This window comes from Arachis ipaensis, chromosome B10 (assembly GCF_059453495.1).
Source record: "Arachis ipaensis isolate K30076 ecotype BB chromosome B10, ASM5945349v1, whole genome shotgun sequence".
NCBI classification, from domain to species: Eukaryota; Viridiplantae; Streptophyta; class Magnoliopsida; order Fabales; family Fabaceae; genus Arachis; species Arachis ipaensis.
In genome coordinates this window covers 133,448,559-133,520,647 of record NC_142435.1, presented here as the reverse complement: position 1 = coordinate 133,520,647, position 72,089 = coordinate 133,448,559, and the positions used below count along the sequence as shown (strand labels likewise).

The 72,089-nt window shown below is 33.3% G+C and overlaps 6 protein-coding genes across 8 annotated transcripts; 3 read left to right on the top strand and 3 right to left on the bottom strand.

The window, feature by feature from the left end:
* Positions 1-1,225: 1,225 nt before the first annotated feature.
* LOC107621154 (putative phospholipid-transporting ATPase 9) lies at positions 1,226-7,906 on the bottom strand. Its single transcript, XM_088483377.1, has 11 exons — positions 6,932-7,906; positions 5,215-6,548; positions 5,009-5,119; positions 4,629-4,905; positions 4,263-4,351; positions 4,051-4,159; positions 3,549-3,758; positions 3,280-3,405; positions 3,068-3,166; positions 2,676-2,867; positions 1,226-2,053 (listed from the first exon to the last, which is right to left on the bottom strand). Exons 1-11 carry the CDS (start codon positions 7,313-7,315, stop codon positions 1,424-1,426), a joined length of 3,561 nt encoding a protein of 1,186 aa, XP_088339503.1. The 5' UTR covers positions 7,316-7,906; the 3' UTR covers positions 1,226-1,423.
* Positions 7,907-14,618: 6,712 nt separating this feature from the next.
* LOC107623179 (DEAD-box ATP-dependent RNA helicase 27) lies at positions 14,619-20,116 on the top strand. Its single transcript, XM_016325350.3, has 12 exons — positions 14,619-15,133; positions 15,426-15,611; positions 15,701-15,886; positions 16,842-16,925; positions 17,531-17,572; positions 17,791-17,862; positions 17,974-18,273; positions 18,856-18,894; positions 18,995-19,099; positions 19,336-19,404; positions 19,495-19,620; positions 19,724-20,116. The coding sequence occupies exons 1-12, from the start codon at positions 14,825-14,827 to the stop codon at positions 19,850-19,852; spliced, it is 1,647 nt and encodes a 548-aa protein (XP_016180836.1). The 5' UTR covers positions 14,619-14,824; the 3' UTR covers positions 19,853-20,116.
* Positions 20,117-20,522: 406 nt separating this feature from the next.
* Positions 20,523-21,740, bottom strand: LOC107621156 (aspartic proteinase nepenthesin-2-like). Its single transcript, XM_016323192.3, has one exon. The coding sequence runs from the start codon at positions 21,738-21,740 to the stop codon at positions 20,523-20,525; it is 1,218 nt and encodes a 405-aa protein (XP_016178678.3).
* A 16,773-nt stretch (positions 21,741-38,513) lies between these two features.
* On the top strand, positions 38,514-42,056 carry LOC107623002 (uncharacterized). Of its 2 annotated transcripts, none has more exons than XM_016325105.3 (4): positions 38,514-38,801; positions 38,916-39,037; positions 41,441-41,599; positions 41,820-42,056. In XM_016325105.3, exons 1-4 carry the CDS (start codon positions 38,565-38,567, stop codon positions 41,911-41,913), a joined length of 612 nt encoding a protein of 203 aa, XP_016180591.1. In that variant the 5' UTR covers positions 38,514-38,564; the 3' UTR covers positions 41,914-42,056. The 2 variants fall into 2 exon arrangements, with proteins under 2 accessions (XP_016180591.1, XP_016180592.1); XM_016325106.3 differs by having other exon boundaries at positions 41,803-41,947.
* Positions 42,057-42,319: 263 nt separating this feature from the next.
* Positions 42,320-47,795, bottom strand: LOC107623001 (uncharacterized). 2 transcript variants are annotated; one of them, XM_016325103.3, is made up of 7 exons: positions 47,130-47,795; positions 46,793-46,927; positions 45,922-46,253; positions 44,394-45,138; positions 44,061-44,157; positions 43,934-43,988; positions 42,320-42,914 (listed from the first exon to the last, which is right to left on the bottom strand). In XM_016325103.3, exons 1-7 carry the CDS (start codon positions 47,551-47,553, stop codon positions 42,855-42,857), a joined length of 1,848 nt encoding a protein of 615 aa, XP_016180589.1. In that variant the 5' UTR covers positions 47,554-47,795; the 3' UTR covers positions 42,320-42,854. The 2 variants fall into 2 exon arrangements, with proteins under 2 accessions (XP_016180589.1, XP_016180588.1); XM_016325102.3 differs by having other exon boundaries at positions 46,793-46,930; positions 47,130-47,759.
* A 6,813-nt stretch (positions 47,796-54,608) lies between these two features.
* LOC110268093 (uncharacterized) lies at positions 54,609-55,630 on the top strand. Its single transcript, XM_088493981.1, has 5 exons — positions 54,609-54,734; positions 54,825-54,959; positions 55,095-55,207; positions 55,278-55,371; positions 55,457-55,630. Exons 1-5 carry the CDS (start codon positions 54,609-54,611, stop codon positions 55,628-55,630), a joined length of 642 nt encoding a protein of 213 aa, XP_088350107.1.
* The last annotated feature ends 16,459 nt before the right edge of the window (positions 55,631-72,089 follow it).

Here is a 72,089-nt window from a genome sequence, read left to right as displayed (position 1 = left end):
GCAGCGCCATGGCGAAGATGGGACAGCCTCTTAGCTATGGAGATGGTGTGATTAGCTTCATTGAGTTGAGTAGGTCTAAATCTGGATTATTAACTTCATTGGTGATCATAATAATGGTTTATCTTGAAATTCTAGATATAACAATTACTCATCATATATTCTTTTTAAATTAGAGAGTAAATTACATGCTTTGATGTATTATATTGTATAGTAAATTTGTTTTATAAATCTTCAATATATGAAATAATTATTAATGTACAATTATACTACAAATATAAAAAAATAGTTATCAAATCAACCACCAATATAAAGTATATATTTAAATATAAAATATATATTAAAAATAAATATATAACTGATTTAATAACTAATTTTTGTATACACATATCATTTATATCAATTATAACATTTAACCAATTTAACACAAAATAAATTAAGTTTTAAAATCACATATCAAATGTACTCTAGAATTACACAAATATTTCTTAAATTTTAATTTAAACATATAATATATTAAAACATATATAATGGAGATTTATTTCATGTATTGAATGCGCGTGTAATTATATTTATTATAATAATATTTGAGAAAGAAAATTTATCCTCTAAATTTTGAACATTATCGGAGTAATTATCTCTTTTTAATGACTAACTGAAGTAAAAATTACTTTTTTAGAATATTTTAAAGAAAAATATTAGGGATTATTAGAATTTATTGTTTTTGGTCATCGTTTAGCCATTAATTCAATTTTTTAGTCTAATAATCCAACAATATATTTTATCCTATACTTTTAAACATTGATGACTAAGTGATGATAAAAAATAATAAATTCTGATGGCCTAACATTTTTCTATTTTAAAATTTAATTGTATATTCCTTTTGCTTCATTTAGTGTCCAGAGGAATGTTTAGGAAGATTTTTAAGATGTTATATTATTACTTTTTTTTTTAAATTCCTTTATCATTTTTTTCATTATTTTAATTATCTTTGGGTCAACGAAATAATCTATTTATATTGGGATGTGTATATTTAGTGGATTGATAGGAATATTTTGTATTAATCTGAATTTGGAGGAGGATCTTATTGTGTGGGAAAGAAATTAACTTATGAAAATGAAAATTCAAAGTATTAACTAAACAATGTCTTGATCAATTTTTTTTTTTGGACTATTTAATTACTTAATTAGTGCGCAAAAAAGGTATCCTAATAAGATCTTTGATGGACCCAAAATTCCTCTTTCATTTTCTGAAGAGAAATCCAGACAGTGGTTTCTTAAGGATAACCCTTGAGATTTCTTGTAACCCAAGGAAGACCAATGTCTACCTCAAATATGTACACTACATAGATTGTTATTACATTCATTTTGTTCCTACTAAAGAATCTTTCATACAACAAAACAAAAAGAATTATACCTTGTTCTTCTCAGACTTGAAGACGTTTCGAGGCTTCAAGCCGTTGGGACGCCTGGAAACGGGCAGTGAAGCCAACTGTCGTGTGTCTTATCGACCTCTGCCGGACAACATTAACATATTCGGGGTCAGTTGCTTGGCCATCACTCCTTATCCACTGTATCATCTGATGGAACATAGGGTAGAACCGCATTTGGATCGATGCGTAGATGAAATAAGGAAGGAGCGAAGTGACGAGAACAAGAAGAGTGATGAGCCAGTAAGATGGTGCCGGAGCACAAGCCTCAACAAAGACCTTATATGCAGTGGTTGAAAGAGTAGGATCCATGGCACCATATGCTAAGAGGAATAAATACCACAAAAGAATGCCACCCCAAATGAAAATGTGTTGAATGTAGGTGAAGTAATTTATGGATAATGCCATTTGGCAATTAACAACCCAAACTACACAAGTGTACATTGTGGCTCCAAGTTCTTGGAGCCCGGCGACTTCACCACCTTTTCGGAATGCCTGATACTCGATTGCCTTGACGCAGAAGAAGAATATCAGTGTAGCGTTTAAGACTCCGTTGAAGGCCCAGCCGAGGATTCGTTTCCAGCTAAACAGGACGTTTTGTACACCTTCTTGATATAGCAGTGGGAACTGGAAAAATGAGAGCAAAATGATGTCATGAGAAGCAAGCAAAGCAGAGTAATTTAACCTTTTAATCAAACAGTTTCATGACAATCACTATGGTTGCATTTGTTTACAGACACAAACACTGACATTATATTTTTCATCATATTTTTCTTCTTAAATTTTGTGAGGAAGGAAATCAGGTAAATTGAACTTTTTATAATTTGTTCTATCTTATATTTAGTTTATCATCAAACAAAATACAAAAATACTAATTTTTGTGTTTCTCTCCTTTGTGTCATGTTCTCACTGTCCTATTTTGTTCTGTTTTCAAAAGCAAACGCAGCTTCTAGTTTAAAAGTTTGTAACCAAGCTTCTATAATAGAAAAATTTCCAAACAGATTCTTATAGTTTTAACATTTCAAATCAAGTTCCTACCCCGGATAAATGTTTTTCAACTAAGTACTTCTAGTTGAAAATTGTTTTTAACTTAGATTTAAAATGTTTGAACTTTGGAGACTTGATTGAAATTTTCTTTACCATACTAGGAATATGATTACTACTTTTTTAAATTATAGGACCTAATCGAAAATTGAATGCTATAAGAGCCCCTTCAAAGTAATTAAACCTAATCAAAACAGATAGATACCTTGAGGCATAATTTGGCAGAGACATCTTGATCAAATACTCCCAAGGCAATAACAGGAAGAGAAGTGAAGAACACATTATATAATGACAGGAACCAATCATTATATGCAGCTTCACCCGAGAACGAGGCATAGATCTCATAGAAGAAAAGAGTGAGGCCAAAGGCAATGTTCTTGTAAAAAAAGTAGCAGATCTGTCAAATAATAATAAAAGATGTCAAGAACCACTTGTAGTTTTCTTAATTGTAGTAGCTTAGTAGCAGTAACCAAAGAAGCAGAATAACAGGTTTCAACTTCAATAATTCTTGCAATATAGACCCTATAGTTTAAAGCAAGAATATAAATAGAGAAGCATAAGCTTTGGATGTGTGACTTTTAAAGATAGCATTGCTACCATTGATGAGATTCTTCTGTAACACCAATGTCCATGCACTAGAAGTAAGCGCTCTAGAAACCGGAACTGTGCAATTGCAATATCACTTGACATAACTGCCTGAAGATTTTGGTGTGGAAAAAGAAAAGTAAGAAGTCAAGATACAAAATAGTCATGACAATAAGAAGAACAATTTAAGGTTGTGTAGGAAAAAAGAAACGTTGCTGTTTTACCTGCATTCCTTCGACACCACTGATACCGATCCCAATATCTGCTTCTTGGAGCATTCCAACATCATTTGCCCCATCACCAATTGCTAGAGTTGTACTACCAGTTTTAGTCTTAACTAGTCTAGTTACCTGAAATTTTACAATAATATGACTTCACAAACTGAATTGTATCTAGATACATTATTGTTTCATGAATGTATCGAATTTTTCCAATTGACAGATTTAAATAAGAGCAAAACACTCTTGTGATTCAAGTAACAAGAAAAACTTACAAGTGCTTTCTGTTTAGGAGATGACCGGCAGCATATAACCGATGCACAGCCGATGGCGAGTTCCAGAAACAAGTCCATAACATCATCATCTAGAGCGTGTGTGAGTGACTTCCCGTCGATGATCAGAGCAATGGCCTCGGAGTTTTCATTAGATGAAGAAAGTAATGCCTCTCCTTCCCTTAATTGTCGAAGAACGATTTCCTTGATTGCCTGAAGAATCAGTAATATTAAGCTTCATTCAGTCAAATGACCATACATCTTATATAGTATTATTACCCAAAGTTCAATGTGTAAAATACCACAAGATTACATGGTGTTATGCTATATCAATACTTGAAATGAAAATCTTTTCAAGCATGTTTTTGAATCTGAAATGCATGATATAGAGTTGCATGTTCTGTTTTTCAAGTTAAGGTTTTTCCATTTTCCTGTTATCGTCTAAAGCATATACAAAGATATTTGCATTAATGCTAGTAAGGACAAACAGTTATTTAAGGTTTACCGCATCCGCAGCAGATTTGTCCTCCGCTTTCTCCAACGATTTTGCCTCTGGAGTGTCCGAGCTAATTATAATTTGCTTCATTCCTTGTCTGAGTAAACTACAAGCATACCTGAAGAAGAGACATCATAGTATTATCACATAAGCAGAGGATTGTGTTAGGCCTCGACAACCAACGCAAAAGTTTGTCGAATCTTCATGACTATGCATATTACCCGATGTTGATTGCTGTCTCCATTTTGTCACCAGTTAAAACCCATAGCTTAATGCCTGCCTGTGCTAGCTTGTCAATGCATTCAGGAACCTAGATTTCACAAACAAGTTTATAAGAACTCAAAATAAAGAACTGTAACTGTTACAAGTTCTTATCATAGAATAAGACATGACAAAATCATATAAATAATAGACACAGTAGCCCTGGTGATTGAGAAATAGTAAATTCTCATAAATAATCAAAGTTTATAGATTTTAGTTGTTAGAACCACTTTTTTGTAGAAGCAACACACTGTTTCAATTTAGTGCTGAAAAATAAGTGTAGGCCCTTTCATCTAGTTTTAGAAAACAGTATTTGTTTTGCATACCCCATTTTGAAGTTTGTCTTCAACTGCAGTGGCACCAAGAAGAATCAAATCCTTCTCAATCTTTTTGGATATTTCCTCTATTACCTGCTCTCGATCCGCACTCACCAAGTTCTTGGCTTCCATGAATTCTTTATTAAATTGATTGTATTCATCCTCATCGAGTTCACGATATGCAAGTATCAAGGTCCTCAAACCAGCATCAGCATATTCATTAATGTGCTGCTTAGTCTTCTCTTCAAACTCCCTTCCATTCTTTGCAAGTCGTTCGAACATGACACTGATCACAAAAGCCACAAAGAAAATCAGATTCATATTTTGAATCAACATCTTAAAACCAAATGAAAATGATAGTATCTAAAGCAATGAACAAGATTTCGAACCTGTCAGCGCCTTTGCTAAGTAGTAGTAGTTTACCCTCCTCATCTCTCACTATGACCGACATCCTCTTTCTTGCACTAGTAAACTCCAATATATTCAAAAGCTGGTAGTCCCTGTCACAGGTGAAAAGACAAAACTCATATTTCAAGTTTCAGAAACATGTAAGAAAGAAAAATCAGGCTTTCACATACAAGTTCAAGAACATTACCTTTCAGTAATCTTGCCTGATACGGAATTGAGCTCGCGCAGCATAATACTTGACTGTGTCCTTTCATAAAACTCAAATCCAAGTTCTCTAGCAGCTATAACAAAAGCTGCCTCATCCGGTGACTCGGCTTCATACGAAACTTTACCGGTTTCTTCATCAACTTCAGGTATTGCAGTATGGCATACAGCCAACAAGCGCAAGAATTTCTGTATTACATAGGCATGAGGTTCTTTATACCAATTTCCATTCATGATCCTTTCATCCATAAAGTTGAAACCTTTAATTGATGATTTTGCTTCAGAATTTGCAACATTGTCATCTTCAGTCAACTCTAGACCTTTTCTCCTAGCCATAGCTCTCTCCACTTCAGTAACACCCTGTCCATAGGCGACCCCGGCGATAGAACACTTGATAAACTCCATAGAATTGCAGGTCAAAGTTCCTGTTTTATCCGAAAGTATCGTATCGACTTGGCCTAGTTCTTCATTCAAATTCGAGGTTCGAGCATGTGCTGGCTGGTCAGTTTCCTCATAATACATGTTCAAGTCCTGGTTGATGAAAATGCTTTGAAGAACTTTGACAATTTCAATGGAGACATACAAAGAAATTGGAATCAAGTAACTATAAAGCATTAGTGCAGTCAAGAAATGCAGAGTTGCTCCAATTGGTGCTTTCTTTGGATCATAGTAGATCGAAGTATCATCGGGTCTAAGGTACCATCTCTTCATTCTTCCATTTTCTAAGTCTTCCCTTGTTGCAATCCCAAAGAAAATTGAGCCAATAAAAGAAATCAAAAACAAGATAAGGAACAAGAAGTAGATTATCTTATCCATTCTTCTCTCAACATTGCTTCTCTTGGAAGGAGGATCTGTCGAATTCTGCATAACTTTTGTATCATGACCTGTGAAAATAACCACACCATAGATAAAATCTGTGTTCCTGAGCTTTGAGTCCCGAAGCAGTAGCTGCTGAGGTGAAAGAGGATACTGTTGATCATCAAGCTCCAGGCTTCCAACAAAAGAGTACAAATTCGCATTCGGGTCTTCACATTTGATGGTAGCACTGAAATTTTGGAAGTTTGAGTCTTCTTGCAACTTTGAAGTTTCTTCCAGTGCTTGTTTCAGTTTAAGATTTGTTTCTCCATCAAGATTCATGGTCTCAACATAACAAATCGCTTCGTCATAGCTCGATGAAAGTAAGATGAGATCAGCAGGAAAAAATTCATCTTTTTCCACTTTTACTATGTCTCCAACTCTCAAATCCCTCCATTTGGAATGATCAAAATCACCTTCTCCATTGTGAACTTTAACTCTTCTGTTGTTCATCTCAACATCCTGATGCAATTACAGGACTAATAATCAACAGTAGCAGACAAAAAGCATCCAAATAAGGATTCTGAGAATCTCTTTTAAGATTCATTTCTGTTTCTACATCTTGCATCACTCACTCAATTCATGAATTAAGTCACGCGACATAAAATACAAAGACACTGAGATAATCGAAACATTTTTCTTGTGCCCCATTCCTTCCCCTAACAAGTTTGCATCTCTCCAATCATGTATGTATTTCTATCCTAAGACAGTCTCCGAATTCGACATTACTACTTAAATTACAAAACAGTTAAAAAATTATGAGCAGAAAAGTATCTATACTTCAAAACTCTCTCAAGAACATATTCAATTTGCATCATAGAAACCAGAGAAACAAAAATCTTTACCTGCTTGAACCTCCTCCAATCCTCAACAGCCTCTTTCCCCATTGTAGCAGAAACCACAACCACAAGAGGAACAACATTGCTAACAGCCGAATAAGGCGAAACAGGGAAGAAAGACAATATAGCACAAACAAGGAAGTAGAAATTGGCCACCCTTCTAAACTGTTCAAACAATGATTTGGGTAGAAAAGTTGCAAGTGTGTACTTAGTTGTGCTGACATAATTATCACCATAGTTGAGTTCTAAATTACCACTTCCCTCAGCACCATTGCAATATACTATTCTTGAGAATCCAGGGCCTCCTAGGAGTGAATGTTCTTCATTATCTCTGATTATTGAAGCTTTCCCACAAGAAAATGCATGGATCCTGCTGAAGTGGTGCCTCATTATCTTTGAAGAGGGAAAAAAAAACCACCAAAAAGAGAAAGAAAAGAAGTTGAAGTTCAAAACTTGGAAGGTAATTCAGGTTTGTTTGGCTATAATCTAGTAAAAAGTGAAGAGCTTTGATAAAATAAAACAAAAACCAGATTTGTAAAGACTCAAGTACTAAACTAAACTACAACCAATGGAATGGAACCAAGTAATTTAAGAAAAGAAGATATTTTTATTATAAAAATTAACTTCTTTTCTTATGACAAAAGTGCACCTGTCCATTAAGGATAGACTCTAACCCAAAAAAACAAAAGGAAATGAAATCATGTGAAGAAATTAAATATGGGAACAGAGCATATATTCTCCTTGGTCACTGATCAGTGTTCCTTTTGTTTTGTTTTGGGCACAGATGGAAACTTGAAAAGGAGGAGAATTTTTTAGCAGAGAAAGAGCAGAAGCATGATTTGGTGTATGATTTGTATTTGTTTGGTGATTATTGGTATTGAGTTGGAAGCTGAAGATGTTGACTGTAATGTCAGTTTGACTCTTAGCTGAGATGAGAAGAAGGGAGAGAAACACTTAGTTCTTAGTTCAAAGTCTACCCTTATAAAACATAAATTGATAAATATAATTAGTTAGAAAATTATCATTTTTTAATTAAATTTTTTATTTTGTCTTACCTATATTAATTATTTTAATAGTTTTTTTTTAGATAAACCACCCATTTAAAATGATAGAGTTTTAGAATTATCCGTTTTTTCTAAATTGACTTTGGTTATAATTATATCTTTCCCAAATTTTTTTTAGTCAAGTATCTAATTTGATGCCAACTACAATAAAATCCACCACTTTATTACCTAGATTCTAGTATCTAGCACTAAATAAACAAAATACACTGTAATCTTATAAAAGGTACCCAAAAAATATATGATTTTTTGTCTTTCAAGAAATGTATTTATATTTCTATAACCAAATAGATATTTTACATAGATACTAAAAATCAACTATTATAAAAAATATTCATAGAAAATAGATTATTTTATTATAATAGAATTGATTATTTTAATAATTAATTATTTTATTAAAAATATATGTAAAGTAATATATATAAATATATACAAATATATAATAATTAATTTAGTATCAAATTTTATTATTTATAGAATAATTTTTTTCATTATCTCTCTATTTCTATTTTAAAACTAATTTTCACATGTAACCTAGCCGTTCAAGTTATTATTACTGCTGATTTTCCATTGCTGTTGATTATTAATGGTTTAGGGTTTGGTAAAAAAGTGTAGGATCCCCTTAAATTCAAAATGAATTGTAATTTGTCAATATTTATATCATATGCTTTAAAGCCGAAACACTAAAAAGAAGTTTTATTATAAATTATTGGAAATATTTTTTATTTTTATATTTCAATATATTAAATACATAAAAAATTTAAAAAGTGTTTGTTATTATATTTTTAAAATGTACCTTTAAAGCATAAGATAACTAAGTCTTATTTATATATCTTTATCGTTAATTACTTCTTATTTTAATTTTCTATTTCTCTGTAACAATTGAATCAATGATAAGATTAGCATACAGTCATTTCTCACATGAAAAGATTTAAATCTACTTGTAAAGCAGAAGAATCTTTAAATCAAATTGTTGCCTTGTTGGCAACGGTTCAAGCAACAATTATAATCAACACAAGGAATGAAGATCCAGATTCTGAATTGAATAAGGACAAGAATTTAGAGGGGAGTGGAAGAGATTTTTAATTTTTAATTTTCGTGATAATTTTGTGCCGTGCTTATTGGGGTAAAGAATGGATCAATGGAAGATGCTGATTTTATTTCTAAATGGAGTTTGGCAAGAAAAAGTTGAAAAAAAGACACTAGAAAAATAAAAATAAAGATAATTGTTAGTTTTTTATTTTTTGTAGAAAGACAAATGTATTGGTTCTATAACAAAAAATCATGGGACTTAAACTTTTTATCTAAATTAAGGACTAAAAGATATGCTACCGCATTTTAGTGACAAAACTCTAAAAGATTCTAGTTATCTAGTATTTAAAAAAAAAAGACAAATTTTGTTGTAGCATTATAAGTGTGACCTTTAATTTTAATATAGTTGATCTACAATATATAAGCTCCTAGTCCAATAGTATATTTTATAAAAATTTACTCCAATAAACAATTATTTAACAATATAATTTTAATTAAGTTGACACCAATATCATTTTATTCTATCTCTCTATATACTTTAAACAAGCCATTTTCATATTAATGTTAGCTTTTAATATAACCTAATCTTGTGCATTTCTAAAAAGACTAATTTAATTTGTGGAGAATGATGCAACATTAATTCACATATTCCTTTTCTTTATTTGTAGTTTGGACCACTCTTCCAGTCAGCAAGAAAACTACTCTCAACGAAATTATTGAAATTTTGCAACCAACTCTATTAACTTTACTAAATGCTAATGCTAATGTCTCTTTTTAACTTTGAAAAATAAGAGTGCCTCTAACTTTGGGTAAAAACTGTCGTTGGATGCTGACTTGGTAAGCATTTTGGCCAATCATCTTTATTTCATCATATATGTGTGTATTGAAAATTGAAATTCTATAGAGGTTCGGGGTTCCATTAAGAAAAGGAAATCACATATCATATATAGAGGATCAATCCTTAGATGGAAAAGTAACATGAAAAAGAAAAAAAGAAAGATTTTATGACGAGAAGTAGAGGATGGGGATTGATTAATAGTGGTTACTTACGTGGCATTATAAGTGTGAGCTTTAATTTTTGGGGTTAGTATAGTCATCATGTGTCATGTTGCCCAATTTTGATTCCAAAAAAATATAAATATGCTTTGTTTAGTTCCTATATAGTCAATTGTTATATATGTTATGGAAAGATGAATAATGTCTAATGATGTGGTATGTTGAATGATATATATTGACTAATAATTCATCATTTGTTAACACTTGAGAAAGTTAAATTTTAAAGTGATGTCTAAAATTATATTCGAATTTTAAAATAATTATTTAAGTTAATAGTTATTCATATTTATTTTTGAAATTGTATTTTAGGACTCAAAGTCATTTTTTAAATATTTTTCGTCAACTAAGTGTCATCAGAAAACTAATATGGACTTATTTCTGACATGTTGATCATGTAACAGCTAGTTATTGTAGAGTAGAAAAATTTGTTATGGTAATTTGGTCCTTAAATCAAATTTAAAAATCTTAATTTTTAAATTTAAAGATCACTATCTGTAATTTTTCTATTCTCTTCTCTTCTCTTTGTAGCTATTTTGTATACATCTTTTCTATCTTCAAAGTCAGACAATTATGACTAGCACGAGCAATATAGTTGAAAGCTCAAACAACCCACACTCTAATGAAAGCGTTGCTAGGAGAATCACTAGAAATAGAGATTCGTATTTGCTAGATTGATATGGGTGCAGGTCATAACCGGTTCTGCGATGGTCAGGGACCGATATAACCCAGGGAGGCCCTTCTTCGATTACCCAAACTACAATGTAAGTGGTTGTTCTTATTTGTTGTGTTTCTGGATATAAAGTTGGCTCATTCACTTCCAATCTTTGTTGAATTTGAATGTAGACCGTAAGTAAGAGATGGTGTGAACTATTTTTGTAGGCAAATAAAATTCGAGAAAAAGATGTGACAATCACTAATGGTAGAACTTGTTCTTTAATTGACAATAAAAAATAGAAGATAAAGATTGCTTAGAAGTTTGGAAGTCTGGAGTCTGAACTTAGAGTTCTAACAACGGGTGAAATTTTAGTATTTAGATATATGATGCTGATTAGTAGTTTTTTTTTTTTTTTTTTTATGTTGGATAGACAATGGCCAATTATAACTTGTAAAAAACAAATGAGATGTGCATATACATATGTTATTCTTGTACTTGTTTCTATGTTTGAAACAAATGAAAATTGACACTATTTTTCAATACTCTTATTTGCATATTTTGGGATAAGAAAAAATAATATCAAATGTTAATCTATTATCAAAGTTATAATTCATCTTCATAATATAAAAAGACACAGCTAAAATATTGTTCACTAAGTATGTCAAAATTACCAAAATTAAGTCTTTATTCAAAACAATAGGATCCTAATTAAGAAAGTATTGAAATCAAATAGTCTAAAAAAAACAAATAGACAAAAACACCAATTGTTTTCTATACATAATAATTTAAGTCATCATTTTTTAGTTATGGATGGCTTAAATCCAGAAGTAAACACAAATTTCAAGAAGTTTACAAAAACATGTGTTCTTACATTTTTTTTCTAAATGTCTCTCTTTGGTGAATGAGATTTATTAGATCTTTTTGGGTTGGACCTATTAACAGACTTTTACAGTGGATTGAATCTTTATTTTTAATGGTGGGTTAGGTTTACTAACAGATTTTGCAGTGGGTTAAATTTTTAGTTTTGCTTGTGAGTTGGACTCACTAATAGGTTTTGCAAGGTGTTGGATCTTTGGTTTACATCCTGAACTAACTTTGTTACTAGGTTTTTTTGTGGGGATTGATTTTAAGGTGAAGCTAGTATCTTTTGAATTATTGAATTTGGGGTGGAGCCAGTTGAATTGGATTTGGATTTGGCTTTGTTGTGAAAATTAGTTTTAGAATGAAACTACTCAAATTTGAGTTGGGATTAGGGAATTTCGAATTTGCTCTTTACACTGGATAATCTTCTAAGATCATTAACAGCTTTCTTTTAGATACTGGTTCTTCCTCTTCATTAAAAATAAGTTTATAGACTCCATACGTATAGTACACATGGACAACTCCCTTTTTTTTTACCATGAAAACACATCTCTATGAGCTTTTTATCATGTGTGATAGTTCGAATACCACTCTTCAAAGACCTATTAGAAGTCAACTATCAATATTGAGTCACCTTGTCGTACTCAATATGCTTGTGGTAGTCTCGAACTGCTCTACGTCAAGTTCAGACAATTCAAAAATTTGTTATTTGTCCACCAATATAAGACACACTTCCATCCTACATTGTGTTAAATGACCCTCCATGATGATATATGATGGTAACGAGATGATGATCTATTTACAAATTGAACAAAAATAAATAATCAAACTCAATATTTTCAACATTATTAAACTCACAAGCAAAATATAAACTCTTGTATTCAATCGTAAATGCATTCAATCCAACCACATTACTGCTAACACATTAAACTCAAACTAAAAGAATGTTAGACATCAATTAACCATAACAAACAATCCTTAATAAAAGAAAAAACAATTTTAACTTAGTCACAAAAAAAAAAAAAGACTTCCCATTAAATCCAATCACAAATCACAAAAGAGCAATATACCAACCCACAAAATAAACCACAAATAATCCTATTTAACTACAAAAAAAATTAACAATATTAACAAAAAATAGAGCATCTCCTATCAGTTTTATGGCTGTTTTCTTTTTTTGTTTTTGCTAATCTCTGTTAGGAGTTTTTTTCTCTGACACACCTTGTCAATATTGACGACAACGTAATCGACCATGAAGATTTGTTGTTTTAGAAGGGAGTTGCTGCTGTGACAATACTCAACACAACCCCATTGAAAAATAATGAAAAGAAAAAAGATCTCTGTTTCTATTTTGAAAGAGAGAGAAAACATTAGATTAATATTTGAGAGAAGAATTAATATAATTTGTGGATCAAACGACGTCATTTGGTATAATTTAAGCACCAACTCGAATACTACGTCATTTAGAACTTGTCAGTGTGTTAGAGATGAGTGTATATCAGGTTTTCGATGGCGCCTAGTAAATATAAAATGTTTGAAGAACAACTCTGTGTTTCAAAATACAACTTCATGAATGAATATGATTAACTATTAATTTCAGGAAATACTTTAAGACTCGAGTGTATCTTCAGATCATCTTAACAACACATAACATTTAATAATAATAATAATAATAATAATAATAATAATAATAATTTATTATTTTAATTTATTAGTGAAGTTTAAAAGAAATTTGATTTGATCTTCTAAAATACTTGTCCGATTTTAATACTAAGATTACGTTAATTATTTTTTGCAATAATATTTTACAACTTTCATTTCTTTATATATATAAAAGATAGTGTATGTATATTTTATAGTTTGATTACGATGATTAAATAACTATTAATTATATCATTTCTCTGCCATGACTTACTTAATAGCTCAGTTACTTGTATAAATCTAGTTTACGAATAATTGAAAGGTATTATTACAATAATCATCTATATTAATTTGCATACAATTTAAAATAATTTAATATTTTATTGTTTTATTTTAAAACTATAAATAAATGTTTGTTACAAATAGGGGTGGCAACACTACCCGAACTCGCGGGTACCCACCCCGCCTCTACTCGTTCGGGACGGGTAATTACTCGCCCCCGCATCGGGACGGATTTTAACGGAGTGGGTTCTTGGGCGGGGCGGGGCGGAACGGGATCGGGTTTAGGTTAAACCCGCCTCTACCTGCTCCGGTATATATAATATATGTAACATATATAAAATAATTAGTAAAATGATTAATAATATTATATTATATATAAATTTTTACTTTAATTTATGTTATGTATGTAAATGGTGGTTATATAATTTTTAAAATTTTATTTTATTTGTTGGATTTAATAATTATAGGGACGGATAGGGGCGGGGCGGATACCCGCAGAAGTGGATTAGAATTTAACATTTTACTACCTGCGAGTAAGACGGGGCGGGGTCGAATAGAGCAAAAATCCGCCCCTACCCGCCCCGTTGCCACCCCTAATTACAAAGACCTATATTGCACAAGTATTGATATTTTTTTTTTAAATAGTATGCATGATTATCAATATGTAATTTTATCCATCTTCTCTTTATAGATATGGTTTTTAATCTATTTTTTTAGATTATTTTGAATAGGTACATAATTAATTTTTTTAAATTTTTAAATAATAAAAATTATAGTATTAATGTTTAATATATTTTTAAAATTAACTTGTGATCTTCTTAAAAATTATTTAAAATATTTATTGAAAAATTAAAAAGATAATATTTTATAATAATATTTTATTATTTTTTAAAATAATTATTTTTGTAATTAAAAAATTAAACACAAAATAATTTATATATAAATTATTTTTAATATAAAATGTTCAGATTTAAAAAAAATTAATTAAATTATTTATTCAAATTGAATTATTTTAATTTTTAAACGCTGTTATTTTCAAATTTTTTTAATAAGTTTTTTGAAGGCTGATATTTATATAAATTTTTAATCCAATTTTTATGCACCCTAAAAAAAAAAAAAACAAAAACCTCGAGCTTAAAAAAAATAAAAAAACCCAACGTTGAGGGAGGAAGTAGGGTTTAACGAGCTGCAAAGACCCTTTAGTGGCTTCTTTGGGGTTTTCGCAGATTCAATTTTGTACAACTTCAACAACCCTAACAAGTAACAACACAGCCACCGCCGCCGCCACTACCACCACCAGCACCATCACCTATGACGGAACCGGAGCTCAACCATGCGGAGGACCAATCAAACAACAACAAGAAGCTCCGCAAAAGGAAAAGGCCTCGCAAAGCCCAACAAGAAGCTCGCAATTCCGCCGATGATGAAGACCAAGAACAAGAGCAGCACAACGACGCTAACAACACCGATGAAGTAGAAGAAGAAGAAAAAAGAGAAGAGAAAAATGTGATACCTGGCGTTGAATCTGGAATCATGAGTTCCGTTCCATTCGATTCTCTTGAACTCTCTGATCCCACTTCCAAGGCTATTATGGACATGGGTTTCAATCGAATGACTCAGGTACATATAATAACAATAATGATGATGATGGTGATGAATATATAAGATAAGATAAGAAATCAAAGTTATCGTACAGTTCTACTGAGTTTATGATCTTATAATTTTAGGTTCTGAGCTGAGCTTTTTCTATTAAAGTTTCGGTGAACTCTTGAGTTTGATTGCCTTGAATATCATGCTATAAATTGAATGTCTCAGTTACATATATACGCAATGAATGGATTGCAAGGCTTAGTGTTGTTAATATTGGTGCGTGACTTGAATCATTGAATGGATTGCAATGTGTAAAATGCAGATTCAAGCGAGAGCTATTCCTGAGCTTTTGAAAGGGAAAGATGTTCTTGGTGCCGCGAGGACTGGTTCTGGGAAAACCCTTGCATTTTTAATCCCGGCTGTGGAATTGTTGTACAATGCCGAGTTTAAACCTCGCAATGGAACCGCCGTTATTGTCATATGTCCAACTAGAGAGCTTGCAATTCAGGTATAAAAGTGTTGCTGCTAGCACTGATTATCTTGTTTTGGAATTAAAGGGTTATTTTCCTAAAACAAGTTGCCTTTTTTTTTTTGGAGACACATGCGGTGGCAAAGGAATTGCTCAAGTATCATTCACAAACTCTTGGATTAGTTATTGGGGGATCAGGTAGAAAACGAGAAGCTGATCGCATTATTTCTGGGGTAAATCTGTTGGTGGCCACACCTGGTCGCCTACTTGATCACCTTCAAAATACAAAGGGATTCATATACAAAAATTTGAAGGTAAATTGTTGATCTTCCGTAGAGCTGTTTCTCTGTTTTTACTTGTTATTTTTTTTTGGTGACTTCTGTTTTTACTTGTTATGATATGCAGCATTTGGTTTTTTATACCAATAAATAAGTGATGTTAATCATGCTATTATGGAACATTCATTTAGTTGATGTCCTTGCTGTGCAAGTTTTATGAGAAATCCTGCCTTGGGTCTTTTGTATCTATGAAAAGTTGAAAACTTCAAAAGTAGATGATGTAGGATTAAGTGAGAAATGTGGGATGAAATGGAAGATGGTGGAATTAAAAGTGGGAGATGAATGCTGAAGAAGATTTTTGAGGAAACAGTTATGAAGTTCCTTGAATCCCTGTCCGTAAATGATTTTTTTTTAAATGGTTTTCAATATAGCACAAAGCTTTGTCATTGTTCTGCATGTCAATGTCTGATATTATTCTCATGCCCCTAGTGTTGCTGCCTGCCCATTATGCATTCTAGGTTTATTTGTTGGTGATGAGGAAACAGATCAAGAACGCAAATAGGAAATAGGAAGGGAAGCACACTTTTTTTCCTTTAAGGCAGCACTAATTTCTTTACTAGCCCTTTTTGACAATCTGCTTCATGAATGTGAGGGATTCCTGATGTACTCTTTCAGCAGATCATAAGCGAGCCTGCTGGCCTTGCAATCATTCATCAACTTCAAGGATTTCTTTCTTTCCTTCTTTTCTTGTGATAAAACAAAACATAATATTAACAAGTAAAATGTATACATAGAGATTATACGACAGTATATCCTCAAAACCAAACAATGGGATAAACAAAGAGCAAAGCTCTCCATTTTCCATTTTGGATATTCTTGATTTCATTGCTTTTAACTGGCTCATATCTGGAATTTTACTTTTTATAAATTTTTTTTGGGAATTCTATATTATGTTAATCTGCTTATTCTGAGCACTTGCATGATTTGGCAGTGCCTCATTATTGATGAAGCTGACAGGATATTAGAAGCAAACTTTGAGGAGGAAATGAAGCAGATCATTAATATACTTCCAAAGGTATTCATTCCCCATCCAATTTAACAGGGTTATGAAAGTATATTCATGAAATTGCACAATTTACAGTTTCTTTCATTTTATACTGCCTAGTGAGTTCAATTTACTGCTAAACCTATAACATTCTGAAAATGCTGGTGTTGCTTTTCCATCATCAATTTGTAGTATTTTTTGTTCTTTTATTGGGGTAGTTTCCATGACCAACCTAATTAGGAAGTCCGTAAGAAGCCATCTAACATGGCAAGGGAGACAGGGTGAGGGATTGGTAAAGAGAGATAGGGATGGAGAGCATCTTCATAGATTGAACCTCCATACTGCTAGCTGCTTACATTTACATATTTGCAAGATTTTTTAGTCCCAAAAGCTTTCATTTTCTTTCTTCTGGTAAGTTAATAATTTGACCGTAACATGAGTGGTCTTGTAGCTAAGATGTTTTAGGTTTGGGACCAAGCTTTATTGGCTGAGAAGTAATATGTGATTGCCATATCTTCAGCTGATTCCCCCTTTTCTCCTGATGTTTATTATTTTAGCTATAAGTTTACATGTAGTTTATGGTTTTTACCTATTGTCTATGACTGTGGTTGATTAATCTTCTTCTTGTTTAACAGACTAGGCAAACAGCTTTGTTTTCAGCTACGCAAACAAAGAAGGTTGGTTCTCCATTACTCATCATGCTTCTTCCTCCGTAACAATGCCTTCTCTCAAACTTTTTCCTTTTCTCAGTTTTTTTTTTTTATAATACTAATTCCCCCCCCCCCCCCTTTCCCCTGGTAAGTTAATAATTAATAACACAAGGCATATTTGGAAGCTAGAACTCTGGAAAAGGGGAATATCCATGATTCTGATTCTCTCCCTGTTAAAATTACAGGTTAAGGATCTTGCCCGTATGTCATTTCAGACAACTCCTTCCAATATTGATGTAGATGATGGGAGAAAAAAGGTGTTGAATTTTCACTTTTTCCATGAACTTTTTGGTGGACACTTTGGTGATACCCTTTGTAAAGCTTTTTTTGGCGTTAACACAACATTGACAAGATCTTCATCGAATTAGGTCACAAATGAAGGATTGCAGCAAGGCTATGTTGTTGTTCCATGTGCTAAGCGTTTTGTTGTTCTATATTCATTCTTGAGGAGGCATCAATCGAAAAAAGTGATGGTCTTTTTCTCTTCATGCAACTCTGTCAAATTCCATGCAGATCTTCTCAAGTGTGCTGGATTGGATTGCTTAAATATTCATGGAAAACAAAAGCAGCATGCCCGAACAACTACATTCTTTAATTTCTGCAAAGCAGAAAAGGGGATATTGCTTTGTACTGATGTTGCTGCTCGTGGACTTGACATACCTGATGTGGTACATTATTTTGTCTTACTAGATTAAGGATACTTTTACTAATTAATTCCTATTTGACTATTTGTTTAGTCTGTTGAGGTACTTCCCAAAATATCTTCAGTTGATTTTGTTGGTCCCAATGGCCTATAAAGAAATATAGGAAGAAAACTACAGATTTTAAGCTTCCTTTTTCTCTTAAAAGATTAAAAGGGAGATTTGGGGGAGGATTAGAAAAGGGGGAACCTGTGCCTTGTGATACTTTAGGATAAGCCTAATATTATAGAGTTAAGAATGCTGGGTTGGATGACTAAAAATATGCATAAGCAGAAAGTTGGTAGAATTTTACCTTTAGGTTGTTTAGTCATGTGCAAGAGATGCATAGAGGCATAGAATCCCCGAGAATTGGGAGTAGATCAAATAAAGCATAGCCTAATAACTAGGGATACAGGGCGACCTATAAAAACTATGAGCAAAACCCTTGAGAAATATTTAGATTTTTATTGTTTTACAACAAACTCATTTTGTGACACAACGGCACAATGCTTAGTTATCTATATTTATTGGTAATTGGAAATGATTTCCCCCTCCTTTCCTGCTTTGTAGGACTGGATTGTGCAGTATGATCCACCTGATGAGCCAAAGGTGTTTCCTCGAGTTCATTGATTTTGAATATCTGATACTGTTTGTATCTTTTGTATACATTGATGAACAATTGTAACATGTTTTCCCATATTGAATCCAGGAATATATCCATAGGGTTGGTAGAACAGCTCGTGGGGAAGGTGCCAAAGGAAATGCTTTGCTTTTTCTGATTGAGGAAGAATTGCAATTTCTTCGCTATCTTAAGGTCAGTTTATTTATATAGGGGATAATATAGATAGCGTAGCGAGTCTTTTTTCAGTAAGTGGTTAGATCAAGAAACACAACAAAACCATGTGGATTGTGGAGTGATCAATCAGATTGTTGAACTCGAACATTATCTTCTTGCACTTGCATTATGCAAGGAAGTTTTAACGTAGGTATCTGATGAGTTATTCTTAGATTGTCCTGAATCGTTAAATATTATACTTGTACCAATTTCAGGCAGCGAAGATCCCTATGAAAGAGTATGTATTTGAACACAAGAAGCTTGCGAATATACAGTCTCAACTGGTATATTCTTGCACCCTCAAAATCTATTTAAAATTTGTGTAATGAGGTAATCAATTGCTGGTTATCTCACACATCATCTGGATTGTGCAGGAAAAGTTGGTTGCGGGGATCTATCATTTGAATGTTATGGCTAAAGACGCGTATAGGTCATTTATATTAGCATATAATGCCCACACCATGAAGGATATATTCAATGTTCACCGCCTTGATCTACAGGTAGTTCTTCATTTGCATGATGTCATTATTATGATTTTTGGAACATTGTGCATATTCATGAATATATATGGTGGTAACAAGTTACTGTATGGCTTTTGCGTAGGCCGTTGCTGCTTCGTTCTGTTTTTCAAACCCGCCGAAGGTGAATCTGAACTTAGACAGCAGTGCTTCAAAGCATAGGAGGAAAATACGCAAAGTGGAAGGAAGATTAAGCGATGGAAAGACAAAATAAGCTGCAACAATTTTTGAAGAATCACCAAGGAGGCAACCCTCAAAAAGTTTTGTTAGAAAAATGTTTTAATGGTTATTTTGATCTTTTCATTTTTTAATCCTATCAACAACTTTCAGTAGCAGCTCATGAGAAGGAATAGCTATATTGAACTTGAGCTATCATGATCCTTGTTGGCCCCTTATATATAAATTTGTATTTGCATCTACCATTTCACTAACAGTTCATCCTAAGAATGAAATTAATGTCAACTCTCAAAAGTTATCACTGGCGGTTTTATTTCTCATATTCTATTATTGTTTCTTCAGTCTCATCACTTGACTGCAGATGTTCTTGTGGTAAGAATGATTTTTTATTTATTTATTTTTATGATGTATTTTTGTGCATTATTAATAAACTTTTTCTAAGGCAGTATTACAAGAGTTTAATTTTAGATGTTTTTGGTTTGTGTTGTCTTGTCAATTGCCAATTTACTAATTCAAAATTAAACGATCGTTAAGAATACCAAATTACATGGTACACCCTTAACATCCATCTGAGTTAAAAGTACTCTTAAGACTGTGAAATTAAATCGGTAACAATGTTACTTTTTTTCGTTGATTAACATTATACGCAGTATAGAGGTCACAAAATAATTCTCTACAAAACATCTAGCCATGTTAATAGCTTTAGCTTAGCACTTGTTATGTGTGAAGATAAGGATCTCTTTAACTAGATCAATCATTAGTTGTGTTCCCTGAAGTTGGTTACTGCCAATAACTGTAAGATTAGAATCTTTTCCTTCTACAAATGATAGGCAAACTGTACCTTCGTCTACCCTTAACAACGTTTGGTCATTGTTCATGTTGAAGGACACAAAATTTTCACCTGCAACATTGCCATTTTCAAAGTGCAATGCAATTGAAGGATACACATTAAATGAATCATCCTTATAACAAAGTTCTAGGTCTTCATGCGCATGCTCCCTTGTAAGGTTGTGATCAACTTTTTGTATCTCTAACTTGAACACATTATATGCTTCACTAGGTAAATATGTTGCGATTGATCCTATATCCAAGATAACCCCACCATCATAATTAAGACCATAGCCCCAAACACTAGATTTCACATCTAGCATAAACCCATTAATGCTTATACCAACAAATTGCAAAAAGTAATAATTAGGGTACCCACTATTCTCTCTCAAAGGGACCATGATGATGGAATTGTTACCAAGGCCATGTTTATCTATTTGTGGTGCCCTATCATAAAATTCAAGTGTTGAGGCTGTTTGTGATCCAAAATTCACAAGGCAAAAAGAGAATGCCTTTGCATTGAGTTGGCTTTGCAAAGAAAGTGGGCCCCTTCCAAGGCCCAAAACACCTGATAATTGGGCCCTATATGGGCCCTCATAAGAATCACCACACCCCATTATGAATTCCTTCAATTCATTATTAGAACGCTCAAAATTTAATGTGTCAATTACCATAGTTCCAAAGGAGCTAGATTCCTTACCATAATTCACATTATACCTACATGTCCATGAGGTGCAATTTCCCAAAAGCTCCTTCATCCTTGGGTCCAAGCATGTCTCAGAGTAACAACCAAGTTCTCTAAAAGTACTTGATTCTTTGGTATTGAAGGGAGAGCGTTGCATTGGGTAACAATTGCTACAAGGGTCACATTGGGTCCAAGTGATTGGGCTCCCTAGGTCCATTTGAACAAACGCAATTTGAACTGGAGTTCCAATCCACAAGAATAGTGCATAGGAATCATCAATAGGGTATGTATCTACTATAGCACCCATTTGAGGCTTGAGCATTTTACTATGGTATAGTGGGATGCTAATTTTGGGAATTGGAGAGAGTTGTGGAGTAGAAGTAGAGGATGATATGGATAGAGGAATTCTCATTGTTAACAATAATACACACCAAAATTTTGAAATGATTTCCATTCTTTGCAACTAGTTAACTACCTTGTTGCAATTTCTTTTCTTTTGTAGTTGGTCACATGTTTTAAATATTTCGGTTTTAAATATGCAATAAGTGATTTTTAACTTATTTATTTTAACTATCTATCCCATCTTAATTGCATGAGAAATTAAAAAATATTTATTTGAGAACTAAAGTTATTTTATTTTGTATTCTTCAATTACTAATGAAATAATTAGATAATATTAAATGTGATAAATGTATAAGTATGGGTATTACATATATAAAGAATAGATATTAAATTAAATAAAATAATTTTGGGTTATTTTATTACTGATATTTTTTATACTTATTTTTTTGTATATTCTTTTTTAGATAGAGTATGAAAACTAAAATTTCACATTTCATCTAATAATAAAGCAAAATGAGTCGACATAGTAGAAAAATCAGTCTAATTTTGTTAGAATCTTCATGATTTGGTAACTCATTGAGTTGACATGGTTCACATGAAAAATTACAATGTTCATATATTAAGCAATTAAACACCATGCCATTCTCAATTCAAACCTACTTATGTTGTGTCATCCGGCATTTCGTCATATTTCCTAAGATATTTTTATATATGATTTTTCTTTTCAACTCTATTTAGTAATTTTTTAATACTTTGGAGTTGAAACATCCAAGAGCTATTCATAAATATATTTAAGAAACTTAACTATTAATAATCTGAGGGGGAAAAACTGTATGGTACACTAATTGTTACACTTTTAAAAAATGTTGTTTTATTCTGTGGCGGATTACGTATGATTTTGATCTTTAAAGTATAGTTCGAAAATTTTTTTCGTCTCTAATTTTGTTTGCATATAAAATTGTCTTTAAGATTTAAAATAAAGTTTTAAAATCATTCTTTTTACTTAAATATTAAAATTTTGGACTAAATTATACTTACAAAAAAAATTATAAAAAAAAAAAGGAGAAAAAGAGTGTTTCTATTTTGGCGAAAGAAAAAGGAAGAAAAAGAAAGAAGAAGAGAAGGAAAAAAAAGTTGTCCACAATTTATCTGTGCTATTGTTTCTGTCGTCACCTTCGTACGATTTTAGTCTTTAAAGTAAAGACGATTTTAAATCTAAGTTAAATTTTATGAATGATTTTGTATGCAAAAAAAATTAAAAACAACAAAAATTTTAACCCATATAACCATATCTTAAAAACCAAAATCGTATTTAACACCTTTTGTGGCCGTGGCGGATGTAATATAAATGTTGCTTTATTGTCCTTTGTAACAATCTTCAAATTATGCCGACACTAATCATTATTTTAAAATATAAGAATGGTGCATTAAACTTAAACCTCACAAAACATAAATAAGTGAAGGAGAGTTCTATCATGGTGAAAGAATATCAAGATCCTTAAAGAATGAGGATCTTTATGTAATTTTTTTCAATTTTAGGACTTATTTGATATTAAATCAATTTAGAATTAGAGTTTTTTTTTTTACTTGTTTACACATGTGGCACAACCACATCTCACTCCTTTAATTACCAAAATGACCATTCCACCCTATACACAAATAAATTTTTATTATATCTAATTTATTCTCTAATTTTTTTATTTTTTTGACAAATCCAATTGTAAATTAAAATTACATTACATAAGTGAATTATAATTAAAATAGTCCCTTTCATGTATTAGGGACACACAATTTTATAATTTAAATAGTATCTTTCATATAATAATGACACATAATTTATATTTAAACACTTGTCAAAAAAATTATATTGACATTTTATAAATTGAATAATCTATTACACTCTTTTTTATTCTTATCTATTCTATTTATATTTAAAATTAATTTTATTCTTATAATTAGACCCAAATCAAGTATATTTAATTGGATTTTTATATTAAAAATTATAAAATATTATTTTACTTTATTTTAAACGACTAAAAGATCTTATTACGTTTATCGATATTTAAAACATTATAATCTTAATTTAATTATTTTTATTTTTTAGTGTTTTTGTTTTATGTGTGTTTATTTTAATCTGATTATGAGAATCCTAAAATTTCAATATCATTACAAAAATAACAAGAGTTTTTTAAAACGATTAAAAGAATATTTTAGTACTCTAAATATGAACTACAAGAGTTTTTTATTTTTATTTTTAAATCATATTCAAATTTTTAATTTTAACACAATCAAATAATATGAATTAGTCCTAAGATGTTTTTTTAATTAACCTTCAAAGATAGTTTTGTTTTTTTGAACATCAATTATAAGGATATTTTAGTCTTTTTTAAAATTAATACTAAAAGTTTGTTTTCGTTTGAATTTAAAAAAAAAAATCTTAGTCATTTACAATAAACTAAAAGGATATTTTAGTCTTATTTAAAATTAAATTTAAATTTCTCATTTCTAATATGAGTAAACCATATGAAAAATTCTATAATAATTTTTCAGTCTTTTTAAAATCAAACTTAAAATATTATTTTGTTGTTTTAAAAATTAATTATAAAGATATTTTAGCTATTTTAAAATTTTAAATTTGTAATTTCTAATACAATTAATTAACCTTTATTCTAAATAGGTATTTTAGTCTTTTTAAGATTAATGCTAAAAAATTGTTTTAGTATTTTAAAAATCAACTATAGGGTGTTTTAATCTTTTAATATTGAATTAAAATTTATAATTGCTAATAAATAAACTAATATTAATTATTCTTATAAGGATATTCTAGTAATTTTAAAACTATTAGATAAAAGATATTTTGGTATTTTAAGTGTAGTGTTAAAAAAATATTTTAATTTTTTAAATAACTCTGGAGTTTTTAGATTTTAAAAATAAAAATCAAATTTTAATTTGTAATACAATAAAATAACTATAAAAATAAAATAGAATCAGTTCCTTTGTAATTAGTCCACTTTTAAGATCAAAGTTTATAAATTTATAACTTATTGTACGGATCTAATAAAAATTATTAAATTAGAATATTATCACGTAGTTTTTTAAGGTCCAGCTTCAAATTTTCCCACAATAGACAATTCCATAAGTGAAATAACACTAACGACAAAACGAAAGTAACAAAGAACATAGAATCAGGAACGTGCTCCGATTCCTGTCCTAAAGACACAACACTTGTTGACCACATATAAAAAAGAATGATACCAAATTGACCAAATTGATTTGTAATAATTTTTGTAGTGAATATTATTCTTAATGTCTTTTTTTGGATAAATTGGTCTTGGTTTTTTAGAATAATAGATAAATAAATTTTTAATAAAATAAAATAACTTCTTCATAGCAGGCAGAAGAGAAAATTTTGTTTTTTTTCCTAAACACTACTCCGTCCAATATAAAAGTTATTAGATTTTAGAAACTAATTTGAAGTATCACTATATCAAAAAAAAAAAAAATATTATTTGCACAAAAATTAATCATTATATATTTATATATAAATATATATTGTTTAATTTATTTTTTAATATTATTTTATATGAGTAATTGATTTTTAGTATACAATATAATTAAAAAAAAAACAATTGTTTTGACTTTAAATAGAAATTTGTAAGGTGACTCTAATGCCAATATATTTGAATTAAATTAATAAATAACTCAACTAGAAAGCTAGATTAAAAACTATGGATAAAATTTATTAAAAAAAAGAAATTATGTACAATTTGTCTTTACCTTTATTTTTATCCATGAGAGATATATGAAAATCAAATACATTTAATTAAGTGGTTTGTCATCAATTATATGATGTTGCTACTCTTCTGATTTTCAGTATATTAATATTTACATTACAATGTTATACAAGACAGAATGGCATACATTATTTAAATTAAAATGAAAGAATGTGAAGCCAGCAAGCTAAGCAAGGTGCACTAGAGTTGGCGTCCATACTCCAAATTCCCAAAAAAAAAAAAAAAAGACCTTGCAGGCCAAATAAATAAAATATTGTTTTATTTTATTTTATTTTTCACGAGACTAATTAAGGAGGTGGGTTTGTAAGTTAAGATAGTCGGGTTTGAACTTCAAAGAGTAAATTTTTGTGTCATTATTCATTAACCAACTTGAGTTGATCGAGTGATCAACTCATTCTCCATTTAAGTAAGTGTCAAAAATTTAAAAGAGCTCAAATTCACGATGAATTAATTCTTAACTTATTGTGTTAGAAAATACCGTGAACAATTAAAATTTTTTTTTAGTCATTTTATTCGAAAAGTTTATTCTATATCTTATTATTCCTTCAAATTTTCACTTCACACATTTTAAACAATCTTAATAGATCTCAACTAAAACTACTAGGGTAAGATATTGATAAAAACCTCATGATTTCATTACTCTCAAATAATGGTTTTAAGTAATGAGTCAAGTTAAATCAGAAAATTTGATTGTCTCCGCGAATTTAATTTATGAGGGAAAAGAAAAACGAAGGAGAAAGCCTTATAAACTTGTGAACATATTCAGAATTTTTTATTTTTAATATCGAAGTGGTTTAGACCGTCCGATTTTTAGCGGTACACAAATCGGACTGTTTAATTTGTGTTTAAAAAAATTAAAAAATTTGAAGTACAGAAATCGGACCCTCCAATTTGTGTACTATCCACAATTTTAAAAAACATCAAAAATTACAATGTTAAAGTATATCACTACTTTTATTTCCATAACAAAAAAAATAGCCACATATTCAAGGTAAAAAAACCTGCATTAGACCAATAAAAAGTTTCCTAAATACAAATTCAGTCATATTTAATTTATAGAATTAATTATTATATGTTTGTGTAGATTCATACATATTATTTTATAATTTTTCAATAAATAATCAGTCATAAAAATAATCAAATATTTTACAATAAAATAATTAAATATCTCGTGATGACAGACCTAATCAAATATTTTTAAGGAGGTATCATCAAAATTTTTCATAAACACAAAATATGTACGTATATATATATAAGGGCGTTCATGGATCAGATTCGATTCATATATCCGCGGTGTTTATTCGAATTCGATCTGAAAATTACGGATATATATCCGATCCGCAAGACTTTTAAATCGGATTGGATCCGATCCGCACACTAATAGGATCGGATCGCGGATTTTGTATAGATATCCACATATCCGATCCGCATATCCGCGTATCCGCAAAAATAGAGAAATAAATAAGTAAATATTCTTTTTATGTTTTATTTCAACTAATAATTATCATATATGTTGTATTATTTTAATTTATTATTTAAGAAAAGTATGTTTAATATTATTTTAAGAGTAAACATATTTAAAAGTAAAAAAAAATAAATTTTACTGATATTTTTTTAGTAAAAATAAGCTTTTAAAAATATTTTTGTGTTTTGCGGATATATCCGATATCCAATATCCGATCCGATTCGCAAATGTACGGATCGGATCCAAACAAAAAAATTGTAGATATTGGATCCAATCCGATCCGATGATTTTAGTGCGAATCGAATCGAAATTTTGGCCATATCCAATTTGATCCGATCCGCGTTTACTCCTAATATATATATATATTTGATGGCTGAATTTTATATATGTCGATAGTGGTAATATCAACCCAAGCATATATATGATTATTATTTTATTTTACTTTTGTGTGTGCAGGTTCAAAAGGGTACATACAGCAAATTTCCATTATTTTTAAATAAAAAAACCAAGATCGTTTTTGTTTTAATTAACAATCTCATTGACGATAATACTAATTAATTTTTGTGATTGTGGATACATTGTTTAATTTGAAAAGAACGAAATAAACAACGACACATAAGCATTATTTTTTCGGAGTGATAATACTAAAAAGACAAAAAACAAATCAAAATTTATTTTATTTAATTTTTATTAATTATTATAATAATTAATAAATATTAAAATAAAATAAGTTCTGATTATTTTTTATTAGTTTAGTTTAGTTACCAAATATTTTTGTTTTTAGAAACGTGCCAAGTATACGTCACATAAATAATCTTTATAATATTAAATTTTTATGATGAGCGCATACTATATATTATTAAATAATAATTAAGGTATAATTAGAAATGGCAAAATTTTTTGAAGGATGGAGATTCCTGCGAAAATCATTCCGAATGAAAATCTGATTCTAAGAATTTTTTTTTGCGGCGATGGGGGCAAAATTCTTTCAGGTAGGGGATTTTTGTCTCTACTAATTTCGAAAATTTATAAATGGGTAAAGTATATTTTTTGTCTTTGAAATTTGGCAAAAATTTTAAAAATACTCCTAAATTTTATTTTGTTTCAATTTTGTCCCAAAAATTTTCGATTTGCATCGAATATACCCTCAACGGCTAAATTTTCAAAAAATTTATCCTATAGAGTTGAATGCATGTTTGCCTCTATTTAATTGTGTCCAAATTTAACTTGCACAAATTTTGTAAGAGGAATCAAGAAATTCGGCAAAAACAAATAATTCCTCATACTTCAAGTGCTAAATCAATTGCAAGAAGAAGGGCTGAATTGGTAATCAATTAATGCATGCATATCTAATCTATCTCAAATATAATGTATGCATCATCTCTTAATTTTCTGTATATCTAATTTAAGTTAGTAGGCTGCTATTTTTTTTATCGAGTCTTTCTACTTTTCCTAAATTTTAGATGGAAGAGACGAAAAAAGAAGCTAGTAGGGTTTAAATGTGGGACATCACTCACAAGAAAATAGATGGAAGTTATGTTAATGAAAAGGTTAAAGAAATAGCGGTAAGACTAAAGTGCAATAAATAACATGTTTGTATTTCTTTTTCTTTCTTTTTTATAAGATAATACTATTTTTTTATTCTTTCTCTTTCTTTTTATAAGTGTAGGAGAAGATTGAAGCACATAGCAGCCAACAACCGATGGAATCAATTGTTAATTCTTCTCTTGATGCTCTTGGAGTAGTTTTTGGGAAAGAGCACCCTAGTCGTTTTCGAGGTTTAGGTATGGGAGCTGTTCCAACAATTACTTTCAAGAACAACACTACAAAGATTAGTCAAATGAATTTAGGTTCTTCAAATGATGCTGGTACATCATCTACTTGCGGTCCAAATGTGCAAGAAGAGTTGGATACCGTTAAAGCGCAATTGCAAGCGCTAGTCTCCTATATTGCTTCTAAGAAAAGAGGTAAAATTCCAATACAATTGGCTGGAATGTTCCCTACTCAACAAGTTTCACAAGTACAAATACAATTATCCTTTTTTTTTTCTTTGCTTTATCTCCTTCAGGTTTTTTTTTTTAGTTTCATAGTAAGAAAATTCTTCCTCAATTCATTAATGGAATGTTGTTAGATTAGGAAGTTATAATTCTATAACTATTTATGGATTAATTCATAAATTAAAAACATTGCAAGAAATATATTGAATATTGATATAGTTTTTTTGTTGTTGCTTATGCTTCTTATTATTAATATAATTAGTAGTAGTACTAGCTTATGCTAGAGTGATAGTAAACTTTGTCTTGTGTGTATGAAATTATTGTATGAAATTTAAAATATGAGAGAGAATAATTATACTTAGTTAAACAACACCTTTTTTAGGCTAATTAGTTTTCATGTGTAGTTAGCTCTATAATCTTAAATTGGTTTCATTATTGTATCAATGCTATGTAATTAGACACGATAAATGTGTTAAATTTCACTTTATTTTAAGATATGATCAGAATAATTTTTTATAATCATTTAGGCAACTGCCAGCTGGTATTATATTCATCCCTTATTATAACTTTAAATTTGACTCTCATCAGTAGCAAATGAAAGAAAAATCTTATATGCATGAACTATGAGAAAAGGCATGCCGTTAGCAGGTTCTGGCATGCTATTTAATGTGTATAGAATAATATATAAGTATTGATATTGATGCTCTGTTTAATTATGTCTAATAATAGTGTTAATTAAATAGATGTGTGTTCTTTTATATAATTTTATAGCGATAGAATTTTTTGTTGCTGCTTATGATTCCTATTATTAATATAATTAGTAGTATTGCTAGCTTTGTTCTTTGTTGTAGCTACTAATTCTTTTATGAAATGGAACACTAGGATTAGACATAAACATGACAAGATCGTACTGAAGAAAAGTAACAATGCTAGAATTGCTGATTTTTCTTTATTCAACATTAAAACTCTTTTTTCTCTTTCTTTTTTCTTTTCTTTTCTTATAAATTAAATCAGACCTAAAATGTATATCAATATATGCCTTTTTCTTGTATTTCTTGTGCTCATAATAATTATATTTTTGTTGTAGAGATTAGATCAGGAGAGTGAGATTCCATCACCAAAAGAGTTAGGAAGCAGGTCTTCTGGAGCAAGCAACAAGGAAGCATGACCTTGCTTGATATGTTAAGACGTATATTAAGGATTATATGTTAAGATGTATTATTGAAAAATGTTACTTTGATCTTTGTTTTTGGATTATGACATTTCAATTATGACTTGGATTATGACTTTTGGATCATGTATGAATTAAAAATCATCTTATGATGTTTGATTTATGGCTATACCTTTTGGTTATTACGAGATTTTTAAGTGAGTTTCGAAAATATCACTTTAAATTGGTGGTTTCAATCTTATTTTAAAAAGTATAAAATTGTCATCATAATTAGGTACAAACGGCGGTTAGAAACTCCCATTTTAAATGAAAACGACGCCATTATACGCTAATAGAAACAGCGGTTAAAAACTGCCATTTTAAACGAAAATGATGCCATTATATTTTGGTAAAAACGGCGGTTAAAAACTGCCATTTTAAACACAAAAGATGCCATTAAAACCTGGTAAAAACGGCGATTAGAAACCATCATTTTAAACACAAAAGATGCCATTATAACCTAGTAAAAATGGCGGTTATAATGGTAAAAACGGTGGTTTCTAACCGCCATTTTAAATAGAAGTGATGCAACAACATCCTGGTAAAAATGGCGGCTGTTCAAAAACCGTCATTTTATGCGGAAATAATGGCGGTTACAAACCGCCAGTTTAACCCTAAAAAAACTGCCGTTTTATCCACAGGTAATTGTGGCGGTTTTCTGAAAACCACCGTAATAACCAGAATGACACCCAGAATAACGACGTTTCTTGGAGGCGCCATTTTCGGTAATAATGGCGGTTCTAACCGCCGTAATTTTTCAAAAATAACCGTCGTTTTAACCCTTTTTTTTGTAGTGTGGGGTGACGACGATGATCCTTCCCGTGGCGGCTCTAGGCAGAACGGCGCGTCTTCTTCCTCTCGGCCCTGACTCACACTTGTCTCTCTGAATGTCGCTCTCCCTCTCTCGCATTTGATGACGACGGCGGCATCCAGCTCCACCGGCGCCGTCTCCTCCCTCTCCCTCTTCGTTGTGTGTGTACTGTTGCTGTGTCCGTGTGTGGACTTTTTGGGAAGGGGGAGGGAGTTGGCGGCGCTGCTGAGGAAGAGAGGAAGGAGTGTGTGTATAGTTAGGGTTTTAGAGTTTTGACTAGGAAAAAAGGACTAGAGTTAGGTTGGTAATTTCAAATAAAAATAAGGATAATATAGTAATTAAAAACCAATTTAATCAGCCGACAATTATATACAAAAATACTAGTTATTCATAAATTTACAATTTATTCTCATATAAATACTCCAATTTAGGAATTAGAGATAATCAAATTAATTTCCTTTAAAATCATAGATAAGGTTAAAAATCTAAATATTCAAATTAAAGCGCATAAAATTCTCATTATTTTTTTCAATTATTAAACCTCTAAATTATAAATAAGAAATTGTCCGGTTTATATATAAAATTTTTAAAAATATAATCTTAAATAAATATAATAAATCATAAATAACTTATTAATTAATTTCTCAAAATTTGGGGTTTTACACGCAACTCTGCCATCGTGTCTACTCTCCTCTCTGTTGCTGTGTTTCCCACATTGTCTACTGCTTTATGTTCTGTCTCGTCGTCGCGTCCAGCCACCGTGTTAGTTCGAAAGAAGTTGTCGTCTATCATTTAGCATTTTTGATAAAATTTTGATGTTTTTGTATAGGATTTAGCTTGTAACTCTACTCCTTTAAAAATTAATGATTAGTCAGAACTATCAAAAAGATAAAAAATAGAACCCACAAAAGATAAAAATGAAAAATAATATTTTCTCACAACAAAAATCGAAAATAGAGATAAAGAATAAATTTAAAATGAGAACAAAAAACAAAAAAATATTTCTGTTTCTGTTTCGTTCTATCCCGCCCCATTGTCATCCTCGATACAATAAGGTGCTTCAAATTAATATTTAAAATAAAACGCACCTAATTCCACGTCCTAATGTTATTGTATTTTTATAAGAAAGGAAATAATGAGTAATATATATTATTGCATAATGAATAAAATATGTTGGATGAAATAAATTGCAAAAGGAAGAGAAAGAATCATAATCATGATGGTCAACTGGTAGCTTCTCTTTTTAATCGTGTGACTGACAATAGAATTGAAATGAATAATGAATAACTTGGAACATATATATACCATGAAGCACCAATCAAAGTTTTCCCGTACATGGACACAATTTTTCAACTTGTGAGATTGATAAACAATTAATTATTATTCAACCACTTCTTTTTTTTTTTTTTTGTTCCGTCTTTTCCTTCTTCATTCAATACATAGCAATTAGCAATCTGTCAAAATAATAAAAAAAAAAAAAGAAAGTAACTTTTCAATAATTAATTTTGGTTAATTTTTTTATTATATAACTATTTTTTAACCTTTATATTTTGAATGGTTGAGTTTATGGTTAAAATTTAAATTTTAAAGTTTATGATTAAAAAAATGTACTGATGTTAACTTAAAAAAAAATTAATTCTTAGTTGAATTTTTTTGTAATCTCATATTTTTTTGTTGTTGTGATAATTAAGGATACAAATCAATTCATAACATAGTAACAAAAAATTAATGAATGATTGAAAATATATACACATATAATAGTCAAGATTAAAATTTATTTAGATGAAACATGATTATTTAAATAATCAAAATTTTTATAATAAAAAATAATACTACATATTCAAGTCTTTTTGAATTTTTATTAATCAAGTCTAATTAAATTAGTTTAACATAACAAAAATTAGTTATGATTAGTGTTCATACCCTAATTCAAAACATAAAGTCAGGCCTAATAAGGAAGAAAGATCCACCTAAAAAGGATGACATTCACCACATAGCCAATCTCTTTTAAAAGGTCAGACAAAGTGAAAGAGATCGGATAAGCTCTTGCAAGTAACTGCTTTTTCGAATCTCTCATACTATTTCTATCTTCCTAAAAGATAGATCCTAACAAACTCCCAAGATAAGGGAACGGATATCCACCAATAAAGGTGGAACTACTCCAATAAAGATGGTTAACATCTCTACTATAAATACAATGACATTTCTCAAGTATATTTACGTTCTACTCTACTAAAACTTGCCTAAAGTCCTTGCTAATTTAAGCATCGGAGTCTCTTGCAGGTTTCACCACCCCCTCCTCACGAGAAACTCAGACAGGCAGTACCTCGACAACAACAAGTCGGATGCTGCCATACAAAGGGATCTGAACCTCATGTTCAGGCCCAAATCAATATTTCAGATAACCCTTGAAATATTGGCGCCGTTGTCGGGGACTTAAAGGCCAACCCTTGATAATGGAGGATGATCAATAAGATGGTCAGACAACCACTCGGCATGAATAGGATGCAAGCATATTAAAAAGAAGCTGGAATACAGTTTCTATGGATACCAAAAATCCCGTAGAAACTTCTCCCAATGGGTAGAGGATATCAAATAGGGATGATGATTCTGCTTCTATAGTTAAATTGGATTAAATATACCAAACAGCAGAGACGAGGATAATACACTCATAGATACCAACCATGGTGGATTGGAAATCGCAAATTCATCACCATCGTCAAATAAAAAAAAAAGAAAAAGGGAACGTGAGTTCCCTGCCATCTTCATCGTTGCAAACACTACTGATCCTGATCTCCTCGTGGAATAGGATGGACAACGACATAGTATTTGGCTTCTTCTCAAACTCAGAATCCGTCACTGTTGTGGCCAACAAAGCAGTAGCCTTTGCACTATTTAAAGAAGAAAACATTGGGCAAAAGCTTGCCTACTTCACTAATAAGGTATCACAAGGAGCTAAGCTCAATGATTAAATTGAGCAAGTTGCATATACTTTGGTTTTGGCATCCTAGAGATCGTGACCTCACTCTCAAGCTCACACCATCAAAGTCCAAGTTAATTAGACCATGAAGCATATCCTCCAAAAAATGGATATTGCAGAGCAAATTCTACAGTGGGCTGTGGAGTTGTCCAAATTCGATTTGAACTACAAAACTCAGACGGTCATTAAGTCGCAATACTTGGCCGACTTCCTTACGGAAAGAGCAAAAAGGGAGCTCCACGACTAAGAGATGGATCATCAAACAAAGCTGGTAGTGGGACAGGGATCATCCTCAAGAATGAAGAAGGAAAGGTCAGGCATACAAGCCAAGAGCAGAATAGCGAGCTGATGCCCTCTCCAAACTAGCCAATACAAAGCCTGGGACAATAATAAAATCCCAATTCAAGAAACACTACAGTCACCTTCAATATCAAAAGAAGTCAACAAGACAGACATCCTCACAATCTAGGGATGGATGACTCCAAGCTTTGAATATATCAAATTCAACATCCTTCCTCAAGAGTAAAGGAAGGCAAGGAGATTAATGAAAGAAGCTCAGCACTACACCTTAGTTTGTAATATTCTCTATAAAAGAGGGATCTCAACACCTCTATCAAAGTGAGTCCCGATTTAGAATACAAGAGGTTCTAGATGAAACCCACAATGAAATCTGTGGAATTCATCTGGGGCAAGTCACCGATAAAAAGGTTTTATGGGATGACTTCTACTGACTAACTTTTCAAAGCTCACACAAATGCTATAAGCACATGGAACGACTCCAACTACCACTGAAGAATCTCCCTTTCAAACATGCATATGGCACAGAAGCCATGATTTTCATTGACATAAATGACTAAGGGTAAAATTCAATAATGAAGTTGGAGCACGAAAGAAAAACTCGACTTCCTTCCAGAAATCTGAGAGCAAACTCAGATAAGAGAAGAGGCTTTGAGAAATTCTACAATGTAGTTGGTAACATTCAAGCTCAAAAAGAAAAGCTTGACCTCCTTCCAGAAATTCGAGAGTAAACTCGGATAAAAAAAGAGATTTTGAGACAAAGGATGGCTACGAGATTCGTTGCAAAAGACCTCATCCTGATAAGAAATAATATCGGGCTACTGAGGTCGGGTGAAAAAAAGCTGACAGTAAAACGGATAGGACCCTACAAGATTATTGAAGTCTTAAGAAATGGCTACTAGAAAGTGTTCGACCTCAAGGGTGAAGAACTGCCCAGGTCGCGGCACGCCTCCAACATAAGGAGATACTACAATTTCTTATAGAAATTGATTTTCTACAATTAAAACACAGCAATTGAAGCTCGACAAACAGCGAAAATCGCGGGCCGATCCTATAAAAGTCGCCCGGATGAAGCGACGAGGAGCCAATTGGTGGAAAGAAGTTACATACGCGAACTGGAAAAAAAACACCTCGAAATAGCTCGGGTCAAGCGGGTTGAAAAAGTTGTGTTTAGAACAAGTCGCAAAAGTAACTTGACTAAATATGCCCCTCGAGGCATAATTACGATTTAACAACTCAACCCACACGAGTAACAAATAAATCGTACAAAATTCCAAGCCCACGAGATCATCTCTACAAGTTCCAAAAATAAATGACCTATGTTAAAAATAAATCGTATAAAATGGAACAAACTTCACAAAAATAAGTTGTCCAAAGAAAACTTATTCTAGCATTCACCACAACATAAGAACAACTTGATTTAAACGAATTGTGCCAGTCAATCATATTTTCAACGAACTAGTATCAAGCACAAGTCGTGTCAACTTGAGAGCAAGCATTAGAAGTGATTTGTATCAAAACAAATCACTAAAGCAAAGCATTAAAAAGTGATTTATATAAAAATAAATCACTAAAGCAAAACTGAAACAAATCGATATAAAATGAGTTGTAAAAAATTAAAAGGGACAAGAAAAAGAATCCTTCAACCAAACGACTCGTACAAAAACGAGTTGAAAAGGAAAGAAAGGATTGTAAACGTTTTGAACAAAATCGAAATGTAAAAATAATCCTCCAATTAAAATAATTCGGGTGAAACGAGTTGTATCACACACAAGGATGACAACCTTGCAAAAACTAGAAAGGGGAGAGAATAAGCATATAATCCCTTTACTTAAAGCGCCAATTTATGCTCGACAAAGTGCAAAAATCACGAGCCGACCATTTTAATGGTCGCTCGGATAAAGTGACGAGGTTCAAATTGGCGTCAAATGGTTATAATACGGCTTGATGATTTAAAACAACTCAAGCTCATGAGTTGAACGAAATCGAGTAAAAAATAACCATATGATCTAAACAATTTATATTAAAACAAATCACACAAAAATAACTTGATATATAACGAGTTGTGCTTCAAAAAAGTGACTTGTATAAAAAATAAGTCATCTATAAAAACTCGAATTTGAACAAGTTGTATGTATGAAATCAGATCAAGAAAATAGCCACGTTTTAATTAAACAATTTGAAATGAAATAAATTGTAAAACCTTAAAACTACTCGTATTGAACGAGCTATATAAGGTTATACTCAGAAATAATTACAAGTTTTGAAATAAACGATTTGTATTAAAACAAGTCATTAAGCTACAAAACAACTCGAACTAAACGAGTTGCATGAAATCAGATCAAGAAATAATTACATCTCAAAGTAAACTATTTGTATCAAAAACAAAGTCATGCAACAAATCTACAATCTTCAAAAACAGCTTGGTATAAAACGAGTTGTACAAAATAAGTTTCAGAAAGGTGATTTGTATTAAAACAAGTCATGCACATCCTCAAAACAACTCGAACTGAACGAGTTGTACGAAACTAGGACAAGAAATATTCTCTGAGTAAGCAAGATGTGCTAAAACTAGTCATACAGAGCCTACAAGCCTTAAACAAACTTGGAAAGAACGAGTTGTACAAATCATTTCTAGGAAAAAGACTTGGCAAAAGACAAGTCGTATAAAGAGAGTAAGTCGCACAGAATATAAAAACGACTTGTAATATCATATTACAATACGGCAAAGTAACAACTACACTACAACAAAATGATAGCGCACGGAAAAAGCACACAAATAGTTACGGAGTAACAAAAATATTACATCATTCAAATCATGTTGAGTCGACCGACCTCCTTGGTTTCAGACCTCAAAACTACTAAATAACATCTCCATAGCTCAATATTTTGACTTGGTCATCTAATTGCTCGAGTCCGACTTTGTAAAGCTCGACTTCGAGTAGGGGCACTGTTCATACCCTGACCCAAAACATAAAGCTAAGCCCAATAAGGAAGAAAGACCCACCTAAAAAGGATGGCATTCACCATATACCCGACCTCTTTTAAGAGGTTAGACACAGTGAAAGAGATCGAATAAGCGCTTGCAAGTAAGTGCCTCCCTCAATCTCTCCTACTATCTCTATTTTCCTAAAAGATAGATCCTAACAAACTCTCAAGATAAGGGAACGGATATCCACCAACAAAGGTGGTTAACATATCTACTATAAATACATTAACACTCCTCAGTTATATTTACGTTCTACTTACTAAAACCTACCTAAATCTCTTGCTGACTTAAGCATTGGAGTCTCTTGCAGGTACCACCACCCTTCCTCACAAGGAACTCGGACAGGCGGCACCTCGGCAACAACAAATCAGACGCTGCCATACAAAGGGATCTGAACCTCACGTTCAGGGCCAAATCAACGTTTCAGATAACTCTCGAAACAACTAGTGTTATCATATTGTTTAATTTGGTTAGACGTGATTTGTAAAAAAAATTTTATGTGTAACATTACTTATAAAAAAAAAATTATAATTCAAATTTTTGCAAATCTTTTTCTTTTAAAACAAAAGATAATATTTTAACATAAAAAAACAAATATGTGCATAATTCACGTTTCAATCATGCAAAAACATACTAAACCTAAAACATTTTAAGCATTTCTACTTAATAACTTGAAGCTTTTAGAAGAATATGCCATAAACTATTAAATTAATGTCGGTCATCATTGAAATAAAGAATAGACACAAACCATCAGAGAAAGAGACAACCTTGGCCATATATGAATGGGTTATTAATCATTAATAACAAAAATATTATATATGCAAAAAAATATTAGTCATCAAATAATTTAGAATATATATTTAAATAGGTCCTAAAAAATTTTGTGTCGAATGATTTTTGTCTTTAAATAATTTTATTACAATGAGATCCTTTAATTTTACAAAAGTAAGATATATGTGTACTTTAATTTAGCTAAATTTATTGTTTTTATTTGGACAAATAATTTTTTAAAAATATGACAAAAAAAACTTATATATCTTATTTTTATAAAGTTTAAAAATATCAACGTAATAAATTTTTTTTGGAGATAAAAACGTCCAATACAAAATTTTTTAAAGACTTATTTAAATATATACTCAATAATTTATTATATATTTGTATATAAATATATATTATTTAATTTATTTTTAATATATATTCTGTATTTAAACATATATTCTATTGATTTGATAATTAATTTTTTGAGAATAATTATAAATAATAAAAAAAGAAATAATAAAGTGAATAAGAGAAGAGGAAACTACAGAGTAGTGTGGGGAAGAAAAGCAAGAAGAGAACAAAAAGAAAAATAATGGATGTGAGGAAAATAGTGGTGATTGTGGAAGATGAAGAAGTTGCAAGAACAGCTCTAAAATGGGCACTTCACAATATCATTCGCTACGGCGACATAATCACATTGCTTCATGTTTACCATTCTTCATCTTCATCATCTTCAAGAACAAGAACCAGATCAAAATCTCGCCTTCTTCGCCTCAATGGTTACCAATTAGCCCTCTCCTTTCAACACATCTGCAATAGCCACCCCAACGTTCGTAACTAATAAACTTTGATCTTAACTTGGTTTGATTTGATTTAATTTAATTTATTGTTATACTGATTTTGTTGCTATGTACAAATTAATCTTAGGAGGATTGTGTTACAGACAAAGGTTGAGATTATTGTCACGGAAGGGGATCAAGAAGGGACTAAGATTGCTGCTACGGTTCGAGAGCTTGGAGCTTCTGTTCTTGTGGTTGGACTCCATGATCATAGCTTTCTTTACAGGTAATTTAATTATAACTTCAATGTCAAAATATGTTCAAATACTTTTCAGGTCAATTTCAATTTGATAAATGATTTTCACAATAAAAATACCATTATTAATTGTTAAAAAAATATTGATATTAAAATAGTATTTACTCTCCCTAGAATTTATTGCTTTTGTTGGGGGAAGAATAAAGTTGGGTTTCTCTTTGGTCATTGTCATTGTAATTAAGGTGGGTGATCACTGATGAATGAAAAGCATGAAATTCAATGTTCTGTGTATTTATGTTTTTTCGGAAAAGAAATAAGACAGATTCTGATTAGTGGTACTTGGGAATTGGGATTTCAACTTTTAATTACATAATAATTATTCTGGGATCTGTAATAATCAATGTTTCCATATCACTCTTCTTTTTCTGATGATCTTGGCTTTCTTCCCTAGTTGATGGGACCTGTGTGTCTTAAATGTTCCAATTTGTTTTGTGCTCTTTCTGATGCTACTATGAATAAACAATAATAGTGATATTTGAACCTAAGGTTTTTTAATTTAATTTTAATATTTAAGGGTTTGCGAATTAGTAGTCTCAAGGTTTTTTTTGGGGTGTCTTTCGGAAGGTATTTATTAAGAAAATAAAAGTGGAATTCGCTTTATCTATAAAATCCTTTCTCTTGTGTGTTCTTAATAACAGTTTACTTGAAAAAAAACCTTCTAAAGTGAAGTTAGAAAAAAAATCTTTTAAAGTAAAGATTGTAGTAAAATAATAAAATGATATTTTAATCATCTATAAATTTATAATATTTATTATTTATGAACTCTATTATCTTAATCTAAAAATAATTAAAATATTATTTTATTATTTTATAAATTTTGTTATTTTAGAAGATTTTGATATGATTATTTGATGAATTTTTTATTTTTTTTAAGGTGATGTTAAATGTAGTTTTTTAGTATATAATAATTTTTTATTTCATTTAAAAATAGTAGTGTACTGTAAAAGATTACACTTTATAACACTAATTTGAAAGATCTGTTTTCTATTTTAACTAATTATCTTATGTAAATAGAATATTTTTCTAAAAAATATAAATTTTAAAAAATTTTTATGCATTCAATATGTTGATAATACATTGAAAGAATGCAAATTTTCTACTTTTATTATCATCAGCAAATTCCTAATTAAGAATTATTTTTCACATACAAGTTATTTACACATACAAGTTTATACAAGTCATTTATATTATATTGTTTAAAAATTTTTGGTGTATGTGTATTGATAAGTTTTGTATAATTCAAAATTCTTCTTCTTCTTTCTTGCATTATAAAAGTGAATTTTATTAAGTTAGGGTTAACTTGTATAAACTTATATGCCAAAAAGACTTGTATGTGTAGCAAGTCTCCCTAATTAAATATCAACACTGTGAAGCTTACGGTACAAAATGAATAATTACAAAAGAGTATGACAATATTATTATTTAAGAGATTTTACTTTTTATATAAAATTTGTTTATAATAAAGTTTTATCAAATAGAAAATGACATTATAAAAATGAAATGACGATTTTAGTTCCTAACTAAAATATTGGTGTCAAAATCACTTTTGAATTTAAGTATCATTATGGGAGGTAAAAAAGGATATAATGTCGTGTTTTACATATTTTTATTTTAATTAAAAAATGTATAATAAAGAATTATATTTTATAATACCACTTAAAAAAATTGAGAGAGTTTATCCAGTGTTAGTGATCTCTGGAACTTGATCACGTAAGGCCATGACTATTGCACGTGCCATCTGTAATGATAACAAAACTGCCAATGCTTTTTGGCTCCACTTCTGAGTTCTGAGTCTTTCTTTTTCTTTTCTTTTGTTTTTTTAGTAAAAGGACAAAGGAGCCCTGCTAGATTCCGTTAGAAGTAGTCTTATCATGTTGAAATTACCTTTTAGGAATATTTATTGTAATTATTGCTCTATTCTTTAGCATTGATTTAACTATTAAAGGGAAAGAAAAAAGAAAAAAAGAATTGTTTTCGGAATGTAACTAATGCTGTGCCCATGTACTCTACATATGAATCCCTTTAGAGGTTAAAGCCTAAAGGCCCTAAAAGGTGTGCTTCTAATGTAGAAGGAAGCTATCTTATGTTAGCTATGCCTATTATTATTATATATGGCAGAGATGAGTTCTAACTTCTAAGAAGGGTAGAGTTGGCCCAACAGAAGTACATGGTGCATTTGGCTCAACCAACACATGCGATGGCTCCACTAAATAAATAATGATGAATAATCATTAGCTGTATTTAATGAGAATGAATAATTTTGAATGACATGTGTTGATTTTCACCATTGAGTCCTCTAAAATAACACAATAAATTATGATCATTCATTTCATTGCAAACTCAAAAGCTTGTTTTTATTCATTTGGTAAATAGATTGGCTATGGCCCATTCCCCAAATAGCATGGCCAGACATTTCAACTGCAGAGTACTAGCAATCAAGCAGCCCCCTACACCACCACTGAGACCCAGTGTATCAGTTCTAGACAGTGCAACCAACATGGACTTTTCTCAGATCGATATTTCTAGATTAAAGTATGTTCCCTCACCATCTATCTCACCATTAATAATTCCTCAACATGCTAGATTCCTTCACATGATTTTAGCAATTTGGAGCTTATATATTATTAGATGCGTTCATGCTTTTATTATATCCTTGCATCTTTTTTCTTGTATATATATAGGCACAAATACAATATTAAGGTTTCTTAATAGAGCTTCTAATAACTCAGTTTTAGAATTGTTGTTCTTGCAGAGTACCTCAAATGCCTCCACCAAAAACACCATACAGGATATGCCCCGACCCATATGCAATTATTTGGAGGCTAAGGAGGGCGAGGAGAAGCTGAAGGATAAAAAAATTTTCAGCTTTTGATTAAAAATTTAGAATCGCATTAAAAGTCGTATTTTTTTTCCTTTTACATTTTTATTTAATTTCCACTTACACCAGCAGCCCCACCCAACACACACAAATGAAGCAATTGACGCAGTATAGTTTTGTTGTTTATGGCTTAGAGTTTTCTGATTGTACAAAGGTTGTTGTGGGAACATTACCTTACTGCAGTAGTGGCATTGCACTTTATCTTCAGAATCTTGCCACTACTAGATAATGCCGAGGATGCTATGACATTGCCCATTGACACAAACCATTGATTTTTCTAATTCGTTCATTCTTTTTCTACTGAATCCAATGATAAGATATTTTTATTTTCTTCCTGCAGCAAAGTTTGTGAAATCGTTCATGTTAATATAATATAATAAAATCCCTTCCACGATTACGAATTTCGATTGCTTCGGTAAGGGTTCAACTATCTACTGTACTACAGACTGTCTTTCGTTTTCATCAATGAATACTTTCTACAACCACTTGAAAAAAGAAGCTGCTTCCAACTTCTGTGTAGTGTCTAAACTTACAATTTAAGGGTAACAAATTTCAGTTGACCTAAAAGTATGTTAAAAAGAATGTGTAACTATTGAAAGAATACGCAGATCTCCTTGATCTTTGGAAGATGAAAAGATTACATGATATAAATTGTATTACAAAAATATTATATGCAGTTATGCACACTAAAAATCAACCACCAAATCAGTCATTGTGTTTGTACATAAATATACATATTGTTTAAATCATTTTCAATATGTATTTATTATCTAGCATATATTTTATATGAGTAGCTAATTTGGTAGCTGATTTTTGTGTGTACATGTAGCATGATTGATTTTTTTAATCAGAAAAGAATTTTAAAGCACATAGAAAACTTAGAATTATTGCGGGCCAAAACTTGAGAGTCTAAATCAAGTGCTCTCGACCGTATTCGCGTACAATTACGGGCACACTTGTCGGAGGGACCTGCAACAAAAAGACGAAAACAACGAGAAAGTATTAAGCTAGCAACAATTAAACTTTCTTCTTTATCAGGTGCAGTTAGCTACATTCACCAATTGACTCCATACCATCACAACATAAACCATATCTATAGGCCATAGCCAAGTTATTAAAATTCAAGTCTTTCTCTAACTGACCTGGACTATCTTCCTTTTACCTACTCTTCCAAAGGCTTTTTAAACAAGTCTTCTGCGAATAAGACCAAACCACCGTAGATTTCTACCATATTTTTCATAATGAGTGATGATTGTCACCTTAACTTTCTTTTGAATGTATCAGGGAGGGAAAGAACAAAAAGAAAAAGAAAGCAAAAACATTCAAAATGCTCCCCTCCCCTCAACAAGAACATAAATAGAGGAAAGAGCCAATAAACCGGTAATGTACGTCTAGGACAACTGGATACGATTTGAGAATCAATCCCTATGTATATAAATGAAAAAGAGAAAACCCTAACTTAGTTCCCTTCCTAAGGGGCAAAAGAAATCTTAGACATATTCATTCTCTAGTCCTTTCTAGAACTCACATGTCCAAATGTTAAGGACTAACATGGCCAACATTAATATTCCAATTACCACAATTGGGAAATCCTGAGGGCTTTCCCCCCCCCCCCCCCCTCGGAAATTGGGCTTGTGTAGTTTTTGTTTTCAACTTTTTTTTTTCAAGATTTTATGAAAAAAAGGTGAAAATAGAAAATTAAGACAGAAAACTGGATTTATATTGTTTCTGCTTTCATCTTTACAAATTACAAAAAGTTAAAAATAGAAAAGCAAACAAGCCCCTCCCCAATAAATTTTACAAGGACGAATATGAGGGTTCATTCTATAATGAAAAGAGACAAATGCAAAATAATGTGGGAGGAGAATTAGGAATCGAACTTTACATCATAAAAGAGCTGGATATATGTCACCTAATTTTCATCTAAGACAATGTGGTGGCATTCAAAACAACCTTAAAACCTGCACAACTCACACTGATAAACTTACCATTCCATGGTCTGTAACAATTGCTGAGATATAATCTGAAGGAGTGACATCAAACCTATCAATCAAAATAAAATCAGTATCTCATTTTTCATGGGCTGTTCACACAAACGTAAAATCTAAAGCTTACATCAAATTCAAAATCTGCAAATTGTCTTCACTGGTCCAATTGTCTAGATAATTTACATTCATTCTTCCAGGAACCGTGGCAACAGCATTGGGATCACCTGCAAGCAATTTGAAGTTTTCTCAAATTGACAGCTTCATTTCACAAAAAGTGAATTTTTTCGCTTGGCAGAACATGAAAGGAATAGAAGTGGGTTGAAGATAATTTATATAAAATGCATGACAGCTGACACAAGGATAGCAGTAGATACAAATTTCTATCCCAATCCCTCCTCTAAATATCAAGATACGCTGAAGTGAAAATGCAAAGCCAACAAACTGATGCTATTAAACTTACCTAGTTCATTGGAACATATTGAATCAAGTTGGACTCTTTCGTGAAACTTATAAGCTTCACAACAGACCAATACAGGAACATGAAATGCATGAGCCACCATAGCAACACATGCAGTCCCAATTCTTGAATATACAGTTCCATTAGATAGAACAGCAGAAGCTCCCAGAAAAACTCGTGTGACTTCATGCATGACATAAGAAACACCATTTATTAGAGTATATGTACAATCGACTCCCTTTGCCAACAACCTACGGATTAAGGCCTGACTTTGAAGCTTTGGTCGCGAATCTACCACCACAACACGGAACTGTTTCCCAAGCTCATGAGCATATAAAAGAATCATCTCCACAACAGATGATGATCCATATATTAGAAGAACATCTCCATCCCTAACCTTTGTAGCAGCATGTCCAACTATCACCTTAGCAGCAAGAATTATTTTCTCATTTATGAATCGATCAATATCAGAATAAAGAGTTGCTTTTGCCTCAGATTCAGAATGACTTAAAGGCAACTTGGCAATACGACTCTTTACAAATCTAATTGCATTTCCCATGCTAATAGAAAGAGGCCTGCATTCAGTGAAAAATGAAACATAACTACCAATTTTTGCAGTTAAGTCCCTAACAAGAGCTTTTTCAGGAGGAGTAGAGTAGTCTCTGATTGCTTCTTGAAAGGCTCTGAGCATTTCAATACAACGAGCATTATCACCAGATGTACCTCCTGCCAAGTAACGCAATCCAACCTGAAAATTGAATAAGCCAGTGAGTAACATATCTATATTTGCCATTTAAAAGTTCATTTCAAAGCATGGATACATGCATGTAAAAAATTGCTTCAAATGGAATTGACATATTTCCCCTTGCATGGGAAGAGGGAATAATATTGATCCAGGTTCCAGCTCAAAAGACAATACATAAGAAAAGGGCAAACTACATGATCTGCAGCATTGAACACCTCTAACAGACTTTGTCAGTGAAAACATGACAAATCAAGAAATGTTGTGTTTCATATCTCCTAATCTCAAGGGAGACAAATATAATTTAGAGTTAAAACAGAAACAAAAAAATCCATATCTAGTTGATCGTATAGGATGCCTCTTTGCACTCATGAACATATGAACATGTAAAGTTATAAATTCAAACAAAGGGCAAACTTTAAATTAATATATTTATTTCATAAAAGTTTTTTAAAACAACATTTTTGTAACCACTGAACGGTTTAAATTAAATATTTGTTTTCATCAAAGTTTTAGAAAAAAATTTGTAACTATCGCAAACATAATATTAAACACAACTAACAAATACAATAATATCAAGGGGAATGGATATTTGAAATAAGAATAATTAATTTAAGACACAGCAAAGCAATTGCATTTAACAACGAAATATACACAATATAGAATGAAAAGAGAAGTTAGTTCTAATGTTGATATTTATGCTCAGATCACATATTTAACTAGTAATATCAACAAATAGATTCCAAGAATATTAATTTGAACCAACCTTATGAAACTCCAAAAGAGTACCTTGAACACAGAAGGATGCACTGAATCAATTTGGAAAAGCTTTGATTCAAGCTTAGGAAGCTGAGAACCATATTCGTATTGAGGCAAATGACGAAATAATTCAACTCTGTTTACAGCTTCAGTTTGATTGACTAATGCACGCCTTTTGGCCTTTTCAACTCTACTTTTGTCGTCAAATTGCATACGTGGAGGAGGAACATCTTTTTTCCTCTCTTTCTCCCAAGAACGACCACCTGATTTCTTGTCAGCAGCTGTCGAAGATGTTACAGGAGGTCCATCTTTCTTCCCGGAAGACTGCTTCACACCTTTACCAGGTTCTGCTCTGCCATCAGCTGGATACAGAACAACTATCAAAAGCATAAGCAGAGCCTACAGGAGCCACATGAAGGTCATAGAATACATGAATAAGCAACTAACAAATTTAACTATCTGATATATTTGGCCTATTTAAACATGAAACCCCAAATTTTTTCTTTCAGTCAAAACAAGTTAATCAAATTTCAACAGTCTTCCAGTTTTAAAAAATTTAGAAAGAAATAATTGAGAGCTAAAAACTGATGCTTCTAAGAAAGTAGCAAGCATAAAAAGCCCCCAGGGTTGCTCAAAGCAAGAGTTTACCTAGGTTTACAATTCAAAAACTATGCAAGGGCACAAAACTAGTGAAAACTGTGAAGCAACAATTATTTTAAACCATGCCTCTCATTTAAAAACCAATTAACAGAACAAGAACACTGACAGTTTTCAAAATTTAGAATAAAAGACGAGCTAAAATTTAAACTTCATAGTAGTATACATAAATCAAATAAATTCTGAAATATTCAGGAAAAGAAAATGCAAAATTGTCAACAAAATTTTCAATGACTACAACGACCTTTAGAAGTAGCTTTTGCAGCTCTTTGTGCCTCCTGCAAGGCTCGTCTCTCAGCCTTCGTAGTGTTTGCCTTAACTGGCTTCGAAATTGAGGGCACATCGTTGCGTTCTTCTTTGGCAGTTCCTTCCATCCTTTCTGCTATGAATATTATGCTTTCGTCATTAACATGTTAAAGAATAACAAATAACTATATCTAGAATCAGTCATTTATCAGAAGAAGCAAATGCAGCTTATTCAACATCATCAAAATCGCTCAAATTTATTTGTAATTGCTACATGTCATCGCCTATTTTGAATTAAAGAAAATGAAAGTTTAATGTAGCATCGTTATTACTACCGGTGGTTCCGGCTATAGCTCCGGCTCTGGATCCGGCTACATTTTTCGAATTCACACTCCCGGTTAAACAATTCTCCGAGGAATTTTCCAGAGGCTTCGCCGGCAAATCGAACTCTGTGACGGCAAAACTCGATTCGCTGCGAAGGAACCAGCCGGAGGAATCCTCGGAGAATTCTCCGTCGCCATCGCGATACTCGGAAGTAGGCGTGGACGCCGCTGATGGCGAGGTTCCGAGCAGCGCCAGGGAAGGGTTGTAACTCCCAATCGGAATTCGATCTCCCGGGAACTGACGCCGGAACCCTATCTCCGGAACAGGAACGGCGGCGGTTCTCTCGGAGAGAAGACGTGGCGGGGGCACAGTAAGCGGATATTGGGATTGGTTCGGGTCGGGTTCGAAACCGACGCGCCTGAATTTGGGGTCCATGGAAGTCGAGAGGGTGTCTGTATGGGATTCAATTCAATTCTGGTTATGGAAATTTTAATTAGGGTTTCATGATATTGATTGGCGTAATTTTTGGTGATTGCGATTAAGATTGGCGTGTGAATAGGATTTTGTTCGTCGAGTGTGGCAATTCAGTAACTAGTTACTACTAACTACCACGACTTCACGCGAGTCAGGTCAACCAGATCTGGAAAGTAACGCGGGAAAACAAGATTAATGTGATTACTGAAAATTTTATTGTTAATGTATTAAAAATATGTCATATATTAGGCTATCTTAAAAAATATAATTAAATTATAGAATTTAATTTTAATAAATTATAAATTATTAGCGTAAAACAATGTTGCGAGAACCGAACCGATTAATAAACTGATAGAATAATTGGTTCAACGGTTTAATAATTCAACCGGAGTTCAACCAAAATTCGATCGATTTAGTTAAATATAAAATAAAATTATTAAAAATTTAATATACAAATTTCAAATATTCAAACAATAATTTTTAATACTTTCATACAAAATGCAACAAAAAAACATATCACTGATTATCATTTTAAATTCATGAAGAATAACATAAATAAAAAATAAATAAAAAGAAATTATTCTAAGCTCTGGTAATTTTCTTCGACTTCAAAGACTCAATCTCCACGTCACCAAAAAAAAAAAAGACTCAATCTCCATTTAGTGAAGAATTCTCTTTAATTGGCTTCAGCACAATTATATTAAGAATCAATTCAATTTTCATGCTTAAATATTATCATTTATGCACAATGAAAACTTTAATGCAATCATAGCATTTCAAAGACATCAGGTATATTACATCTGTGGATTAGATTTTCTACAGATACCAAACCAAAGTTCCATCTCTAGTAATGTCTATAGTAACAAATAAAAATCATAAACAATTAAAAATTGACTACCATCTCCAACCCCTCTTTGGATCCACACCTTGCAGTTCTAGAACAGGCTTGCTATCAAGAAAATCATCAAATTCATCATCCAGTTCTTCGTTCTTTCCATCATCATTAACCCTATCATTTAAGCCCTCATCATTGTCACTTTAGTTAACAAAATCCCAAGCAGCAAGCCTATGTGGAGCTTAATTAGTTTGAAGGTCTTTAGTAGGAAAAATGTAAGGCTAAATTATTTTTCAAGAGAAAGATGTCAAAATAAACTCTTGGTCAGAGTTATTGTGCTAATACAGAAATGCTTTGCGGAGAAATGCTTTGAAGAATTGTAACAATGAATTGCTACCTTACCCACTTACCCTCTTCTAGCTACCCATCACCACCAGTTAGCTGAACACCCAACAACTCAAGAAATTGACAAACCGTCAACCACTCAACGACGAGGACAGAGACGGCGAGTGAGGAGCAGAGAAGCATAGACCACCCAGCAAGACTGGTGAGGAGGCAGAGAAGCAGAAATGACGCACCGCGAGGAGTGGAACAGCGACGACCCACAGCGAGGAGCTGAGTAGCGACGACCGACAGCAAGGGGCGAAGAAGCAGTGACGGCGCACGCAGTGAAGAGAGACTGGGTTGAGACACGCAACGAAGGGAAGGGAACGACGACGGAGAAGGGGAATGTGGGGGTTGTGGGGGCTGCGGGTCTACGGTTCTTTTGATCTTAAAATTTCAAAGTTCAAAGTTTTAGATCGGAGAGGAAAGGGAGGATTGGGCTGCGTTGGGGAGTTTTAGGCTTTTGGCCTTTTTTTTTTTTTTAAAATAAAGGTAATAACGCACGTCGTTTTGAAGGGTGCATCAAACCGGAAAACATTTAAAAAATTGGCTAGTTTCGTCGGTTCACCAATTAACCGTCAATTCGACCAATTTTTTGATCGATTTTTTGTCAATCGGTTTTTTAGGTTAACCAAACTGTCTTAATGACCGATTTTTGATTAATTTGATTGAATCGGTCAGTCCGATTTAATTTTCTAATTTTTAATATACATCTAATTATATAATGTCATATCAAAAAAATAATTATCTTTTATATTAACAATATAAATAATTATCTAAAAAATAAATATAATTATATAATTGTGTAAACTATTTTATACGATATATTAAAACTAAATTCTAAATTATAGTATTATATTTTTGGTTTAATTTGTATACGTGTTAATATAAAATAGTTTTTACAAATAATTTATCGTATATTAATACATTGAAAAAGTAACTAATTTTTAACACATTATTAAAAAAAAAATTTAAATATAAGAATGTAATTAAATAAGGGCTGGGCTACACATACAAGCTTACAAGCTTACAAGTTGGCCCAACCCAAATAGAAGCCACGCGCATAAAGAGAGATAACATGGCGCGTCAAAATCACGCGCTCAACACTACAACCGTTACGTATGGGAAACTCTTCCACTTCTTCCACTTCTTCCACTTCTCAAAACGCTTCGAAAACAAGGAAACCCTTCCATTTTCGAGCGAAAATCAAAGTTCAAAACATACAAATCGTTCTTCGAAACCTCCATCAAAACACCATCAAACTCTCCGTGAAGAATCTGAAGCAAAGCAACAATACTCAACGTAAGTTCGTTAAGATTCCTGTATATTTTACTTTTCTTCTACGTCGTTCTTCTAGGGTTTACTTCTTGCTTCTTTGTTACACTGTTCTAAGTTCTACGTCATTCTTCTAAGTTCTACGTCGTTCTACGTTCTGGTTCTAAGTTCTCCTGCTATTGTTGTTGATTTTTGGGGGTTTATTCCGTAGATTGGGGGGTGTATACTGCTTGAACTTGTAATGTGGCTTGATATTGAAGCATGTTTGACTGATATCTGACTGATATATATGGATGTATCTGAATAATATCTATGGGAGTATCTCACTTTTATCAACGGGTGTATCTGATTCTTACATATCAGTGTATCTTACTGTTATCAATGGGTGTATCTGACTCATATATGCGTGTATCTTACTGAGATCTCAATTAATTTGATATTGAAGCATGTTTGAGTGATACCTGACTGATATAAATGGATTTATCTGAATCATATCTATGGGTGTATCTCACTGTTATCAATGAGTGTATCTAAATCATATCTATGAGTGTATCTTACTGTTATCAATGGGTGTATCTGACTCATATATATGAGTGTATCGTACTGATGTCTTTAGGTGTATTTTTTGTTTCAGAGAAAATGGCAGCAAGAAACAAAACAAAAGACCTTAAGTGTGCCACACATCTCCTGAGTGATAAGTTCAGAAACATGACTGAGGAGAAGAAGGCAATTGTAAGGGATCTCAGATTCGGTGGGTTGATGCACATCCCACCACTCAGGGTGGATCACCAACTCTTAAGGGAACTGACAAATAACTTCAAACTTGGGGAGAACAGACTGAAGACAGGATATGGTTCTTTCCAAATAACACCAAAAACAATAGGTGATGCGCTTGGCATCAATGCAAAGGTAACTAGCTCAAAATTATAAGTGTATATTAAGTTGATGCTTGGGTGTATTTAAGGTTGATGCTTGGGTGTATTTGAATCGACTTTGATACTTTGTTGTTTTCCTTTTTGTAGGAAATCTGTTTCCTGAGAAAGTTGAGTATAAGCAACTTTCTGATGATGACAAAATAATTTATAGAAGATTCCAGGGTAAGACCCTCAAAAGTCTTACCGATGAAATGATGGAAATCGGCGTTGGCAACGAAGAGGAACGCCTGATGTTTAAGAGGATATTCATCCTCTACATACAGATGGCATTCCTTTTGCCAACGACGATAAACAAAATATCACCAGTGCACCTGGCCCCAATTTTTAAGATGGACGGCATATCGGAGAGAAACTGGGGGGGGGGCATGTTTTGACCTTCTTGATCAAGGGCATCACAGACTACCAGGAGAAGAAGAAGAAGGCAATTGATGGCTGCCTCTTTGCCCTGATGATAATATACTTTCATCTTTCTGAAAACAAAGGCAAGAAGAGGGCTGAAAGACCACCAAAGCCTTGGATTACCAACTGGACTAAGGAGCAGTTGGTGGAAAGAATGACTGCAGAAAGAGAGGAAATTTTGGTAAGTAAACATAATATGTTGCTTGTATTTTATTTACCTGAATGCTGCTAGCTAAAATATCTAATGTTTCAGGGGATTGTGAAGATGGCGGAGACAAGAGCAAGAGAAAAAATGAAAAAAAAAGAAAAAAAGAAAAAAAAACAAGAAATCAAAAAAACAAAAAAAAGGAAGGCGAGTCCAACATCGTCTTCGGAGACAGAAACAGCTACTGACATTGACACTTCTACCTCTGAGTCTAAGACTCAAGAAGACTCAGAGGATTCAGGAAGAAAACACCCCAGCAAAAAGGGGAAAAAGTAAGTACCATACTTGGGTGTAATTTCTTTTTCGAGTTGGGTGTATTTTGTTGATCACGTTGGGTGTGTGTAGTTTATTAAGCTGGGTGTGTTCGTTTTCTGCGTTGGATGTATATTGTATATTCAATTGGGTGTATATTGTGAATTCATTTGGGTGTATTTTTAGTATGTTCTAAATAATGAATGTTTGCCTTCCAGAATGGACTCCAGAAAAAGAAAGCAGAGGCAAGAGGAGTCAGATTCTGATTCAGAATCTGAATCTGAACCAAGTGATGAGTAATGTCCTGAAATTATTACTCCTTTCTTTTGGCTTCATTATAAATATTTCGTTTATTAACTGAAGTGTCTATTATTAACTTATAGGAGCGAAGAATCATCACCTGCAGAGAAGGAGAAGGAGAAGAAAAAAACAAAAACAACACCAAAAAAGTAAGCACTTCTTTGCATATAATTAGATTAGACGACTATTCTGTGATAAAATTAATTTCTTATTTCTGATTGGTACTCTTTTTTTTCCACCCAGAACACAACCAAAAAAGAAAAAAGTTGTTGTGGAGGATTCACCTCCTAAAGAAGATCAATACTTTGACGGGTACAGTACCTCGTAAGCTATATTACCGTCTATCATCGTAATTATTTTTGTTAACGTCTTCTTTTATGAATGTAGTGAGACATATGAAATATCAAGTGACGAACTAGATGAATGGCTAGGGCAAAATGTTGATAAATCTGCTGCAGAGGGGTATGTCTTGCTGGGCTGTCTATTTCATATTTTGGTGTGTTTTGTATGCTAATAATTGTTTCTTGTTTTGCAGGGAGAACCCAGCTGACCTGCGATCGACAGAAGGTCGCTATGTGTCGTCTGAAACGTAAGAAGCTTTATTATTTAATAAAATCTTGTTATCATGATTTGGGTGTATTTTGTGGAACCATTTCGGTGTATTGTGTTGATCAAGTTGGGTGTATGTTGTTTATTAAGTTGGGATATTTCGTTTGTTGTGTTGGGTGTATATTGTCCATTCGGTTGGTTGTATCTTGTGCATTCATTTGAGTGTATTTTATACCTGTATCTTATTTTGTCTGAATAACATCAAATCTGTTTTAGAATACCGGCTGTGAACTTGGGAAGTGATGCTCCTTCCTCTCAAGGACGCACAGAACAGAGTAGTGTAAACCAGCCGTCACAGAGCATGTAATTTCTCTTTCAAATAACCGTTACTTTTGTTCTTCTATTACCCTTCTACTTCTAATTCTGTATATATTTTTTTTAGAAAAAAAAAGCCCTTTATTATTTTATTCAAGAAAAAAAAGGCAGGAAAAAAAAGCAAAAACTGCAAGTATGTAAGTTCTCAAAAAAACAAAGCCTGTCTTCTTTTTGAATTGTTCGGGTGTATTTCTTGAATTTCTTTGGGTGTATTTTAGGTTGAGTCCGTCTGATTCGAATATGATGGTTGTGAGGGAACAGACACTGTCGGAAGCGCTTGCAATGTGAGTTTTCCAATAATATTTCAACCTTATAACCTTATTATTTTCAAAGGCGTTGTTAACCTTTCATTTTTCTTCTTGTTTAGAGTCCCGATTCAGGTTTTTGTGCCGGCATCCCAAACAACCACTGAGACAGATTTTGAACCAACCCCTATGATACAGATTGAAGGGACTACAGAAACGTAAGAAATAATATTGAGTGTATATTTGTTTAAATTTTGGGTGTATATTAGCTAACAGTTTGGGTGTATATTGTTCCTGATTAGTTTTTTTTTACGCCGTGATTAATTTTTTGTAATTGTGCAGCACTCCTGAAACCCCCAAACAACTTCAAGAGACCACACCCACGCTTCCCCCAGCTCCAACTAAAATGTAAGTTCATCAGACTAAGATCAATCTTTGCTTATCATCCGTATATTCTTATTCTTATTCTTATACATGATGACGCAGTCATCCAGACGCAGAAGACGCTGCTGCCCTGTTGATGATGGCACGGACAGCATCCTATGTTCCTAAAACAGATCCAGGGGTGCCATCATTCAGCCTTGGATTGACTGATTCAAGCCAGGAGGGGGCGTCAACGCAGGAGACAGAAAGGGCAAAATCTCCTGAATCTGCAAATTTGATAGAATAATTGGACGATTTGGTCCAAAAAATAGCAAGCAGTGCGGCGAAGGGGAAGAAAAAAAGTCCACAAATTCAGAGGGAGACTGGGGGAGAAAGTTCTGCAAAGTTTCGAACTCCTGGGAGATTATATCAGATTACAGATGATATGAAACAAAAGTGCTACATCTGGGGGACGAGACTGAAGGAAGATGCAGATGGCAATACTAACGAGTATGAGGAGATGTGCACTCTGATTGGCTAAGGAGAATACATTTTGATGAGAATGCACCTTGTATCCCTCCAGGCAAAAAGTGACATAGAATCTCAGGTAATATTAGAATAACATTAATGTTTTTACACCAAAGTCAATTGCAATGCTTATTAATGTAAAATTGATTTCGGCATATATTTCTAGATTGTATCTGCCATTTGCCTCATCCTCAACCAGAAAAATGAAAAGAGGTTTCAAGAACAAATATACTGTCTCCCCCCCCGATATTGTGGTAAGTGTTACTTCTCCGAACTTTGGGTGTATTTTCTTTATTGATTTGGGTGTATTTTTACGTTCAATTGGGTGTAAGTTTAGTATTTCATTTCTTGTTTCGCAATTCTTGCAGTGCATGGCACTTTCGGATCACCCAAACGGGGAATTCGTATCACCGAAAACGAAAAAGGAATTCAGGGTGGAAGCCTACCCGAGTTTCATTCCCTTCATAGATAGAAAAAAATTAACTTCGCATCCATATGTAAGTTTTCGTTTGCTAAATTTGTTAGTACGCTTATTTACTTATATGCCAAATAAAATAACACACTGTTGAAATGTGGCAATCCTTTAGATTTTTGCTCCTGTTTGCCACTCGGGGCATTGGTGGTTATGGCTCATAAATACAAGAAAGTGGAAATGTCATATACTTGACCCGCTACACAAAAGAGCTCCAAGCGATGAGAGAAAGGACATTAATAAATTCACTGTAAGTTGCCTCTGTCTTCTTTACTTTAATATTTAGGTCTATTTCGTTAGTTGTGTTGGGTGTATATTGTCCATTCAGTTGGGTGTATCTTGTGTATTTATTCGGGTGTATTACTGATTTGTTTTGCTATTTAAGGGATATGTATTTTCAAGATTGATAACATATGTCGGCGGGGAACCTCTGCAGAAAGGGGAGAACGAGAAGAAAATTAAATCATCATATGTTAAAATATCAGGCCAAAAAACAAGGTATAAATTTGTGAGTCTGAACATTAAACTTTCGTAAATGAGATTTGTAATTTATTTTCTTCGTTTTCAGCTATGACTGCGCTATCTATGTTATGAAGTGGATGGAGTTAATTGAGTCGGAAAACATCAAAAAGGGAAAGTATGAATGGGATAATTGGCCACAGGTAACTGTCTTTAGAACTATATAACTCTGTAGTACTTTACTGAATTAATATTGCTGTTTAAACAGAATATACTTTTTAATTGTAGGAGGAGGTGGACCACTATAGAGTGGAGTATGCTTCCCGGATACTATTCAGTGAGATGAATAGAGAAAGAAATCGGGAAATTAGGGAGAGTAGTGCTATAAGGCTGTCGAAGCCATCCTCTGTATTATTGAGTCCGTTTTGTCAGATTAATTCTGCTGATATAGAAACTGCGTAATCCAACTGCTGGGTAGTTTGTAAATTGAACAAATGATGTAAATATTTTCCATTTATCAACAACTTCTATTCCATGTATATTTTTTCCCATAGTTAAACTATCTGTGCTGGTAAACTGTCTGTGATGTATTCAAAAGCTGTATTACAGGTGGTAAAATATGAAGGAAAAAATCAAGGCATATATAAACGCAAATTATAAACTGTTACACCCAACGCAGGTCTAATAATACACCCAACATTGCGTAAAATATACACCTAAACTGTCTGTGCTGTATTCAAAATGTATGAATTATATGTACTAAAATATGAAGAAAAACATCAAATCAAATATACACCCATAACCTGCGAATTTTTAGAGCTTTTGTTCTATATGAATCTATATATGTGTCTATATGTAAATTGTCAATGAACAAAAATACACCCAAAAGAACGGTGCTTTTACACCCATATTCTATAAAACTATACACCCAAAGAGTTATCCCCTGCTGCTGGTACCCTGAACTGATAATTCATAACTTGTCCTTGATATTCGCTGGAATTTGAATGCGCCGCTGATGCAGCATCAAACAGGTTTATCTGAATATAACACTCACACATTAGCTAACCTATTAACGAGAAAAATAAACTCAATCGCCACAAATTTAAAGAACATTACTTTTACCTCGCTTAAAACTTTCGTCTTCTTCTTCTTTGTGCCATTTGCGATCTGTTTCTCCAGCTTTGAACCTAGCCTGTTTTTTGGACGTCCTCTTGTTCGAATCCTTGGCGGGCTTTGAAGCTCGTTAACGGATTCCAAGTTGGCGTCTTCGTGGGATAAAGAAGATGTCCCCTTCCTTTTGGCTTTTAATGCTTCCATCTCGGCCATGACGTTATCGTACGCACGGTGCAGAATTGCAGTCAGCTCCTCCGATTCGGAGGCAAATTCACAAATATTTTGCGAACGAAAAACCAATTGGTTGAACCTCTTGCTTCTTGGCTCCATTAGTGGCTCGTCGTGGCTGCTCTTGATGTGTGTGTGTCGCCTCTTTACCTTCTTGCTCCATCGTTCTAGTATGTATCTAGGTGACACTTGGCTTGCTTGTTCGAAGCTTAACACGCTTAGTGCGTAACGGCACAGTATCCCTCTCGACTTGAATAATAAGCATTCGCATTTTACCTCGGCTGCAACTGAGTCGTAAGTAACCACAAACTTGTTGAATATTGAGCTGAAAACTTGTTCTCCGACTTCGTATACTGAATAGCCTAGAGCGGAATTCTTTAATCTGGTGATGCAATTCGCCTTTTCTCTGAATTGCGCTTGGACTTCCCTAAACTTTGCGTGAGTGTACGCATCTTGAAACTGAGCTTCAATGGAGGATTTGGTTGCACACGGTATGACCGTATGAAAATCTGCAGTATCTGATTCTCTCTCTGCTTGCTCCCTGCTTCTGAGGCAATTATCGTATTGTTTGACGAACTGAATAAGCGAGCTGTTCCGGGTGATATACTTGTTAAAAAATGAATGCATGCTCTCGCTCCTTTGGGTGCTTCTCATCCCTGCCCAGAAGTGGTGATCCAGATAGATAGGAACCCATATGTGATGGTCTTCGTACAGATCTGCATAATACACCCAAACACAGACTGTAAATACACCCGAGGGAACATGCAATATACACCTCTGCTGCAGATTTTAAAAAGACATTACCTGAAAGCCACTTGTTGTCCGCAAGACCAAAATTCAGCAAAAAATCGTTCCAATTCCTATCGAATGAGTCTTTGTTATGAGAGTTCCAAACAACTTGGCTCATTTCTTGTTCGATATCGGCATGTCTACCCGTTTAATTTGCTTGGAATCTTCTTCATGATGTGCCAAATACACCAACGGTGAATTGTCGTTGGCATACAGGCCTCTAAAGCCCTTTTCATTGATGCGCACTGATCGGTGATAAACCCTTTCGGAGCGTTTCCTCCCATGCAACGAAGCCAGCATTGAAATAACCATTTGAATGATTCAATTTCTTCGTTCTTCATCAAAGAGCATCCGAGAAGTGTTGACTGACCGTGGTGATTCACCCCGACAAAAGAACCACAGACCAAATTATACCTGAAACAAATTACCATGGTCCAGAATGCAAAATCATTAGTTACACCTTAACAAATGCTTCGCATACACCCAATGAAACAGCCAATATACACCTCTGATGCAGATTCGTAAAAATAAAATAATTTAGCATCATAAACAGGGGCAGTTTGTTACCTGTTTGTATTGTAGGTGGTGTCGAATGAAATGACGTCTCCGAAATACTCAAAGGCGGCTCTGCTTCTTGCATCGGCCCAAAAAGCGAGCTTAATCGATTGATCCTCTTCGAGTTGGAGCTTAAAAAAGAAATTCGGATTCTTCTCTTTCATTCTTAACAAATATTTCCCGAATTTCTTTGCATCTTCTTGTTCAGAAACATTCCGCACTTCCCTCGTAATGTAATTCTTCACGTCCTTTTCGATAAAATTTAACTCGCGATGACCCCCGGCAGCCGCAACAAATGATTGGTATGTTTTGCTTGGTCTGATACCGGCCTCCTCGTTATTCTCTACTGTACGACGAATGGACATGCTTAGTTCCCTGTGCTGTTTGAGCATCTCTGCTTTGCTTGGACAGCAGGGGTGTGAATGATCGAGCACAACCTTTGAAATAATCCAAGCACCGACATCCTTCAATGTGTGTATATAAATTCTTGCAGGACAGTTTAAACCGGCTGTAGGATTGGTCTTCTCGGTCGGAGATATTTTAGATTTCCATTTTCCCTCTCTGCTACATGTAATCAGTTGATTCTTAATCTCGTTTCCCTTCCTATTTGTGCACCGAACTCTTGTAGAGAAACCTGCAGCCTTGGCGTAGTTCCTGTAAAATTTTCCAGCATCTTCAAGGGTGGTAAAGGTCATTCCAACCTTCGGAACAAGCTCGTCATCAACAACCGAGAGAGGCTGCACAATACACCGTGTCAGAAACTGTGAATACACCCATAGATATGATTCAAATACACCCAATCATGCCTAATATGATACAGCCGAACCGCAACAACTCAACTACACAATGACCTTTAAAGCCATAAACTGTAAATACACAGGCTGCAGAATACACCATGTCAAAAACTAAAAGCACACCCAATCATGTCTGATATAATACACCTGAACAACAACAACTCAATTAAAATAACAAAACCAGTAGTGTAGATACACCCACACTTCTAGCAAAAATACACCCAAAAAAAGACCTGATCTACACCCGAGCGTCTACTATAAATTCCAGGTAATTAATCACAACTAATACATTGAATCGACAGATTCATGTTAACGTGTTAGTTTCACAGTCAATGTTCAGCAATTTTTCAACTACACAATGCTATACAAATTACTGAAAGAAAATTCATTATGTAGATCAAACCTCAGGAACTTCGTTAGATTCAAATTCATAATCCACTTCGCCTGGATTCAGCTGAGAATCTGAGGTGGAATGATCCATTATCTTCAAAACGAGTTCAAACTTTGATTTCAGAAAACAACAAATCAAAATAGAAAACAAAGATCGAGTTGCAGAGAGAGAAAAAAGTAACGTAAACGAAGAACATACCAGTGAGAAAGCGAGAGGAAAAGAACGATGGAGAAGAACGAGGGAAGACGCGCGAGAAGAAGAACAACCAAATCTCAAAATAACGAAAACGAAGAAGGAAACAAATATTTTAAATTTGGTAGTTAGATATACGCGGGATCTTATATAGCGCGTGTAATCAACGTACGTGGAGCAGCGCGTATTTTGATTTTATTGTTTAATGAGCTTGTAAAGCATACAAGCCCTAATGGCTTGTATGCAGAGCTTTTTCGATTAAATAATCGTATAAATTTTTTACATACGTCAAAATTAAACTTTGATAGTTATACTAAAAATATTTAAAAACTTTGGATAGCCCATCCTAGTTAAGAACAAGATATAAAAAATGATTTTGCTAAATTAATTATTCTATATACAATTTTATTAGGTAGACAATAATTTTTATAAATAATGTGAATAATAGGTTTTAGAATTGAACATCCATCTAGTAAATTGAACAATAACTTTTTTGTAAAACACTCCACCCTTAAATTACATCCTAAACCTTAATATTAGGATAACTATCTGCACACCTAATAAATTGAATATCTAACAATTGTTAACTATGCATGAATAAATCAAATCAAAAGAAATAACCATCCAATTAAAAGTAATGAACATAATCATATGCATATCTATTGCATTGAACATCCGACATTTCTATTATGAACATAATCATCTGCATATCTATTGAATTGAACATCCGACATATCTATTGACAATGTGAACAATAGATATGTCGGATGTTCAATTCAATAGATATGCAGATGATTATGTTCATTACTTTTAATTGGATGGTTATTTCTTTTGATTCGATTTACTCATGTACAGTTAATAATTGCTGGATATTCAATTTACTAGGTGTGCAGATAGTTATCCTAATGTTAAGGTTTAGGAGGTAATTTGGGTGAAGTGTTTTTTTACTTTGTTGGGTTAATCATTGTTTACAAGTAAACAATGTGAACAATGAGTTCTAAAATTGACCCAATAAAGTAAAAACATATTATACCCCTAAATTATTCATCTAAATCCTAATATTAGAATAACTATCTGCACACCTAGTGAATTGAACATTTAATATATCTATTGTTTATATTGTTTATTATTTTCATTGTCTACCTATATTTTTCCAAATAAAATGATGTGTCTTTCAAAGGATGTGAATAAAATAGGGCAAGGTTTTTTTTTCAACTTAAAGTCGTTAGAAAAATTTGAGATGGTAATTGTGTATGTATATACTGTGTGTAATTTGTTTGAAGGACTACATGATAATTAGGGTGAACTTCTTGGTTATAGCTGCTTCATTTGCTGCACTCGAGATTTCAGAAACAATAACCAATTTTTCTACGAAGAGAAGTGATACAATGAAATCTCTATCTCCAACAGGTATCACTATTCTCTCCTTTAAATACAATTTCATTATGTACCAATTTAATCCATTTGATGGTTAACAATACACTAATTTCTTGCGTGTATCTTCATTATGGATTTATATCCATACTTTTTGCTACCGTGTCTTTTGGAAACTAAGGATGTGATACATCTTATTATTATGATGTATACACATTGATATAGATACGGATATAAAATATGACATGACACAGGATATACGAATTTAAAATTATTATAAGATATGGGAACACGATATATATATATAAAATATTTTTTAGATAAATTATAATAATATTTTATTATTTTAGTATTTTATTGATATTAAAATATAAATTTATTTTTTAATATTTTTTAATTATATAAAATATTTAAAAAATTTTATTTTAATAATTAATAATATATATTATTTCTAAACTCATCTCAAGAATACATATTAAGAATAAGATTAAAAATACTGACATGTGATGATATTTAAGTATGTTTAAAAAATAATTTTTTATTTTTTATTAACATACAGTTAGACATAAAAGACACCTGTATTGAACAAATATCAATAAATATTGTGTCTAAAATATATTCGATGCTTAAACACACAAAACAAAAAAAAAGTGTCTGTACTTCATAATATACATTACAACACTTGAAACATGAATTAGAAGAAATTTAAAATAGCACTGCAAATGCTACTTATTTGACGAATCTGATACCCTTGCTAGTTAAAAAACTGAAAAAATTTTATAAGTGTTAAAAAATTTAAGTAAATTTTATGGTGTCTTTATTATGATGTTTAAATTACCTAACTTCTTTTTTAAATAAAAAATAAAATATTTAAAATAAAACATAAATCATATAAAATTTATTAAATATTATTTATTTATCTTTTTTAATAATTTAGGTACAAAGTGATAGATCCATAGCATTTACCAAAAACTTATTGTTGAACGAGTGACCATCTTTATCAATCAATCTTTAATATACTATTTCATTATGGGATTTACTCCAAAATGATTCATAGACGGCCTCTTAAGTGTGTACCACCTCATTCCGTTGAAGTGATTGGTCTGATTGATGTGACGGAAAAAATATTAACAACGTAGTGTGAAGCTGTAATAAAATATGTTGAATTTAGCAATATTTTATTTTGTACTGTGATGATAAATATTTAGTTAGATTAATTAAGTTTTATCTAATTAATTTTATGATTGATTGTGTATTTAAGTATTTTAAGATTTAATATTTACATTAATGTAAATTTGGTTATTTATGGTAAGAATAAATTATTAAAAGCAAGATTTGACTGCAATCACTATTAGAAAAGAAAATAAATTATAGCAATTATGAGGATCGATTTAGAAAGCAATAGCGAACAAGAATAATGAGTTACTGATTTCTTATAAAAGAAGGATCAATCATCATGGAGAGACAAGAAGAAAATTAAAAGAGATAGCCTACACTTTGAGGTTATTATTTGTTTTAGAGGAGTGCTAGGACCAGTATTTTTGTTAAATTTTGGACAGCACTTAATCATCAAAAGGAAATTGAATGATTTTACACTATTAGATGCAATCTCACACCATTAAAAATATCATTGATGGCTAATTGATGGCTAAAAATCATAAAATCTGCTGGCTTCCTAGATTTTCTCTTTTTTTTATTGGATTTTGATTTGTTGATTCAGTTTTAGTTGTTGAGTTTTTTTAGTTATGAGAAAAAGACTTATATTTTTGTGAGAGATTATTTATAAAAAAGAGTCTATGAGTGAAAAGGCATAATTAAAAAGAAAAGCTAAATAATTTAAGTCTTTGATTCTGTTTTAGTTTTGGATTTTATCTTTGTTTATGAAGCTTGAAATTGTGGATTTGTTTGTCTTGGCGTTTCTTTGTGAAGTTCAAAATTATAGCTTCATTTGTCTTAGCGTAGAACTAGTTTGAGTTGTCTGTCCTTGTCTTAGTTTTGGAATTAAATTTTGTAATTTTTGTTAATGATATAGTAAAATTTTACCATAATTGATAGATTTTATTGCATTTTAGAATTGAACTAAAATACTTGCTGGTGTTATTTTTTCTTTGTCTTTTTTTTAACCTTTCACAATTGCAAGAGACAAAACAAGAAAATCTTTTATTAATTTAGTAATGTATTTAAAATTTAATTTTTTTTATTCAATCCTCCTTTTTTTCAAAGTTCATAAAATTTACAAAGTGCAAAACTCTGAGGTGTCCAGTATAAATTAGGAAGTTACAATCCAATGCATATTCTAGCAAAATTTTGAATTAAGTTAAAAGTGAATATGCTAAAATTGCATAAAACATAAGATATGAACGAAGGTATGTCATATGAGAAAAATAACCTATGAAGCACAGATATTTTGTTGAGTTGTCGTGTTTGCGTATCGAACATATTTTGGACACGACTCTCGTCCGATACGCGTATCTGTCGTGTCCAACCGTGTATAAAAGATAAAAAAATTTTTCCGGACACATTTGGACACACCTAAATACTATCACATATTCGCGTGTCCAGCCTTATTCTTAACATATATTGTTGAAATGAGTTTAGAAATAATATATATTATTATTTATTAAAAAAAATATTTTAAATACTTTTATATAGTTAAAAAAGACATTAAAAATAGTTAAAAAGTTATTTTATATTTTAACAGCAATAAAATATCAAAAATTTATTATAATTTATTTAAAAAATACTTTATATTATATTATATATATATATATATATATATATATATATATATATATATATATATCGTATCCTCGTGTCTTATAAGATTTTAAAATTTGTGTGTCTGCATGTCCCATGTCATGTCATGTCCCGTATCCGTGTCAATGTTCATGCATCATAAAAAATAACTTTTGAAATAGTTATAGTCAAAAGTAACTTAAAATCGAAAAACATACGTATAAAAAGTAATAAAAGAGTAAAAATCAAAATGAAGTTAAGAGTTGAAAATTGAAGAGAAAAAAAGATTTTTTCCTAAGTCCTTAATTCAGGTAAGATAGTGGACAAGATCAATTGTTTACTTAGACTACTAAGTACACTTTGACCATACTAGTTATGGTAGACAACTCAATACTCATAATACAATATTAAGCATTATTTGATACATAAAGTGAGACTTGGAAAACAAGAATTTTTTAGATATAATTATGAGTGGCAAAAATAGATTGAATTTGTTGGGTCAATTCGTTAAAAAAGATAGATTGAGTTGAGATTTTAAATCTGTAAAACTAAAAGGGTAAATATTCTTTTCGGTTCCTAACCTTTTTTCCATGAGACATATCACACTCTAATCATTCTTAAACCTCAACCTGGTCCCAACCCATTAATAAAATTTGACAAATCGACCCCTACAACCAGCTGGCAATTTGATATGTCAGGTGTGTGCCATGTGTCAATTCCAAAATAGTTACAGGGGCTAAAAATCCTCTTTATGCAAAAAAAAAAAATCAAAATCAAAACCCCTCCTCTTCTCTTCTCCTCTTCTCTTTTCTTCTTCCTCCTCTTCTTCTTCTTTCTCTTCGACAGTCACCATCATCTCCATCACTATCATCATCGAGCTTCACCTTCACAACCATCACTGCGGCACCACTATCGCCGAACCAACTTCTCTTTTCTTCTTCCTCTTCCTCTTCTTCTTCTCTTTTTTTTTCCTCCATTGCACCATCTCCAGAACCACCATCTTCTCCCTCTATTTTGCTACCAGCAGTCACCACCACCATGGTTTCCTTTTCCTCCTCTTCCTCCTTTTCTTCTCCGTCTCGCTCTCACCCAATCTCCCTCAATAGTTCACCCAAATCTTCTCGGCATCACCAAAATCCTCGTCATTCTCACCGTCTTTCGCGCCGCCACCGCTAACAACTCCCCATTCCTTGATTGGTACTACGTCAAAGTCATTTGCCCATGCCTCCTCGTCCTCCGCAAGCATTACAAGAGTCCCCAATGTGGCATCTGGTGAGACATTCAAGTTCGTCGCTGAGGTCTTCCAGTTGCCCCCAAATCTTGTTAATGATATATGGATTATTAGTTTTAAGATTTTGTCAAGGTTGATGCGGGAAGAGTTTTAAGGCTATGGAGGAAGAAAGTAATGATAATGGGTATGAAAAAGAGGAAAAAGAAGAGGAGGAAGAAGATGGGAGGGTGGTTTTAGTCCCTGTAACCATTTGGAGTTGACACTTGTTACTTGGCATTGACACATCATACTCCACCTGACACGTCAGATAGGTAACCTGCTGCCAATCGATTGTAGGGGTTGACTTGTGCAATTTTATTAATGGGTGCAGGCCGAATTGAGGTTTAATGATGGTTAGAATGAATAAAAAAAGATCAGGAATCGAAAAAGATATTTATCAAATTAAAAAATGGTGGATACTACCATGAAGATTTTATAATTGTCTTCATATGAAGATGTTTCTTTTTTACCATTAGATGATGAATTGTAAGATTTGATTTTGATGTGTTACAAAAGTGTTATTTTTTTAAAATGTGGCTAAACAAACAAAATATACTTTTAACACAAGAATTTTCATAAAAAGATATTTTTAGCATCTTTGAATAGGTGTCTTAAAAAACTCCACCAAACTCGCGCCGCCGAGCCCATGAATTTTGGCCCTGGGTTGGCTCGGTAGGCTTCCTACACTATTTTTTTTATTTTGCTTTTATTTGATATTTCTCACTCTCCTAGCCTACATCTCATCTCTTTGCATCCACGGAGACCCCTCACTCTCTCATCCTTGCTCTCCTTCTTTGTTCTTTCTCAAACTCTCATGTCTCCTTCTCTCTATGGCTTAGATCGGTGGCTTCTCTGCATGTCTCCATCTCTCTCGTCTTTCACGCTCATTTCCGTCGCAACTCTCCCTCTCGCTCTCAATAATGAGTTCTGTAATAGTCCAACAATCGCAGCTCTCTGTCTTTCTCTCTCTTCCAACATGCACCAACTTTCAACTCTTCATTCTTAGGACCAGCAGCTTCTCACTAGCGACATCTCCAGAAGCGTTGTCGGCGTCCCCAACAGCAGTGGCATCTCCAACATTCCAGTGGTATTCTCTTTCCTCCTTTCGTCCAATCTGATTTATATTCTCTCTCAGATCTGAAGCTCGTGTCCTAGCTATCTGCGACGTTCTCTGCGTCCTCAGCATCTCTACTTCCTTGATAGCCTCTCAGCCTAAAGCCCATGGTCCCTGCCTGAACTGCTTCTACTTCTCCTTTATTCAAATAATTTTTAATTTTTTCTTTTTATTACTTATTTTAGGTTTTTTATTAAATTACTTCAACATTAATAAATTTTGATGCAAAATTTTTATTAAACTTAAATGCTGATAGATGGTGAATTCTGATGATGCTGATTATTGATGGATTGTGATTTGTGAATATACTTTTGATTAATGAAATGAGGGGTTGTTCTGAATATGCTTCATGATTTATAATTTAGGATTTGAGTTTAATTTAACAAAAAAAAAAGCTACTAGACGGGTCGGTCTGCCAATCCGCCAATTCGCTATTTAGCAAGACAATTTAGAAATATGTGAGCCCGTATTAATTTTAGCGGAATGGACTAGTCTTTTTAATATTGAAAGGATTTTGGTGAGACAAGACGGATAATCCGCTTTATGACCCCTAGCCACAATAAAATATCAATGGCTAAATCTTTTGTACAATTATCAGATATTACATTGCATAAAAAGAGTAAGGCGAATCAAAGCAAAGAGAGACCGTTATATTAGAAGTTTGTAGTTACTTCTCATGCAATTATCATTGAAAATCTGGTAGCATTAAGTACATAACAACTCTTTAACAATGGAATAGAAAAAATCAGTAGCAGAAACACAACTTCGCACAAAAGTATTCAAAAAACAAATAAATGTAAAATATGTTCTGTCCCAATCCAATAAGGGCCGGGGGTCCATCCGACTTACTTCCGACTCAGCGGATCCCCGACCTGTCTAAACCAACGTATCCCATGCGTGACGTAATCCCCTAATGAAGGTTTAGACAGCTGGCGGTCTGGACAGCTGGAGGAAGCTTCCAGACACAGGAACTCAAATAAAAGGGCCCACCCGATAAGCACTGATAAAAGGAGGGACTTACTCCTCCCCTCAGGTACGTCACACACTTACTCTAATTAGCTGCCTTTTCGTACGGACGCTTACTTGAGCATCAGAGTGTCCTTGCAAGTAGCCCCATTTACCGACCTACCGACATTCGTGGACGTTATCTTTCTCCATGTAACACCCTACTACACAGAGCTTTATATTTCATAATTAAGGTGCTCCAGGGTGTGGTAGGGCGTTACAACAACATGTATATTTCATAAGTAATGTGCTCTAGGGTGTGGAACTGAGGTATACAAGGCTAGAAAAAGTGGCTTTTGCTCTATTAATCTCCTCTCAGAGGTTGAGGCAATATTTTCAGGGTCACCTGATTACACTTAGAACATATCAGGTAATCCGATAAATCCTGTAAAAGCCCGACTTGGCAGTGCAAATGATGACCTAGGCAGTAGAGTTGTCTAAGTATGATATCCAATATAAACCCCAGCATGTCATCAAAGCATAAGCAATGGTGGATTTCTTGGTTGAGGTGATGGGCAATGCTCCCGAAGTACTGAGCACACGGTGGAAGCTCCATCTGGATGGAATCTCAAGTCAAGTGTTCGGAGGAGCCGAGATCATATTTGAGAACTCGAAAGACGTGACTTACGAGCAGTATATTAAATTCAAGTTCCTGGTCTCTAATAACCAAGCTGAATACGAAGCTATGATAGGAGGCCTATTGCTAGCCAAATAGGTTAAGGCGTCGAAGCTTGAGGTCAACAGTGATTTATAAGTCGTGACGGCCCAGGTGAACGGCACATACCAATCCCGGGTCCCATTGATGCAGAGATATTTGGAAAGGACCAAGTAGTTGTGCAAAGACTTTGAAGAGGTCGTCATCCAGCATATGCCCGGGGAAAGGAATGCCAGAGCAGATCTTGTCAAAATTGGCGAGCACCAAGCCTGGGACAGGAAACTGGTCTTTTATCCAAGGCCTGATAAGGGAACCGTCAGTAACCCTTTGCTTGGTTCAAGTTCAAGAGGAAAATCTCTCTTGGATTGATCTGATCCAGTGTTTTATTGAGGAAGGACATTTGCCAAGGAACGAGGAAGAAGCCAAGGTTGTAAGAAGGGATGCTACCAAATACACAGTGGTGCAAAGGCAGCTATACAAAAGAGAACTCAACCAACCCTTGCTGAAGTGCTTGCGGCCCGATAAGATGGAGTATGTCCTGAGAGAAGTGCATGAGGGTGTTGCGGACACCACATTGGAGGGTAATCCTTAGCCTGGAAGCTCGTTAGAGCTGGTTACTATTGGCCCTCCATGATGACCGATTCCAATGAGTTTATTAAGAAGTGTCATACGTGCCAAGAAAATGGAAGTTTTCATAAGGCACAGGCAGAAGAGCTAAGCTCCATCCTGGCCTCACGGCTTTTCTACCAATGGGTAGTCGACCTGCTGGGCCCCTTCCCGACGGCCCTAAGACAAGTTAAATATCTAATTGTGGCCATAGATTATTATACCAAGTTAGTGGAAGTGGATCCCTTAGCAAGAATATCATCTTCAAATTGCTAAAAATTCCTATATATGGAGACAGTTGATCGCGAGATTTGGAATTCCCGAGGTCGTGGTGTCAGATAACGGAATGCAGTTTTTCAAAAAAAGTTCAGAGAGTTCCTGTCAGGCATTAAAATTAAACAAAAGTTTTCCTCCGTAGAATACTCCAGAGTAATGGACAAGCTGAAGCAGCGAACAAGGTCATTCTGAATGGGCTGAAGAAGTGCTTAGATCAGAGGAAGGGCTCCTGGGCAGACGAGTTAGCTTCGGTCTTGTGGTCCTATAGAACAACACCACAATATTCTACTGGGGAGACGCCCTTCTAGCTTACCTACGGTGTAGATGCGGTAGAAATAGGGAAACTAATCCCAAGACTGCTCCTCGGGAGAAGTGACGAAACAGCCGAGAAGGACCTGATAGACGAGACCAGGGAGATGGCCCACTTGTTGGAAGCGGCGCTGAAGTAGAGGTTAGCACTGCGCTACAACTGCAAAGTCCAATGCAGAAGGTTTGAGGAAGGCGACCTGGTGCTGCGATGCAATGAGTCGGTCCACGGACCCCTGGAGAAGGGAAAGTCTCCCCTAATTGGGAGGGTCCCTACAAAGTGAGAGAAGTACTAGGCAAAGGGGCTTACAAGTTGGAGTGGTTAGATGAGAAGGAGGTATCGAGGACCTGGAATGTGACAAACCTTAGGAGATTTTACTCCTAGTGGTCTGACGACCTCCCATCTACATGGTTATCTTTTTCATTCTCATAAGTTCATTTAAATATCTCCATTTTTATTTAGCTTGTTTTACTTTTTGCATGTCTAATTATACTGTCATGATTTAGTAAAAGAAAGGGTACTCTTTCCCCTTGCTATCAAAATGGGATGGCGGCAAGGGGTTTTAATGAGACCCATTTTGGAAACATTCGTGTTCTGTTGAGATTTATCAAATCGGCTTCTCAGGATTGATCACCCCGGGAGCCTCTATGCGCAAACACACGGATATCCATGATAACACGGCTAAACGGCCAAGCAAAGGAATAATATAGTAGTAAGCGATTATTACTAGATTTCTTAAGCATACAAAATTCACGTTATAAAACCTGAAAATCAGAAATTCAAAAGGGCATCATACCGGCCTAACAAGAAAGATGTTCAAGAATACAAGGGCATCAGATCAGCCCAATAACAAAAGAGGATTAAAAATTACAAAGTTCAGCAACATGCATGTCATTTCCTGGCAGATCGACGATGTTGCCATCTTGAATCATCTTAAAGGCACCAACAGCGGAAGTGTCGAAGTCGGGAGCGCGTCCGCCGCAATGGCATCTCGGACGTCTTTAATGATCTTCTTGTTTTTATTCTTCATATTAGTAGCCTCCTACCACGCAGAGTTCGCTGATTTTGCAGCCTCCGCTAGCTTTGCCTCCAGCTCCTTCACTTTGGCCTCCACTGCAGTAGCCCGGCCTTGAGCATCATTAAGTTGCTTCGAGAGGGAGAGGTCCCGGTCAATGAGGCGACTGATCTCTTCGCCAACCTCTTTCACTTTCTTCTCTTCTCTAGCAAGCCGGGTCCTCAGGGACTCCCCCTCAGTTTTCATGCTAGCAATATCCCTTTGAGCAACTCTATGTTTCCCCTCCAGAACCTAGCACTGAGCCAAGACTAGCACCACTTTTCTGGCAATGACGGCATCCCAGAGGAGGCTCCGGTATGTCCACTTCACTTGAGTAGCCAAATCCTCATTCCAGAAGAAATCCTCAGTGCCCGGCAAGAGTTGAGAGTCAATGAAAAACCCGGCGTCAAAATTCTTCTCCATCACAGTGAGTGTAACACCCTACCACACAGAGCTTTACACCTAGGATGTAAAACAGAGGTGGCGAGGTGCTACAACCTCTAAAAAAAATATATTTATATATTATAGCAAGGATATTCTTATCTAGGAGCCTTTAAAGAAATGGGTAAAACAAAAGTCGGTAAAACGAAAAGCGCAATGCTCACGAAGCAATAAGGTAAACGAAACAAGATAGATCAAGCTAACAAGATTATATTTTAAGAGTTCCAAAATACAGATAACAAAACTCAAGACTCAGCTCGCGAAGATAAATCGGCCCAAGCACATAAGTATATCTATACATATACATATATAGGAAACCCAAAATACATAGTTATAGAGCCTGTTTCTCTAAAATAACCTTTACGGGAAAGCTAATACATCAAATACATGAGCGGTAGAGATATTAAGTATCTAAATAAATACATATAACCAAAAAGAGCCCCAAAAGATAAGGATCTTCGCTAATCAAAAGCTTCCAGCATGCCTCAGCGAGGTGCCACCTGACCTGCATCTGAAAACCACAAAATCTACATAGGTGAGAACCAGGGATTCTCAGCATGGTAACAGTACCCACATATCTAACATATAAGGTCCTGTGAAAGCCGAAGGCAATCCTAGAACTTCCGACAATAGATTTAAACTTAAGACCAACATTTAAGATCATAAAAATAAGGCAAGGTATCTAAAGAGTTCTAACTTATCTCAATTCTAACTTAACCTTTAAAATCATCAACATTCCTCCAATCCTCCGTAACTCCGATAGAACCTCAAAGACAGACAAAACAGACAAAGCAAACACAAGTAGAAGGCAGGTATAACAAGAAGATCATATAGCAAGTAAGTATAGTAATTTCACAAAGGCAATCCCAAATAATGCAAACTCAAACAAGACAAACAAATGCGTATGATGCATGCATTTCCTATTTGCTGTGAGCTCACGAGTCGGTTACTTTGCCAGAATTCGACACACCCGGTAGCTAACCCGGATATCATCTCTCTGATATGCCTCCACACTCTTGGGATATAATGCCCGTCACACTCTCGGGATATAGTGTCCGTCACACTCATGGGATATTGTGCCCGTCGCATTTCCTGGGACAAGTGCTCCCACACTCTTGGGGTATAGCACTCGCCATGCCACGCTCTTGGGATATAGTGCCCGTCACACTCATGGGATATAGTGCCCGATATACTTCCCAGGGTAAGGTGCTCCCACACTCTTGGGATATAGCGCCCGCCATGCCACGCTCTTGGGATATAGTACCTGTCACACTCATGGGATATAGTGCTCAACACACCGTACAATAGAGAGAAACTTACACATTCTCATCATGAACGAAGTCTCAATCATCACATTCATTCATAGTCATTCATAATCATTTCACAACCATTCATCATTGCTATGGCATCATATATACTCCATGTATTCACATTTTCCATATATAAGTCATCACTTTTCAACCTTACTTCACCCCCAAGATACCTCATCTTCCCCAGTTTCATCTCATTAATAGGCCTACTATTAGGATTTAGGGCTAAAAGAATGAAATTAGAGGTTTAGAGATTTGAAATTCAGTTTCAAAAACATAAAACTCATATTTGTTGAAAACAGGGTCACGCGTACGCGTGAGCGCGCATTTGGACCATGTCGCATACGCGTTGCCCTTCTTGCGTACACATGTGCAGCAAACAGAATCAACTGGCCGTGTATGAGGGAATTCGTGTACGCAAAAATCCCATGTAACGCGTACGCGTGGGCCACGTGTACACGTGAGCATGTGTTTTTGCCTATTTCGCGTACGCATCTTCCTTTCCGCGTACGCACGCGCACCAGGCAGAAACGCATGTTCGCGTATGAAAATGTCTGCGTACGCATACAATGCAGCAGCTCCAAAAAGTTGCTGAGTCCAGAATTTTCAGCTTGTACACCAAACTTTAATCGAGCATAACTTCCTCATTTTAAAACATTTTCCCTCCATTCTTCAAACGGCATAACCATCTCAGACCAAATTTTCTTTTTA

Bases quoted from the DNA above. Each gene is read 5' to 3' on its own strand.
- LOC107621154 (XM_088483377.1), bottom strand. From the start codon at position 7,315: ATGAGGCACCACTTCAGCAGGATCCATGCATTTTCTTGTGGGAAAGCT. The intron at 6,549-6,931 runs GTAAAGATTTTT...TAATTGCATCAG, and splicing joins ATTGGAGGAGGTTCAAGCAG to GATGTTGAGATGAACAACAG. The intron at 4,906-5,008 runs GTTCGAAATCTT...TTTTGTGATCAG, and splicing joins CTTAGCAAAGGCGCTGACAG to TGTCATGTTCGAACGACTTG.
- LOC107623179 (XM_016325350.3), top strand. From the start codon at position 14,825: ATGACGGAACCGGAGCTCAACCATGCGGAGGACCAATCAAACAACAAC. The intron at 17,863-17,973 runs GTGTTGAATTTT...TCATCGAATTAG, and splicing joins TAGATGATGGGAGAAAAAAG to GTCACAAATGAAGGATTGCA. The intron at 19,621-19,723 runs GTAGTTCTTCAT...GCTTTTGCGTAG, and splicing joins TTCACCGCCTTGATCTACAG to GCCGTTGCTGCTTCGTTCTG.
- LOC107621156 (XM_016323192.3), bottom strand. From the start codon at position 21,740: ATGAGAATTCCTCTATCCATATCATCCTCTACTTCTACTCCACAACTC.
- LOC107623002 (XM_016325105.3), top strand. From the start codon at position 38,565: ATGGATGTGAGGAAAATAGTGGTGATTGTGGAAGATGAAGAAGTTGCA. The intron at 38,802-38,915 runs GTTCGTAACTAA...ATTGTGTTACAG, and splicing joins TCTGCAATAGCCACCCCAAC to ACAAAGGTTGAGATTATTGT. The intron at 39,038-41,440 runs GTAATTTAATTA...TTTGGTAAATAG, and splicing joins GATCATAGCTTTCTTTACAG to ATTGGCTATGGCCCATTCCC.
- LOC107623001 (XM_016325102.3), bottom strand. From the start codon at position 47,553: ATGGACCCCAAATTCAGGCGCGTCGGTTTCGAACCCGACCCGAACCAA. The intron at 46,931-47,129 runs GTAGTAATAACG...TAATATTCATAG, and splicing joins AGCTATAGCCGGAACCACCG to CAGAAAGGATGGAAGGAACT. The intron at 46,254-46,792 runs GTCGTTGTAGTC...TTCTGTATCCAG, and splicing joins TGCAAAAGCTACTTCTAAAG to CTGATGGCAGAGCAGAACCT.
- LOC110268093 (XM_088493981.1), top strand. From the start codon at position 54,609: ATGGCACTTTCGGATCACCCAAACGGGGAATTCGTATCACCGAAAACG. The intron at 54,735-54,824 runs GTAAGTTTTCGT...GCAATCCTTTAG, and splicing joins AATTAACTTCGCATCCATAT to ATTTTTGCTCCTGTTTGCCA. The intron at 55,208-55,277 runs GTATAAATTTGT...CTTCGTTTTCAG, and splicing joins ATATCAGGCCAAAAAACAAG to CTATGACTGCGCTATCTATG.